The sequence below is a fragment of the Eleutherodactylus coqui genome, chromosome 13 (genome assembly GCF_035609145.1).
Source record: "Eleutherodactylus coqui strain aEleCoq1 chromosome 13, aEleCoq1.hap1, whole genome shotgun sequence".
In the NCBI taxonomy this organism is placed as follows: Eukaryota; Metazoa; Chordata; class Amphibia; order Anura; family Eleutherodactylidae; genus Eleutherodactylus; species Eleutherodactylus coqui.
Genome location: NC_089849.1, coordinates 123569781 through 123634739, shown reverse-complemented (window position 1 = coordinate 123634739; position 64959 = coordinate 123569781). Strand labels below are relative to the sequence as shown.

Below are 64959 nucleotides of genomic sequence, written 5' to 3'. Positions count from 1 at the left end.
GCACCACGCCAGTTGGGGATCCGCGCCCCTGGCAGCCGGACAACAAGCCGGGGGGGGGACGCGCCCCGACCGCAGGACAACGCACACCGCCGCCCCAGGAAGACCAGCAACCGCCGCATGCTAACAGGCCCCTGATATATCTATACATAGTTATTAGAGCGCCCCCTTTGTTACAGTCCTGGGTATAATATATGATGGAAGAGATCTCTGTACTGGCCCCTGATATATCTATACGTAGTTATTAGAGCGCCCCCTTGCTACAATCCTGGGTATAATAGATGATGGGAGAGATCCCTATACCATCCCCTGATATATCTATACATAGTTATTAGAGCGCCCCCTTGTTACAGTCCTGGGTATAAACAGCTCTTGGGAGAGATCTCTGTACTAACCCCTAATGTATCTATACATAGTTATTAGAGTGTCCGCTTGTTACAGTCCTGGGTATAATAGATGATGCGAGAGATCTCTGTACTAACCCCTGATATATCTATAGATAGTTATAAGAGCGCCCCCTTGTTACTGTCCTGGGTATAATAGATGCTGGAAGAGATCTCTGTACGGACCCCTGATATATTATACATAGTTATTAGAGTGCCCCCTTGTTACAGTCCTGGGTATAAATAGATGATGGGAGAGATCTCTGTACTGACCCCTGATATATCTGTACATAGTTATTAGAGCGCCCCCCTTGTTACAGTCCTGGGTATAATAAATGATGGGAGAGATCTCTGTACTGACCCCTGATATATCTATATATGGTTATTAGAGCGCCCCCTTGTTACAGTCCTGGGTATAATAGATGATGGGAGAGATCTCTATACTGAGCCCTGATATATCTATACATAGTTATTAGAACACCCCCTTGTTACAGCTCCAGGTATAATAGATGATGGGAGAGATCTCTGTACTGATCCCTGATATATCTATACATAGTTATTAGAGCGCCCCCTTGTTACAGTCCTGGGTATAATAGATGATGGGAGAAATCTCTATACTGAGCCCTGATATATCTATACATAGTTATTAGGTCGCCCCTCAGCCTCACTTTTTCTAAACTAAACTGAAGGAACTCAATGTTGAAAACCTCTCTGGGTATTGTAGTCCGCCCATTCCATTTAAAACTTTAGCTGCCCCCTTTGTACCTGCTCAAGCTCTGATATGTCCTCTTTGAGTACTGGTGCCCAAAACTGGCCACAATATTCCATCTTTGGTGTAACCAGTGACTTGTAAAGATGAAGAACAATGTTTTTGTCATATGCGCCGCTAGACCTCCTCTCACTAGCCCCTCCCTGTAATCTGTCAATCTGATCCGCAATGTGTCGAACTCAAGCACGAGGAAGACAACACACCATTCATCGATCCCGTCTGTGTGGCAGATTGCCCTGTCTGTCCCTACAATAATGGAATCTCGCACTACCAGTCTGCCCTGCGCTCCCCTTCTTATTGGAGCAGATATCCCTATGGTAAGAGGGAATATCGTGCTGCAGCAGTGCTAATCCTGTAATGGCATCCTCCTCATCTGCGAACTTTGCAAACCTGTTGGGGTGTGCCATATCTCAGTGTTGTAAGCTGCTCATTTAGATCCAGGATCCAGGCTTCCAAATGCACAATGTGCTTACATCTAGTAAGGAGTATGCACTCGGCTGTTTAAAGGGGTTGTCCCGCGGCAGCAAGTGGGTCTATACACTTCTGTATGGCCATATTAATGCACTTTGTAATGTACATTGTGCATTAATTATGAGCCATACAGAAGTTATAAGAAGTTTTTCACTTACCTGCTCCGTTGCTGGCGTCCTCGTTTCCATGGAGCCGTCTAATTTTCGCCGTCTAATGGCCAAATTAGCCGCGCTTGCGCAGTCCGGGTCTTCTTCTTTCCTCAATGGAGCCGCTCGTGCTGGATGCCGGCTCCTTGTAGCTCCGCCCCGTCACGTGCCGATTCCAGCCAATCAGGAGGCTGGAATCGGCAATGGACCGCACAGAAGCCCTGCGGTCCACCGAGGGTGAAGATCCCGGCGGCCATCTTCAGCAGATAAGTAAGAAGTCACCGGAGCGCGGGGATTCAGGTAAGCGCTATCCGGTGTTCTTTTTTAACCCCTGCATCGGGGTTGTCTCGCGCCGAACGGGGAGGGGGGGGGGGGGGTTGAAAAAAAAACAAAAAACGTTTCGGCGCGGGACAACCCCTTTAAGGACTGCATACATGTACACTGGACAGCACTGTCAATTATGGAGCACGTTCTAAATGGGTATCGTACAGATAGATTTTTTAATGTTATCTATATGCAGAAATTCAAATAAGCCACTCTTTCAAAATCCCTGACTCTAACGTCACTGATCCCATGTCACACACTATGACACAGTACAGTTAAGCTGGGTCCACACGGGGGCTGATCAGAATGTCCGCAATGGGCATTTTGCAACAGACCAGTACCAGAAAGCCTGCCTCAAAATCTGCACAGATTTTTCAGCGTGTTTTATTACATATTCCTGTGTAGAATACTCCCCCACATTGAGAACAGGTGAATTCCGTAGCAGAAACTGCAATAAAATCGACATGCTGCGCACCTGAGTTCTACATTGCATGTCAATTTCCACAATTGTTTTGTGCAAATTATTTCCGCAGCTTGTGGACAAGATTTTCAAACTCTTTACTATAAATGCCGCATAATTTTCGCGTGGAAGATCTGCACAGTAATTGTGGCCCATGTAAACCCAGTCTAGAAGACGCACAGTCACTTGGGGTTTGATTGACATAGCACTTATCTGTAGCACTTCCGTTCCTCCTCTGTTTGGAATGGAGACAGGAAGTTCCATAGATATCATCATTAGACCCTAAATGAGAAACCCCATCCCTAATTACTCAATGGAGACTATATCCAACAAGCAGACTATATGTGTTTTTTAATTGTAACAGTGCTTATCAAATAGAACCCACCAATATATCCCCTTAAAGGGGTTGTCCCGCGCCGAAACGGGCTTTTTTTTTTTCAACAGCCCCCCCGTTCGGCGCGAGACAAACCCGACGCAGGGACTTAAAAAAAAACAATCCGCACAGCGCTTACCTGAATCCCCGCGCTCCGGGGACTTCTTACTTACCTGGTGAAGATGGCCGCCGGGATCTTCTCCCTCGGTGGACCGCAGGGCTTCTGTGCAGTCCATTGCCGATTCCAGCCTCCTGATTGGCTGGAATCGGCACATGACGGGGCGGAGCTACGAGGAGCCGCTCTCCGGCACGAGCGGCCCCATTCAGAAAAGAAGAAGACCGGACTGCGCAAGCGCGTCTAATCTGGCGATTAGACGCTGAAAATTAGACGGCACCATGGAGACGGGGACGCCAGCAACGGAACAGGTAAGTGAATAACTTCTGTATGGCTCATAATTAATGCACGATGTACATTACAAAGTGCATTAATATGGCCATACAGAAGTGTATAGACCCACTTGCTGCCGCGGGACAACCCCTTTAACACAAAGTATTTAACCTCTAGGAGGAACATACAATGTAGCACAGTGTATTGGCTAAACGATTACCGTGACTGAGAAAGATGCCCTCAGCAACTCCACGGATCCCAAGTCCTACACTTATGACACAGTATAACTAGAGGACAGCCACGCCATGAATTATATAGCATTTATCTGTAGCACTTCTGTTCCTCCTCTGGATGCACACCAAGACATGAATCCATAGTTTCCGATCACGTCTCCTTATTCCACCAAATGGTCTTCCAAAAATGTGCAATTTTCAATAGTTTTTAATCTTTATTTTCTATGTTACACGTTAAAGGGGGTTTGCATTAGTTCAGTATTGAGGAGCTCTCCTTCGGATAGGTCACAAACTTCTGATCAGTGGAGGTCCATTGTTTGTGCCCCCCACCGATCAGCGATTTGAAGAGTTCAGTACCTTGGTCAGCGCTGTGGCCACTTCCCAGACCGGAGAACTCGTCATATGACCCGAGAGCAGCTCAGTCCCATTCAGGGGAATGGGGTTTAACTGCTATACTGAGCATAGCTGCTACGAAATGTACAGCTGTACCCGATAAGTGGTGAAGAGGCAGCGGCGTCTTTAAACAGCTGATTGGCAGGGGTAATGAGCTGCAGACCCCCACCGATCAGATATTGAGGACATCTCATAAGGATAGTTCATCAGTACTCGAGTCCCTGAAAACCCCTTTTAAAATCATATATTTTTTTTTAACGTACAATTTTACCGTAACATTTACTCACAGATAAAGGAAATAAGCACAGAAAAAATGAACTCTACTTGGCCCCCTGTAGACATGTATATCGGATATGCATGGGGTTTGTATGCAGCAGGCTCAGGGGCTGAGCCCATCCCATACACAGCCGACAGGATGGAAGATAACTCTGACCCCAACTCTGTAAATGTTGCTGCCTGCATTGACAATATTTAAATGACCTGACAGAGGTATGGGACTTCTGCTGTCTCCCAAACAGCCCCCCACCCCATAGCGAACCACATAGTGAGGGGCAGTTCAATTACCAAAAAGTAAATTTTTTTCTCTTAAAAATAGCATTTATTTTTTAAAAGTAATACAACAAAATCTATCTATATAAAAGGTGAAAGCCCTTACTGAGTCACTCACTCACTGACTCACCGACTGACTGAATTCTCTAACTTCCCGTTGTCGTACAAACATGAAGTTTGGGATGATCATTCTTTATGTCCTCAATAGGAAAAGTAAAGGGGTCGCAACTTAAAAATTTCAAGTATTGGCACCCCTGTGTAATGTACCAAATGTAATTCTCTAACTTCCTGATGTTGTACAAACATGAAATTTGTCATGCAAACATGAAAGCTGCGCTGTGATTGGTTGTTATGTTACACCGCTGAAGTCAAAGTAACCGTGACTTCCTAAAATTTTCCGTGCAAACAACACGTAAACGCCTGTATCAAATTAACTTGGGCAAGGCTGGGTATATCAGCTAGTGTGTGTGTGTGTGTATATATATAAATATATAAAAAGGTGAAAGCCCTCACTGACTGAATGATTGACTCACCATTAATTCTCTAACTTCCCGGTGTCGTACAAACATGAAATTTGGCAGGAGCATTTTTTAGGTCCTAAATAGGAAAAGTAAGGTGGTCACAACTCAATTATTCAATGCTAATTGCAAAAGTAAGTGCACCCCTACGTAATGTAACTTCCCAGTATCGTACAAGCGTAAAATTTGGCACAAACATTCTTTAGGTCCTAAACAAGGAGAGTCGGAGGGTTGGCACATTCTGCTGAGGGACATCGGTATATGCAGCCTGAGGAGAATCTAACGCTCCTTTATATGTATGGTAGGCAGTTAAAGGGTGAAGTTGTGGTTAGAGTATATCTCCCTCCCAGGCTCTTAGTCTGAACAGGGTGGAGATCCAGTCCACAACTTTACCCTGGTTCTCAGGAACCTCAGCTGCAGGCAATGACCTTATTACTGGGGCATAAAAAGCTGCAGCCCCAGGAGTCCGTGTCTAGCAGCTTGAGGTGGGAATACCACTTATCTGGTGGACCTGAGCAGCCTGCATGGTATAGAAGTACATGAAAAGTATAAATAATCTGGAGAGAAAACTACCTGAGCACCCTACGTGGCGCACCTTTTGTGGTATATGGACTGTTATATTTCATTTTGGCTTGGAGTGTGCTGCACGAAATCAAGCTTGACGTGAGTTTTACCCACTACTTGGACTCCCGTGTGTCGCTGCCGCCCCTCCCCTGGAGAACAAACTATTACAGTATACATATTTTATTCACTGGTTACTCTAAAGTTAGCTTGACTTCATAAAATTTTCAGTCTGAACAAAACGTAAAAACCTGTATCAAATTAACTCGGGCGAAACCGGGTATATCAGCTAGTAACTATATAAATGTGCTATGGCCGTAATCATACTGACCAAATTGCACCAGAAAGTCTTACATGCATCGCACCACATTTACATGTATTTTAAACACTTTCGGACACCCTTTCAGACTCATCTGATAAAAGGGGTGTGCCCTAAGTTGCTTCAAAAAATGTTACTATCCTGAGTTTTGTAATCTTCCCAAGAGTGTCAGGCTCTCTAACTGGACAGCTGGTTCATCCTTGAGATTCCACAGGTCTCAGAAAATGTCAGTGCCCAAGTGAATATTTAGCACTCAGTCTAATTTGAGACTTCTGCACCGGACACTCTCATTGAAACGTCTAACCATGATCACATCACTCTCTCTCATATGTAAGGAGGAAAACCGATAACAGCGTGAGACCAATTCTTCCACAGCGCCAACGTCTCAGTATTTAAAGGGACATTGCGAGTTATATTTTTTTCTTGACTAATGTAGATCTCATTCTTCCTCCATGACACTTTGAAATATCTCTCTATACTCTAAAAAAGTCATTTTGCCAGTCTTTCAGCAGTCACGTGAAAGCTGATGTCACCTAAAGAAGTAGGGCCAGTGATGTCTCATAAACTTGGCACATGGGCTAGGATGTTTACGGGATGTCACTGCTGTTTTAGGGCTTCAAATAATCTGCTCTGACTGAGCATGTGCATCCTCTTTTGCAGCCTGTGGTCATCAGTGTGCCTGATGGCTGTATGAGACAGTGCAGCATCGGCCCGATAGTTGCAGTTTTATGGGTTGCCTGTCTCATCTCACTGCTGTGAAGGACTTGTGGGAGCTTCAAAGGTATCCTCCGCAGTTACAGCTTTACTGCTCAGTCAGTTCTTTATTGCACTAGCAATAACACAAGACAGCAGTAGTTGGAAAAGACTATGATGGCCGAAACTGCTAGTGACGATTGTATTCACTCCTCTGGGAGCACCCCATGGAGTTGGAAGTGCCCTGCGCTTATAGCTGTAGTTATTAAGCACAAGGTTTATAATCCATGAAGCTATAGCAAATACATGTGTGTGATCATTATATATATATATATATATATATTAGTGTACGTATAGATATTTGTAGACATTATGCATACACATACGTTCATGTGCACACGTACACATTTGTGTATATATGCACATACGTTTTTGTATACAGTAGATATATATATATATATATACACACACACACACTTGTGTGTATGTAAAAATATATAATAGTAATATAAAAGGAAGTTTAAAAAATTGCAAAATCGAAAAATATGGAGCTTGCCTTTAGGGTCGCCGAGGGTTATGAATGACTAAATGGCTAACAACAAAAGTATACATACGTGTTTTCAGATACTGAATATAATATGTAGTATATAATACATACAAACACACACATATGCATATATGTATGTATGTATGCATATGTAAAAGTGTGAATATATACATTTATTATATACACACCTTACAGTTATATATCCCTGTGTAACGATTAGGTGCAGGTTCTGAGCCTCTTATGCGACCAGTACAGGCCAGTAGCATGGTCAACAGGAAGCCAGAAATTATACACGGATAGAATTGGTTGCAGTACAAAGAAGCAGGCAGGTAGCAGAGTCGGGGGAAGCCAGGGGTGGGTGTACGCGTAGTATTGGTTGCGATACAAAGGAGTAGGCAAGTAGCAGAGTCGAGGGAAGCCAGAGGTCGGTACACAGGTAGCATTGGTTGCGGTATAAAGGAGCAGGCAGGTAGCGGAGTTGGGGGAACCTAAAGGTCGGTACACAGAAAGTAGCAATTGTAGAAGGAGGGGCAGGTAGGAATAGGAGCTTGACTACAGGCTGGGAGCACAATAATCACACAAGGAACTAGAGGAAGGGCCAGGCTTTTATAGGAAGTTCAGTTAAAGAACAGGGTGGAGCCAATCGGGAAACAAGCAAGAGCTAGGGACAAGAACAAGGTTATGTAGGGGGGAGCTAACCAGAGAGCTGGATAGCTTACCAGGGAGGCCACCGCCTGGAGCGCAGGAGCTCCCAGTTTGAGTCCCGATACCCTATGATGCTCCGCGTTTGGGTCAATACACCCTTGGTTGGATGGGACAGTTGTCCATATTACACTCAAGACTTGAAGGTAGATGGAGATGTAAGGCTGCGTTTCCATTCTGCAATTATCTAGCAGCTCTGTTGCATGATAATTGCACATCAAAAACACTGCTGAAAAACGCTTGTGTTTTAACCATGAAAAGTCACTGCTTTGTGATGTGATTTTGAGACAGTCAGCTGCACTATCCAATTCCATTCCCCACCAATCGTCAGTTGGCATATGCTATATTAGACATTCACTCTCGGGTGGATGTCCAAGCAATTGGTGGTCTACCATTGTGACAATGCCAGTTCGTGTGTTCCTGGTTTCGACTTGTGCTGCCTGACCTCAAGCTCTGTATTTTCTACTCTGCTTTTTGCCTACTTTAACCTATAGCTTAGACATCTAGACATCATTAGACATCATTAGTCTAATCTTCCCTTTCTAGAATACATTATCTTCACCCAAGGTCTCACCATAAATAAAAGTAAGGTTAGCAGTAGTCCTTAATTGGCCAAAACCTCTCAGTCTGAAAGCCGTTCAGCGTTTTTTGGAATTTACGAGCTACTATCAAGTTATTCCACATTTCTCCATGCTCATCGCCCAATTGTCCACCTGGGCCAGGAAGAAAAACAGATTACGCTCCTGTTCCCATCTGATCAAAGAGGGGGGGTTGTAAACCTGCGGTTACGAAATCAGGTGAGAGACATACTGATAGAGAGTGATGGATAGGGCCAGATTGCAAACAGGCATTTTCAAATACGGTCTGCGCTGTGCAAAAGGCTCTGGTCGGTGGGAGAGAACTCAAGAAAGGCACTATGTGGTTCTCCAAAAGCCCAAGGGAGCTGGATCCCAGGTCAATAACCGTTCTGTTTGAGAAAACCAATCTGAACTGGATAGAAAATGGACAGAGCAGTATTTACCAGCAGTGCCCCAGGTATGAAATGGATGGCGGGAGAGAACAGCAGGAAAGGGTGATAAAAACTCCACGGAATACAGGCTCATGCAGAGAAATAGCGTAGGTGAAACTGTGGGGTGTTTGTAATGTTGGTGTGATGGGATTGTATACCCAGAGAAGTGTAAGGGAGTTGAAGTAAAAGTATGTTCAATGGAGACCCACTGTTTCAGGGAGTCAGGTCTGCACCAGTCCAGGACTCGTAATATTGATGCCTGCTAGTAGCGCTATAGGTCAGGTAAGCCCACCCGCCCCTGAGCCTTAAGGGCCATTTACACGGAGCGATGATCGCTCAAACGACAGTCTGAGTGACAGCTTTGAGCGATCATTTTGCATAAACTATGAAGTAGTTACTCAGCTGGTAGGAACCATTTTCCCTGGTATCTTTGTTCCATTGTTGCGATATCTTGATGAAAACGTTGGCCAAGTCCATCACTGACCATACTGCAGTTGTCTGGAAAGAAATCCAGATGGGAATGAAGGAAGTGGATCTTTAGAGGCATATTGCAGCCATATTTCTGATACTGCATAAGCATGTCCTGTTCCTTGTAGATTTCTGCCCTAACATTTGATGCGAGGCGAAAAGCATTCCATGCTTGCTTCACATCACCCTGCAGCAGGTTGTTGGACCGGTCATCTTTCAAGAGCTCTCAAATCTGAGGACAAGAACTCCCTCTTTAATCTTTGCCTCATTGAAGGTATTAGAAACCTGGTGAAGTCCGGTCCATGGCTTTCATGAAGTTCTTCATCAAACCTAGTTTAAGTGAAGGGGTGGTAGCGGGATTTTGTGAGCCTTGACCAGAGCTGGGTGCTGGATATTCTTCTCTCCAACTGGTACATTTTGTCTGCGAGTCCATTCCTTCCACAAGTAGTGCAATTCCTTTGCTCGACTATCCCACTCCCATAAGAACCACATGTAATTTTGTATATACCTGCTGCACCAACATACCACAGATTAGGACCTTTTTAAGTCAGTAACATTTTCAGTGTATACCAGGGTAATAGATTTTCAGCGGCTTCTGTTATATTTGGTGTCTATAGAAAACCTCTATGTGGGCTTTATACAGGATTTTACATAAAGACAAACCCCTCCCCCTTTCCAGTTTTTACGACCCTGTATGTTCACTGCCCACTCACAGCTTTTATCCAACCCGGTCTCCGTTACAGTATATCACTTAGGCTGCATATCCAGGAGCGCAATTCCACTGGCGATAAATCGCCAGCGAATTACGCTGTCTGAAGCTTTCCATAGCGTTGCTATGGAAAGAGCAGCTGCAGCGCCCACGAGAGGAGAATCATAGCGATTCTCTGCTCGCAGGATTCAAGATCACAGCATGCTGTCAGATAGGCTCAGTGCGGAGAACAGTCAGCTGTCTTCTGCTCCCCGGTGGCGGCGATCTGCCGCGGGATACATCGCTACACCAGTGAACAGGCAGCCTTAACATGAAGGCAATGAGCTTCCTTCTTAATTATACAAATAATCATCCTATGTCACTGGACGACTCAAAACATTGGTTACCAATAGAGATGAGCGAGCATACTTGCTAAGGGCAATTGCTCGAGCAAGCATTGCCCTTAGCGAGTACCTGCAAGCTCGAGAGAAAAGGTTTGGGTGCCGGCGCGGGGGAGCGGTGAGTTGCAGCAGTGAGCAGGGGGGAGCGGGGGGGAAGAGAGATCTCCCCTCCGTTCCTCCCCGCTCTCCCTCTCCCCCGCAGCTCCCTGCCCGGCGCCGGCATCCGAACCTTTTCTCTCGAGCGGGCAGGTACTCGCTAAGGGCAATGCTCACTCGAGCAATTGCCCTTAGCGAGTATGTTCGCTGATCACTAGTTACCAAGTTATTTGCACTTGTTAATCCTCCCGTTTATTGAAAAAGTAACACATTTGTTTGCTTTTGGATAAATAAGTAAAACGTCTTTGCATTCCATAGTTGGTCACCAGACTGGATTAGTTCACTTTTTATTATTTTTATTTATTTTTGAGTACAGTCACATAAAAACCCAAAGACATAAGGATGCTTTCACATCTGTGTTCGGAGTGGTTTTTATTTCCTGCTTTGTTTGGGGAACAGGAAAAGGGGAATTCCCTGGCCAAAAGTTCTGTCATACGATGGATCCGAGCAGCTCAGAATAGAACCCATTGACCATAATGGGGTCCCCCCGGCTTCTGCTCAGCTGTCTGGCATTTTAAATGGAAGAAAAAGCGCTGCTTGCATAGCTATTTCTTCCAGTATTTTGTGCTGCAACTATGATGAAGGTTCCAGTGCAGATGTAAACCCGACCTAAGACAATTAGTAAAAAAAAAGACACAGAGGCTCTTTATGACAATCTACACCCCTTCCAGTCGTCTAGTTAAAACCAGTTTACATAAGATCAGCTATTAGCTTGTGTGGAGGACCTGATGTCTAAGGAGATTTGACTTCTGCGTAAAGCACTTGCCACAATCAGAACATGAATAGGGCTTTTCGCCGGAGTGAACTCTCTGATGGGCCAGGTAACTAGCTTTCAGTCGGAAACTTTTGCTGCAATATGAACACTTAAAGGGCTTTTCCCCGGTATGTATAGTCAGATGGTGGAGGAGATTGGTTTTCTGATTAAAACATTTGCCACAATCAAAACATGAAAACGGCTTCTCGCCTGTGTGAATAATCTCGTGCTTCATGAGCTCCGATCTGTACATAAAGGACTTGCAACACTGAGAACAATGAAAGGATTCCTCGCGGGGAGGAGCCTTTTGTTTCACGAAAGGGTTTGAACTGTCAAAATTCAAGCCCTCTGAACCTGTGGGCGATTTGGGGGTTTCGCCAAGAGACTGTCCATCAATACCCACCTCTCGACACTCTGGACAAGGAGAGGACTCTTCTTCACAGTTTGACGCCTGTGGAAACTGTTTTCCACAATCTGAACATGAAAAGGTCTTCTCACACAACCGTACCTTCTGATGCATGACAAGTCCTGACCTCTGAGTGAAAGACTTCCAACACTTAGGACATGTAAACGGCTTCTCCCCTGTGTGGATCCTCTGGTGCTCGACAAGAACTGACTTGCGTGAAAAACATTTTTTGCACTCCGAACATGGATACGGCTTTTCACCTTTGTGGATTTTCTCATGTATTTTAAGCTTATAGTTATTAGTAAAACATTTTCCACACTGAACACATGTAAAGGGCTTATTGTCTACGTCCAGTACAACAGGATCTGGCTGCTGTGTAGCCTTCTCCCGGCAATTTAAGCATGAGATCTGTTCCCCCCGTGGGTGACTATTCAACTTCTCGGTAAAACCTTTCCCGCAATGAGTACAAATAAACGATTCCTCTCGGTTGTGGATGCGCTGGTGTACCGCAAAGCTGGACTTCTGGGTAAACCGTCTACCACATTCTTCACATGAAAATGGCTTTTCCCCCGTGTGAATTCTCTGATGCTCCACAAGGATTGATTTGCGTGTGAAGGACTTGCCACATTCAGAACAGGGAAAGGGCTTCTCTCCTGTGTGACTTCTCTGATGTCTAATAAGTGCTGCATGCTGGGTAAAACACTTGTCACATTCAGTGCATGGAAACATTTTCCCCCCAACAGACACCGTTGTAATGGTGTCGGAGTTATCATTATCGCATTCATCTTGATCGGAGAGATCTGTGCCTTGAGGGTCAGAATATGAATAATGCGTGAAGTCCTCTTCTATCTTACAGTTTAAAGTGAAAGAAAGTTGGCTGTCGGAGGAACTTCTGCTGTCATCCTGATGGTCATCTGTTGGGGATACCATATAAAATCATATGCATGGAGTACCTTGAAAATGTGTCATGGCCACATAGGACCGACATTCATCATCTTTATGGATCTCACTTGCATCTAAGGGCGCTTTTACACGAGCCGATAAATTGTTCAGATTCTCCAGCGGTCCTCTGAACGATCAGCATTCGGTGTAAATGCGCTGAATTTGTTCGTTTCTCATTTAGTTTCTAAAGACATAATACTGAACGACGGATCGGCCAGTGTGAACATTTATGAACGATGGCCTGCAAATGGAGGAGGATGCTACTGAACAATCCCAGGAACCATCATCTCTGGGACAACCTGTTGGGCATCTTGTCGCCTGCAAGGTCGTCCTGTGTAAAAGGACCCAAAATGAACCTCATTTATACTAACTGTTTACGAATCATAGAAGAGTTTGTTTTTTTTAATTCTGGAAAATTCATCAATGTGTTTATAAGGGACCATATTTTAATTAGGCCCATAGACTGCAGATGAAGAAGCAGTATACAAGCACCACATTTAATTGGATCGTTGCAACAGTACTCATTAATCCTTGAAAAACACAACATGCTCCAAGGGCCGGCTCACAGCAGTGTGCAGTAAACGCTGCGCATAGAAGACAGCATTTTACCAGCGTGTGCTGCTGCGATCATCACGATTGATTATGCCCGTGCATGACAGTATATCTCACGCATGCTGTTCTGCACCGGCTTCATATGTTTCTTTTAACCCTTTCCAATCCAGTGTCAGGCCTGCCCCGACATCATCATTTCCCTCCACAGCTCCGATATCGGGACAGGCCCGACACTGCAGTGCAGGAGTGCATCTGCACCCGATCATCAGACACATCGGGTGCAGATGCACTCCTGCACTGATCCTAATCAAGGACCCCCCCGAGGAGAAGGCAGAAAGGGTTTTTAAAAACCCTTTCTGCCTTCTCCTTTATACATTACATAGCACTCAATTAGCGCTATGTAATGCAGAGAGATTCCGGCCGGCGATCATGTGACCACTGGTGTTACCTGACCCCCAGTGGTCACATGATCGCCGAGCCGGGAGGGAGAATGCGGACGTATTACTTCTGCATTCCCCCCCACGGTGTAGTGAGCGCCTGCACCCTCCTGAACTCTGTCAGTTCAGGAGGGTGAAGGGAAATTGTATTTTTTCTCATCCAATTTATTTGGAGCTGGGGAGAATGGATGAGAAAAAATAAATGGATTGGAAAGGGTTAACCTTCGCTGTTTTGTTTCCTAGTAATATGTATAAAATGCCGCACATGGAACGTAATTGCGTATGTGCAGAGCTGTCATACGCACCCATAGAGCACAACAAGGCACTATTGTGCATAATACATGGTAGAATAGAACATGCCGCGTGCTTTTTTGTGTATTATACACAAGCATGAATGGATCATTGAAAATCAATGTACTTTCATTGACTCCATATATTGCGTGTGTAATACGCATTGAGATGACGCTCATGTGAGCCTGCCCTATGACATATATACAAAATTTAAAAACATCATTGAAAATGCCAGAAATGCATGCTGGGGTTTATTTTGTTACAAGAAATTCAACAAATAAAAAAAATTTGTGTGCAAAAGAACCCTAAGGGCTCATGTCCACGGGCAAAAGAAGAATTAAAATCCGCAGCAGATTTTAACTCTTCTCCCGCGCGCGGATCCGCACCCCATAGGGATGCATTGACCACCCGCGGGTAGATAAATACCCGCGGATGGTCAATAAAAGGGATTTTAAAAAAAATGGAGCATGAAAAAATCCGGACCATGCTCCATTTTCATGCGGGTCTCCCGCGGGCTTCTATTGAAGCCTATGGAAGCCGTCCGGATCCGCGGGAGACCTAAAATAGGAATTTAAAAGAATTTACTCATCCGGAGCGGGCGGGGAAGGTCTTCTCTTCCTCACGGCCGGATCTTTCTTGCTTCGGCTCGGCGGATGTGCCTGGCGCATGCGCGCGGCCCGTCGGCGACGTGCCGGCGGCGTGACGAGTTCATCCGCCAGCCGAAAAAGAAGATCCGGCCACGAGGAAGAGAAGACCTTCCCCGCCCGCTCCGGATGGGTAAATTCTTTTAAATTCTTATTTTCAGCGCTCATGTCCGCGGGGCAGGAGAGACCCGCTGCAGATTCTACATGTAGAATCCGTAGCAGGCCTGATTTTCCCCGTGGACATAAGGCCTAAAAAGGAGACTGATCGCTACTGCCGCTCCCCATTATTGGGCCGGTACGTTGCGTTATTAGTCTCCAGTAACAGCAGGGAGTGGAATAAGAGGTTGTTTAGTGAATAAACAGAGAATATGTAACGTCTATATTTAAAGGCTACATGATGGATACGCCATCAATCTTATCTGTCTGTCGTTCCACACTCAACAGATTTTTCATGCATGTCCACCTGCAATTCGGTAACTACAAAACAGTTCTAGCACTTCAGTATTCAACCCCCCACCATGATATATACTAGTGATATGCAATTCACAAGATGGGAATACCCCTTTTATGGTTATTACTCACCAGTATTGATACATGTAGTTACTTCATCCTCATTAGAGGTCACCGGAATCTCCTCCTCTTCCTCTTTAATTTCGTCTTTAATGATGATCTGCAAACTTTGAAGACTTTCATCCTTTATTTAAAAAAAAAAAAAAAAAAACTAGTAAAGGCAAACTAGAGGCATTCTGTTTTTTTTGTTTTTGAGAAATCCTTCCCAGTATCTGTGTCCTCGGCTGTGGAGACTCTGGTTCTGTAGCTCCGCCTCCAGGCTGTGTATTCTGCACTTTCCTTCCGGCCTCCAGGTCACATGACCAGCACTCTGACAACTCTGCGTCCCGCTGCTAGGGGGCGCACATTTCTAAGAACTGTCAAAAAGAAAACCTATCTTTCTTGCCCGTAGCAACGGCAGCAGCCTTAGTTCTGAAAAAGTAGAATACAAAATAAAAGCTGTGATTGGTTGCTACGGGCAAGAAATGATCAGAGGGGGGCAGCATACATAGTGCAAACAATAAACACCTCTTTATTCCTCCATTACAATTGCGACGTTTCGACCGCGTTGGTCTTTGTCAAGCTCACAATACAATGATGCCATGACAGCAATAAATACATATAGACAAAACACATCAGCCAATCAGATGCCGTTCAGTAATAGGCGGTACTAACTCCTTAACACCAGGATTGCCTAATCCAAATAACATTCTTCTATACATTTATACACTTACAGCGTATTATCCAGACTCCACATCAACTTGTGCGGGAATAGGAAACCTATGTAACTGCTGTTCAGAGCCCCTCCACAACATAAACACGTCCTCTATATAATGCCAACAGTAGATCATTTGGGGTCCAAACGACGACGCGTATATGTGCGCATGAATAATATATAGAATATGGATCTGCCCATCCCGGGACATTTCTCTGAGCAAAAACACACTATCAGCCAATGACGTTTTGGGGCGATGGATGGTGTTAAACCCGTGGATGGGGGGGGAATGTTGTGTGCTGATGCTCAGGAACTCTTAGGTGGATCTTCACATTGGATACTATGATGCCTAGGGGACTGAATCCCGAGTATGATTTATGCCACATATCTGATGCCATATAGTTACACTCGTACAGAGGTCTGTCGGAATACTAGAGGACAGCAGGAGGGTTAGTTTTGTACTCTCCCTTTTCTATATATACAGTAATATGTGTTTTTTTACATTTTCAGATGCTACGATATAAGGTTCCACATTTGCTTGGACACAGCTCCATTGAGATGTTTATTTCTCTGTTTTTCTTGGAAAAAAATGTTTCTTTTTTGTGTATCATTTTAGAAAATGCCTTTTGCATTCCCCTATAAAGTATAATAAAGGATTTGTGAGCAGCGGAGCACCGTGTTGTGTGCAGGTATAGTAGCCGCTATACATAGATTAACAGAGGAGGAATTGTTAGAACAACAACAATGGTTATATGCCAAGTTTATCTAGTTAAAGGGGTTGTCCCGCGGCAGCAAGTGGGTCTATACACTTCTGTATGGCCATATTAATGCACTTTGTAATGTACATTGTGCATTAATTATGAGCCATACAGAAGTTATCAGAAGTTTTTCACTTACCTGTTCCGTTGCTAGCGTCCTCGTCTCCATGGAGCCGTCTAATTTTCAGCGTCTAATCGCCAAATTAGACTTAAACGAGCGTGCTCGCTCATCTCTAATCATATGTAATGGGTGATCTACGCATGCGAATTGTAGATATGGAAAAGTTCTACACAGATGGTGCTCTATGTGATGCGATGTCTCTTTAGACCTCGTGAAGTCTTTTTAGATCTCAAGTATACGTTATGGAAGGCTGTGTTATGAGATGCGACATGTACGCATGCACATAGGTTACATGGTGTATCTTAGTGCTGCAATGTCTTCTGGGACTTTGCGCATGCGCTTTGGTACAATAGTGATCTATAATCCCGAGATGTGTGGAAACCCCGCGCATGCGCGGTTAAGCTATTGAGACCTTTGGTGTCTCCATTAACCATATGTGGTCAGTACTGTGATGTGGAGTCTGGATAATACGCTGCAAGTGTATAAATGTATAGAAGAATGTTATTTGGATTAGGCAATCCTCGTGTTAAGGAGTTAGTACCGCCTATTACTGAACGGCATCTGATTGGCTGATGTGTTTTGTCTATATGTATTTATTGCGGTCATGGCATCATTGTATTGTGAACTTGACAAAGACTGAAGCAGTCGAAACAACGCAATTGTAATGGAGGAATAAAGAGACTTGTTGTTTTGCACTATGCATGCTGCCACGCTCTGATCATTATATTGGTGGACTACTACAGAGGCTTGCGGTTCGGTCCTCTTGTTGGCTTTTGCATACGTGTATTATGGCCTCGGCCTGTTTGGCTCTTTTATATTGGTGAAGTGCTGCAGACCTTGCTACACACATTGGAAGGCTATGGGCAAGACAGACAGCTTTTGTTTATGGCAGTGGATCTAAAGCTGACCCACTAATTGCAGGGTCCTCGAGGCCAGAAGAGTAGTGCCGAGTACATATCAGGGGGTGAGCTACAGAATGGGACTACCAATACTTTAGTGTTCAAAAAAGACAAAGACAACATCGAATCATTATAGCGCTGCTTCTTTGCACCCCCTGAGAATGCCGCAAGGCGAAAGATATCAGGGCGGCTATACATTAGACTTTAATAGGGTTTGGGTGGTGCTGGCTTAGGAATTTCCACATAGGCATTGGGAAGTTGGCCGTCCAGGCCTATGCTTTAGTGTATATACAGGATTATACACAATACTACCCGATGACTGCGGTCACATCGCACCGCTACCACCATTTGCCCCTTTATATTCTATTTTAGGGGATATTACCTGTGGGGATTTTTGCCTTTGGCAATTAAAATTGTGTTTCTATAACCCGGAGTATTCCTAGGGCAATTTCATAATATACTCCTGAGCTACAGAATTGGGTTCCTCACAGCAGAGGACACAGAGAATGGGATGAATTTCTAAAAAAGAAATAAAAGTCCAGGGTGCTTCTTGAAGAATAATAATATACAAGACACGACACGAAACCAGTAGCTGTTGCAGTATGACGTTCCATCTACCTGATCGTCTGATGATTGAGGACTGGAACATCTCTCCGGAGAGTCATCTGTAAGAAGCACACAATCATCGCATTTAGTTCCTGACCTTCCGTTTTGCCTTTACTTCAGGCAGATCTCCCCCCTACGATAGCGAGGACACTCAGCGCATGTTCTGCCTGCTCCATACAAGTCCAACATTGAGTTTTGCCATCGCCAGCTAAGTAGTTATGGAAATGCCCGTACTCTCTTAGGTTTTATTCGGCGCAGTCATCTTCTCTTACCCCCTCCATACACACTCCTGCAGGTACTAACAATGGGGCAGAGGCTGAGTAAAACTACTCATTAGCATTTCTAGCCAAGGAGTAGCATTTAATTTACAGTAAGGTTCTGAGCCTTCTTAAACGGCACCATAAATGAGAAATAGACTTATTTGTGGCACCAGACAGAAGCAGCCTGACAACGGTGGTCGATTCTCGCCTTGGTGGGTAGTATGATGAATTCAAGTTTGAATCAGGAGGCCTTGAATATATATTGGACAATACTAGTAGATGTCAGACTGGTTGGAATGAGATAATCGCTAACAATTGAACATTCTATGTATCATACTTATGCATCCAATATAAAGAAGACATCAAGCAAGTCACATAATGCAGGGCAAAGAAATCCATTAATCGGAGAATTGATAAGGTTACTAGAAAAGTAAACACCGAGATGACTTCTTCGACCCAAAGATATGCTAGGAATCAAGGGACCAGCCTTTCAAAACCAGGTTCTCCTGAATCTATAACTAGGGCAACAATCTAGCGAAAGTAATCTATGAAGAACTTACAAGAGGACCCAAATGGTAAGGAGAATTGGAAAGGCCAAGAGAAACTGGTCAGTGATGATCAGAACCCACAATACTGTTTTCTCGTTTACCATCAATGAAAGTCTCCTCATACCCAGTGATGTGGGCGAGTGGTGGTCCTCCATCATGACATCTTCGTACAGATCCTTGTGGCCCTCTGAATAGGAAATGGCCTCCTCCATGGAAAAATAAACCCAGTGACAGTAACATTAGTACATCATACATATTACAAAAACTTATACACAAGTAACATTAGTGAAGTGTGATTATAGAAGAGCGCATAGACTGATGCTTATACCATCATGAAGGTGAAGTACTGTATGGGTCGCCAACCTTCTGAAGCTCATCTATATTCTGGGCCTTGACCTACCAGCTGCTTTAATATAAGGTACAGTGGTGTATTAGAGAAACCTACCTTCTGTCTGTAGCAGTATAGCATCCAAACTGTCAGTGGAGATAGAATTGGTGAAGCTAAGGGAGCCTTCAGTTAGAGGTATATGTCTGGAGGATTACTGATGTACACCTCTGACGGAAAGCTGCAAGGTATCTCGCTGTATAAGCATATAGGGGAATACGTTGCCCATACAGCCCCCACCTGCCATACTGGTATTATTTAATTCACTGCAGAGAGTTTGGACACCACAGGGGTACAGGGTTTCCTCCGGGGCCCTTGCTTCTCTTAAGGGGGTCTCTAGAAGCATAGCCTCCAGCTGGAGTGTGGAGCTGCACAGGGAAGGTCCTGGGACCTAATGTCCATTTATGGATAGCTGCTTCACTCCAGCTGAGGGGAAGCCTGCAAATACTGCATTACGGAACAGTCTGGAAATATGAAGAAAGGAGCTCCAATGGGAGAAAGGTATGAAAGGAACTGACATCAAGATCAGTGAGGATATAGGGAAAGGAGCTGCAGTGGGTGGGAGGAGTTCTGAAAAGAACCGCCAGGGAGAAGATAAGAAAGGAGCTGCCAGGGGGATATGAAAAGTCATTGGTGAAAGGAGAGATTGGAGAAAGGGGGATGATGAAGGTGCTGCTCCCTGAACTAGTACAGGGTCATCCATAGGGTATTATGGCCTTTGTTAAATGCATACTTTTCTTTACAGAACACCACAGGATGGAATGGCAAAGTCTGCCACACAGTTCCATCCCTTCTTTATTGCAGTATATCGACATATACAAGTCAGACAAAGTCCAAAAGGGTACTGGTGCATCTTGTCTGCACTGAAACTGTGGGTGGACTAATGGGTTTGCCCTGAAGGAGTTATAAGGAACGCCGACAGCTGGCTACCTCACATTCCTCCCTAGACGCAAGGTGAGACCTCTACCCATCATTCTGCCATGTGGACTGCCTGCTGGACTACTCTATGCACTATTGTTGTTGCACCATTGTTGCAAGCGGCGCTGTCAGTGTGGTCGCGGTGCCGTGCCACGTATCTCCCCTCCCAACCCCGCTGTCACTTTGGCCGCCGGTCATCTCCCCTCCTGGCTCCTGTCAGTGTCCCCAGCAGCATATTAGCCTTTTACACCCCACCTCTACTTGAGCCAACCTAAACAACCAATCACTGTGAATTAGCCAACCCAAATAACCAATCACCATGAATCAGTAAATCCAAACAACCAATGAGGTTGCAAATGGTGTGGAGATGGGGTGTAAAAACCCAATATGCTCCCTGGCACTCTTCCTTCTCCCGCCTCCGGCGCTTTAATCCCCCCCCCCCCTGTCAGTGAAAAGTTTGATTTAATGCAGTCTAGGACTGCTTAGCTCATGATCTTGATGGTACAAGGAATCTGTAGGTTTCCTCCAGCTCCAAAGTTCAAAGGCATACATTTTTAAGGTAGTTGTCAGGATTCCCACCTTCCTTGCGTGTTTACTGTGCCTTGTGCCTCTAGCCAAGCTATCCTCCAGCATACCTGCTCCTCTACAAACTGATCGTTCAATTTGTGTCTTTTCCTCCTGACTTTGCTATTGCTAAACTTTTTGTACTTGTGTACCAGACCCTGGTCGCCTCCTTGACCTTGTTTTCCCCCAGTGGCGGTTACAACAAAGTGACTCCACTTCTGCGCATGGAGTCAGAATAAACATCCAAAATGTAGTCCGTTATAGCCATGTTACAGACGCAAGTTACAAAATCACAGGAGTTCTGCGCCACGAACCAGAGAAAGGTCTCTACCTCCGAAAGAGAGTTAGAGTTGTTAAAGAGTCCCACAATTCAGAGGCCGGTGTCCACATGCCATTACCATCCACATTTGCTGGGGACCGCTATCAATACGGAGGGTTTCTAAACCAATGCCGCATTTACTTCCAAATAAGACCCACTCCTTTTACCATTGACCGGAAAAAGGTGATGTTTATCAACCTCCTGGAAGGAGATGCATTTGCTTGGGCCTCGCCTTATGTGGAAAATGACAGCAGCCTTATTGATAACCTCCACACCTTCATTACGGCTATGGATCAGGTGTTCCGACGATCCGAACCGCTGCGCAACGATCGAAAGAAAATTGCAGAATCCACGACAGGGTCGGTGTTTGGTCGCTGAGTATACAGCAGATTTTCGACGCTGGGCCAATGACACCGTGTGGAACCCTGCCATGCAACTAAGTTAGTTGCAAGGAGGACTCTCAGAAGGGGTTAAAGACGAGCTGGCCAGAGTAGGGAAGGCAGATAATTTGGAAGATTTCATTCAATTAAAGTATGCACATAGATCAGAGGGTTATGGAACGGCGAAAGGAGGAGTTACAGGTTTTTGGAAATAACCCCTCCCATTTGTTCAGCCCATCCACCTTAAACACCCAACCAAGGGCGAACTCTTCATCTGAAACACTGCAGATTGACGTCATCCACAAACCCCTCACCATGGTAGAGAAAGAGAGGTGGCGGTGTGAATTTATGCCTGTACTCTGGTCATTATGCTATAAACTGTCCCAATAAGTTCCAGAAGGCCATCACTCTCACACATGCTAAGACCATAATTAACTCTGAAGTTTCGAAAGAACCAGATACTGATCTGCCAGCTATTCCATCCGTCACCCAAGATGATAAGGAGAGACATTACCCATCCCTCCATGTTGTTATCTATATCAAGATAATCATGGGGAGCTGCAAAATCTTAGGCACTGCCATGTTAGATTCAGGAGCAGGAGATAACTTCATGGACTGTCAATACGCTCTGGATAACCATATCGCAACCAGATCTAAAACTGAACGTATTGATCGGGAACTAAAGAAGATTTTTAGTAAGAATTGCCATCCTCTCCCTTTAATGCCAGAACTGCTGGAGAGGCTTCGGGCAGCCAAAATCTTTACTAAACTGAACCACAGAGGAGCACATAATTAGTACGGAACCGCCCTGGGGTGGATTTTTCAAATCAAGACATGGATACTTTGAATATCTAGTCATGCCGTTTGGGCTTTGCAATACTCTTGCCACCTTCCAACATTTTATTAACAATGTTTTTCGAGATCTATTGGATCCCTTTGTGGTGGCCTACCTTAATGACATCCTTATTTTCTCCGACAACTTGGAAGAGCATTGTAACCATGTCCAGTTGGTCATGGCACGACTCCAAAAGAACCACCTCTATATCAAAATTGAGAAATGTGAGTATGGGCCCTACCAAGATTAAGGTTGTTGTGGATTGGCCTGTTCCCAAGAACTTAAAGAGGTTCAACGCTTTGTGGGGCTTGCAAATTTTTACAGGAAATTCATAAAGGACTCTTCAAAAAACAAACATTCTGCCTATTCCCGCTCTCACAAAGAAAACAAAAGCATTCTTATGGTCCCTAGAGGCAAAGGATGCCTTTGAAGGATTAAAGACTCTCTGTGCGTCAGTACCAGTACTGAATTGGCCTTTGTCGCCGAAGTTGACATCTCCGATTCGGCAGTGGGTGCGATCCTGTCACAAATCAGACACAAAATGCAGCTGCATCCATGTGCATTTCTATCTTCCATCTTATTGCCCCCAGAAAGAAACTACGACATTGGGAATAAGAAACCTTTAGCCATCAAAGTGGCTTTCTGTGAATAGAGACCCCTTCTGGAGGGAGCACGTCAACCTCACAGACCATAGGAATCAAGCGCTTCTCCGTGTTGCCAAAAGACTAATCAGCAAAACAAGCGCGGTGGGCATTATTCTCTTCAACATTCAATTTTATTGTCTACTATTGACTGGGCTCAAGGAACGGTAAGGCTGGGTTCACACAGGGCGGATTTGCCACGGAAATCCGTCCAGAATTTTGCCGCGGCAAATCCGCCTGCGGGCGCTAATCCAGCGATTAACCGGCCATGTGGATGAGATTTCTCAGAAACCTCGTCCTTACGGGACGGAGAATCTGTCGCGGCAGAAGCCGGTGCTGCGGCGCAGATTCCTTAGCCGCAGCATGTACATTTTTTTTCTTGTTCCGCTGCGGCCACGCTCTCCTCTATGGGAGCGCAGTCCGCAGCGGAAGAGCGAGCGGCCAGGCCCCTTTAAAACCCGCGTCTGAGGTGCTGGTTTTGAAGCAGCGCTTCTCCCGGCGGAAAGCTCACGTTTTTTCGCTGCGGCCAAACCACGAGATTTCCGCCGGGATTCCGGTGTGTGTGAACTTAGGCTAAGGCTTATGCTCTATTGAGGATTCTGGGTGAATCATGGATAGAGGCTGAGATGGACAGTACTATTCTGGCTTTAAAGAATTTAGGGGGAATTCTTAATCCTAAGGAATTGCTAACAGGCGTTAAAGAAGGGTAGAAAAGTGACCCTTTCCTCAAGCAAACTTTCAAAGTACAGCTTTCCTACAAAAGAGGGTTCTGGATGCACGAGAACAGATTGCACGTTCCAGACGTGGGTCGACTCGAGGTCCTAAAACAGAACCATAGTACTAAATGCCTAGAAATAATCCAGGTTTAAGGATACTGAATGTGAACTGCCAGAAGCAAAATTAACCCTTTGGTATTAATGCTCAATAAAATATAAACCTTTATTAGAATGTAGATGAATAAACCCCTAGATTTATAACCCAGTCTGCAGAGGCCCGCCCATAAACATGGCGGCATCAGGACTGCTCCTATAGAAAATAATAGTTTAGTAACTGAAGTCCTCCATAAAGGATGGCCAATCCTATAGTCTTAGTAGAGATAAGCTTTCTGACTGACCATCAGAGACGGATATCTAAAACGTAGCTGTAGAACTCCGAATAGTAAAGCTCCAGTAGTTACACAGCCAGTTTTTAGATATCAGTCTCAGTCAGTCACAAAGTTTCTCTAGGATTGGCCATCCTTTATAGATGACCTCCGTTACCAAACTATTATGTTACATGTTTACGGACGGACCGCTGCAGACTGGGTTTTTAAAAATATAGGTGTTTGGCAGTCTACGTTATATTAAAGGTTTATATTTTATTGAGAATTCATACCAAAGGGTTAACATCAAAAGTCTGGAAGAGCTTTGCGTGGCCCTTGGCATCACCATGAATCTATTGTCTACATTCCACTCCCAGTCCGAGTGCTACTTCACGAGACCAGGGTTAGGTTTAGGGTTGGGCTCTCCTACGGCCCTGCTGCTGCTTATTTAACGGGCCGGCCACTCATGCACATCTTCAAAGGGGGGTGTCTACCCAACAACCAATCAGGTCGCTGGAATGGCTCACCTCTACTGAAGTGCGGCTGAAATACCAAATATGCGGAGAGTCCATAATCTAATCTAATCTAGACCTCTAAATAACCCATAGGCAGACCTAGGCATTGGCCTGAAAAATACCACAGTTCATACGTGACGTTACTTTAATCATAAGGATACCAAGAAAATGTCACTTTAAAGCCTCATTCACCAGGCGACAGAGTCGCACGATTTTGTAGCGTTGCTACAAATCGCATGTATGTGAAGTCCATTCTTTCCTATGGGTTCCTTCACACGTGATGTTTTGTAGCATGGGACAACTCGACACAAAAACCTTGCAGATCCGTCGATATGCCAGCGACTTGTGAGGTTTTGTAGCCCATGTTTCCCTATGAGCTTGCTTCTCTGTTGCATCGAACAAAAACGTGGTTTTCGTGTGGTGCGATTCAACTTTGACAGTAGGAAATCCTATTGTCAAAGCTATAATCTAACCCTGGCAGCAGGAAAAAAAATATACATATACATACATACATACATCACCTTAGAAGCGCTCTCCGACGCCGCAGCAGCATCTCCCCAGGTCCCGACACTGTTTCTCTTCATCATCTTCTGGTCGGGGATTGAACAATCCCTGCCTTCTGGGAGCGCTGACTGTGATTGGCTGATGCTTAGCCAATCACAGCCAGCACTCGATGAGTGGCTGTGATTGTTCAGAAGGCGGGGATTGTTCAATCCCCGGCCAGAAGAGAAGATGATGATCAGTGTCAGGACCCAGGAAGAGGATGCGGCGGAGTCCCGGACAGCGCGGGAGAGGTGATGTATACTTTTAAAATATACATTTTTCTTAAGCTATGGCTGATTTTCGGGGTAGGACTTATATTGCTGTTCCCTGCCTACGAGTTTGAATAATCTAGAGGCTCAGTTACAGTAAGTGTGGAGAGATATGCCAGACAAGCATAGAGGCTCTAGTACCCTGTTGGGCTGTCTAGCTTGGATACAAGATGTGATACAGGCAGCCATGGAGGCTCTAGTACCCCATCATGTGTCCAAATTAGAGGCGGCTCAACAGGGTACTAGAGCCTCCATGCCAGTACATATCACATCTTATATCAAAGCTAGAGGCGGTACAACAGGGTACTAAAGCATACATGCCCCCGGCATCATATCTTTTATCTAAGCCAGAGAGGGTACAACAGGGTACTAGAGCCTCCATGCCCACTCATATCACATCTTGTATTCAAGCTAGAGGCGGTACAATAGAGTACTAGAGCCTCCATTCCCGCCCTTATCACATCTTGTATCCAAGCTAGACGTGGTACAAAAGGGTACTAGCGCCTCCATGCTGCCCGTATCACATCTTGTATTCAAGGCAGAGGTGGTACAAAAGGGTACTAGAGCCTCCATGCCCACCTGTATCACATCTTGTATCCAAGCTAGAGGCAGTACAAAAGGGTACTAGAGCCTCCATGCCCACCTGTATCACATCTTGTATCCAAGCTAGAGGCGGTACAACAGGGTACTAGAGCTTCCATGACCACCAAGGGGTCAGTTTTTCGCAATAAATGATCCTTTAGCTCTAATAATGTAATCCCTTACTTATATAAATCTTACAATCTCACAGAGAAAGTTTCATTCCATTCTCAACTTCGAAAGGATGAATTTTCTTTGACAATGTGTGTATTTACGCGAGGTGGTAAGGAAGGAGTTAACCAGCTCAACTAAACATTTACATGCATTAATTCAAAATGACTGTCCGACTAGACGGCTAAGACTGTAAACGTACCGACGACTACTTTACATCGTGACGACTACTTTACATCGTGACGACTACTTTACATCGTGACGACTACTTTACATCGTGACGACTACTTTACATCGTGACGACTACTTTACATCGTGACGACTACTTTACATCGTGACGACTACTTTACATCGTGACCACTACTTTACATCGTGACCACTACTTTACATCATGACCACTACTTTACATCATGACCACTACTTTACATCATGACCACTACTTTACATCATGACCACTACTTTACATCATGACCACTACTTTACATCATGACCACTACTTTACATCATGACCACTACTTTACATCATGACCACTACTTTACATCATGACCACTACTTTACATCATGACCACTACTTTACATCATGATGTAGCTACAGCGAGCAATTTGTTATACAAACTTGGAATAAGGAGTAAATCTCACCTGGTGATACCGAAGGTAACCTCCATACTCCTAAATTTGTACCTCATGTTCTTCATATCTTGTTCTTATGTAAGCATCGTAACAGTCTTATCCCAGACTTCTAAAGGTATTCAACACCCGAGATACCTTACTGAAGTTATACAGGTTTTATTCTATCCACTGTATCCACCTCAGACCCAAGTTAATGGCCCATATTACAACTCCAATATGACTAGGCTCCCACTAATAACTCCAAGCCAGGAGTGTAGCCTGACGTCACGCTGATCCTACCAGAGCTTGTCCTAAACTGCCCATCTAGAGACCAGCAATCAGGAGCAACAACTGAGACCCTACTGGCTCTATGGAAGGAAGAGGTAGTAGGCCACATGCCAAAGCCCAAAGGCCAAGTTCACAGGCTAAATGTTGCGTTCACATGGAGATTTTAGTCACCTTGCTTACACAGATATATTATTATTTAAGGCTGGAGGGGAAAGGTAAGGGTTGTACACACAATCAAACACTGTTCACGCCAAAAGATAAACCACAATTTGCAAATCAACAACATCACAGACATCAGGCTGCAAAATATTTACCAATTGTACCAACACAAGGTAGATGGAAATACAAATAAGTACGAGGTATTAGTTAGTATTTTAGCCAAAATACATAAGCTCACAAGCCCACGTCAAGGGTCCTCGTTGTCTTGCGAGTCCCTACAGTAACAAGACCACAAAACCCAGGAGAGAAGAAGCCTGCCTACAAGTGGGGCAATCGTCCAAATAAGTATGGACCCACGCTGGAACCTAGGGACCACCTGTCTCAACCTAGATAGGATCAGGCAGGAACGCCAGGTGAGGACATAACAAAGAACAGGCAACTACAAACCTACTGGTGCAGGGGACACCAACATAGAACACTATTCACACCAGATATCTGCCCACTGACGGACACTGAACAAGACTTTGTTCACACCAAACGTCTGCCCATGTACAAACACTGTGGAATCCCACCCACAACCTTATTTATGTATACATACATAGAAACAGTTTAAACACAAAGGACAGAGGGTCAGACATTGCCCACCTGATGAGATAGGGACTAAGGTGTCAGGCATCACCCACCTGACAGCATAAAGGACATTCGATGTGTAGAACCACACCTTACAGAAGGGTAAAAGAGCAGTCCATGCAAACAAGGGAATCAGATGTCTGGACCATCTTCAGTGTCAGAACAACAGTGGGAGAACGACAGACTAGCAGCATGCATGACTATAAACACCAGAGTGCTGAGAGGAAAGGATGAGGATAATGACCACCACCCCTCTAGCCAGAGTAGCTGGTGTACTTCTATATACAGACACATGGTGATTGGCAGGCTGGAGAAAGCCACACAATCAGCCAGAGAAATCAGCCACACCTGCAGCAGTGTGATCCTGGAAACCCATAGTACCAAGCTGTGGCTTGACCTGTAACATTATACAGGTCAAGCCACAGCCCAGGGGCTATACAGGCCAAGCCCACAAACTAGAAACCAAGATCCAGAGGTGATATGGAGCAAAAAAAAACAAAACAAAAAAAAACAACTTACCCCTCTCCAAGCCACTGTGCTGTTATGATTTGGGTCTGGATGTTAAGGTTCACAAAAGCTTGAAAAAGGCCTCAAACGTAGCCTACCCTTTTATAGAATAATCACGGAACAATAAAGACTATTATTTTATGAGATCCTTATAAACTGCCACTTCCTTCATCTTTTCTGGGACTGTCCGTGGAGTTTGGAGGCTCAGACTGTCATCAGTGGCTTGCATTTATCCACTCTCCTGCTGGGATTTGCATTAAGTGCTGCTGTATCTTGTTTTCTCTGGTTTTACAATAAGAGGGACAGTTACCAGGAAATGAGAGATTAAAGTCTCACTGCTGCCTTCAAAGGAATAGGAAGAACTCTACCTACAAGCAAGGTGTTCGCCCTGATAAGGACGGCCGTGCACTGGAACCTCAGGTCTAACTATTCCTGACAGGGCACCGAATGCAGGGACTGGCAGCAGACAGACGTGCAAGAAGATGAAGTAAAGGACAAGAGCAAACTATAAACCAGACAGAAAACATACGTACAGACGTATACAAGAAGCCTATACAGAGAGGCTGAAGGAGACCTTCAAGACACAGAGCAGCCAGAGCACACAGAAGTAGGCGACCTAGGAAAGCTGAGTGTCAGAATGTAACGGACATCAATTCTCCAGCAAAGAGGAAGCGCAATAACCCAGCTTAAATAGAGGAGTAATACCTGAATAGGTGAGCTGAGAGCTAGAAAACTGGTTAACCCTCTCAGTGCTGGTCAAAGACAGACATATAGGGTCCATACACACAGGGAGAGCAGAGCAATGCCCGTGGCTGCCCGGAACAGCAAGAGGGCGGCAGACACAAGTGGCAGACCTGACACATTAGTTAACATGACACCTGGAAGTCTAACAGTGGCCTCTGGGTCTACCACGGTCGGTCTTATGAAAGACGAGAGAGAATACACTGCAGAACAGAAATATTGCAGTGCATTGCCCGAGTGATCATTGGATCGCAGATTAAAGTCCCCTACATGAACATGAAAAAAGATAAAAATGTGTATTGTGCATCCATAATGACTTGTACAAGAAAGAAAATACTTTTTTTCAAACACAAAACTGTGGGGAAAAAAATTGCTTTTCTGGTTTTGCCTCCGTTTTAACCCCTTAGTGACGGAGGAGCCTGTTTGCGCCTTAATGACCAACTAATTTTTCGTTTTTTTCATCAACGCATTCCAGGAGCCATAACGCTTTATTTTTCCATTGACTGGAGCTCTTTGAGGTCTTGTTTTTTGCAGGCTGAACTCCAGTCTTCAGTGATCCAATTTTTAAAAATAGCTAACATTTTGATTGCTTTTTATTCCATTATTTTGTAGAGGCAAGATGAACAAAATCTGCAATTCTGGCATGGCTTTTAATTTTAATCGGCATTCACCATGCAGTATATATATATATGTTAATTTCATTCTGCAGGCCGGGACAATTACAACAATAAAAACATTTATATCGTTTTTTTTCCTATTGTTTCTTGTAAGGCAAGATAGGCAAAATCATCTAATTTCAGCATCATTTTTGCACTGTGCAGGTTAAATAATGTATGAACTTGTTTCTCTGAGTCACTGCGAACACAGTAATATCACATGCGATTTTTTATTTTATTTTTTTACATAGTAAAAGGAGAAATATTTGGTTTTGCTGTATTTAATTTTTACTTTTGTCCCACTAGTGGACTTATCAGCATATTTTTTCATTCTTCTAATCTATCTATATATATAAAGCTGAAAGCCCTCACTGACTGACTGACTGACTGACTCACTGACTGACTGACTCACTCACTGACTCACTCACTGACTCACTGACTCGCCAAAAGTTCTCCAACTTCCCGATATCGTAGAAACATGAATTTTGGCACGAGCATAGATTATCTCCAAAATAGGAAAAGTAATTGGGTCCCAACTCGATTATTCAATTCTAGCGCAAAAGAATTGGCATCGAAATTTTACGTACATAATCTAAATCTGTCACTTCCCAATGTCATAGAAACTTTAAATTTGGCACGGGCATTGATTATGACATAAATAGGAAAAGCTAATGGGTCCCAACTCCATTATTCAATTCTATGCGCAAAAGAATTAGCGTCCAAATTTTACGTACGGAATCTAATTTTTTCACTTTCCGGTGTCATAGAAACGGGAAATTTGGCACGAGCATTGATTATGTCAAAAATAGGAAAAGCTAATGGGTCCCAACTCCATTATTCAATTCTATGCGCAAAAAAATTAGCGTCCAAATTTTACGTACGGAATGTAATTTCTTCACTTTTCGGTGTCATAGAAACGGGAAATTTGGCAGGAACATTGATTAAGTCATAAATAGTAAAAGCTAATGGGTCCCAACTCCATTATTCAATTCTAAGCGCAAACGATTTAGTGTCTAAATTTTATGTACGTAATCTAATTCTCTCACTTCCTGATGTCATTTTATATGAAGGAAACGTCGCATGGTTACCTCCACGTGGTGTTTCCTGGGTAACGCAGAGAACTATGCAAAATGGTGAACATATGTTTTTCCTCAGTATCTCTAAAGTAACCACGACTTCATAAGATTTTCCGTGTGAACACCAGATAAACACCAGTACCAAATTAACTCGGGCGAAGCCGGGTATATCAGCTAGTCTATGTATATAAAGCTGAAAGCCCTCACTGACTCACTGACTGGCCAAAAGTTCTCCAACTTCCCGATGTCGTAGAAACATGAAATTTGGCACACGCATAGATTATCTCCAAAATAGGAAAAGTAATTGGGTCCCAACTCGATTATTAAATTCTAGCGCAAAAGAATTGGCGTCGAAATTTTACGTACTTAATCTAAATCTGTCACTTTCCAATGACATAGAAACTCGAAATTTGGCACAAGCATTGATTATGTCATAAATAGGAAAAGTTAATGGGTCCCAACTCCATTATTCAATTCTATGCGCAAAAGAATTAGCGTCCAAATTTTACGTACGGAATGTAATTTTCTCACTTTCAGGTGTCATAGAAACAGGAAATTTGGCACGAGCATTGATTATGTCATAAATAGGAAAAGCTAATGGGTCCCAACTCCATTATTCAATTCTATGCGCAAAAGAATTAGCGTCCAAATTTTATGTACATAATCTAAATTTCTCACTTCCCAATGTGATAGAAACTTGAAATTTGGCACGAGCATTGATTATGTCATAAATATTAAACACTAATGGGTCCCAACTTGATTATTCAATTCTATGCGCAAAAGAATCAGCGTCGAAATTTTACGTACGGAATCTAATCTTCTCACTTTCCGGTATCATAGAAACGTGAAATTTGCCCCGAGCATTGATTATGTCATAAATAGGAAAAGCTAATGGGTCCCAACTCGATTATTCAATTCTATGCGCAAAAGAATGTGTCCAAATTTTATGTACGGAATCAAATTCTCTCACTTCCTGATGTCATTTTATATGAAGGAAACGTTGCATGGTTACCTCCACGTGGTGTTTCCTGGGTAACGCAGAGAACTATGCAAAATGGTGAACATATGTTTTTCCTCGGTATCTCTAAAGTAACGACATAAGATTTTCTGTGTGAACACCAGATAAATACCAGTACGAAATTAACTCGGGCGAAGCCGGGTATATCAGCTAGTACACTATATACTTCATTATAGTAGTACAATAGAAAGCCTATGAGATCAGCCAGAGGCTACCGTAGCTGGTCAAACCCAGAGGCTATATAGCTAAGCCTCTGGGTGCCATAGCAATTGATCAGAACCCCATGATCACAGTGACCAGCATGTAAAGGGTTAAACAAACACCAGGGATCTAAAGTTTTTCCACTCCACGATGTTAGATTACAGATGAGCATATGCTCTAACAGCCGAACACCGGCTCCCCCCAGCTCACGGAAACTTCGGGACTCTAACAAAGCGGCATCAAAAGACGTATAGGCAGCCGTTAAGGGGTTACGTTTAAGTACGCTCTAGCGTGTTTCGGAGCAGTGTGCCATTCCATGGACAACACAAAGCCCTATTACAGTCTTTGAAACTAAAAACATAAACTTCTTTTTCCACCCATGATCTGCATGACTGGCGGGAAATAGGACTTCCCAATGCATGTGAATGTGCCATGTCCCCGTTTATTGGACTGCACACAGACTGCTGTTCAATGTGAGTTACACAACAAAAGTGATCAAAAAAGTCATATTTATCTCAAGATGAATAGTACCAGTAAAGACTACTGCTCATCAAAGAGCAAGCCCTCACACAGCTCAGTCAATGAGAAATAGTTATGGGCCTTGGTTAGAGCAATAATATATATGTTTTATTACATCAGCCTAGGCAAACGTGTACGCGTGCGTGTGTATATATCCACCTTCATAGGAAATAGCTAGCAGTTAAATGGTTACCATTCTCAATATTAGACACTGGTATGTGCAAGCAGAATGTTGGTCTATACTCCTCAGCACCTTTCTCACAGGAAACCTGTCTTGGGGGGGGGGGGGGGGGGCTGGGACCTCGTACACTGATAAGGAAAAGCTACTTGGATAATGAATACAGTATAGAGGCCCTTTTAGATGGGATGAGTGTTAGGCAAACGGCACTCATCCCCGCACATACTAGCTCCTGTGCACCTGCTAGTATTGTTAGCTCTCAGCAGGCCGCGGGAGGAGATTTCTCTCCTCTTGGGATGGATATAGGAAAAGATGTATGATAATAAAAGCAAAATAGTTGCATTTACAAATGGTTAAAGAATGTGTGCTTGCAAAGTTCTGTGAGCAAAGCAGCTCCCAGTTGCCCCTTCTCTTCGCCCCCTCTTTCAGAGTTCAGAGAGAGAAGAGAAGGAGGAGTGTGTGACTGACCTTGCAAAATCTGGCAGCAGTACTCTGCCTTAGTGAATGGAATAGAAACTTGTAATGATCAAGTGAATTAAATGATCAAGTGAATTACACGGTCTTAAGAATAGGAAAGCTATAGGAATTTTAAGGTATATTCTTGCTGTTATTTGTGTACATGTCAGTTCTGTGATTGGTTGGACTGTGTATAATTGCTAAATGGTGTTACTGTTGTGTTCTCAGTGTGATAATGTCCTGTAGGAGAAATAAGTTGTTGATAACCTCTATGTGAGACCTGAGTGTTCCTATTATGGGAAAATATTAGTGATACTGGCGTTAGCTGTGAAACTGTTGTACAGCTCTAGTGTTACAGTTAGTTTTGATGCTTTTCTTCTCTTCTGCTGTCACCGGGAACAGGAATTCCAGAGGGAGGTGATAGCGATTCAATGCATTTGTAAGCAGATGAGGAGAGTTGTAGTACTTGTGTGAATTTTTATGCTGTCCCAGCCATTTGCTTTTGTCCAGAGGGTTACCCAGCTCTCACCTTCTCAGCGCACCTGAGGGGTATATTAGTCATTACTCCCCTATTTCAGCTCAGCTAAGCTGATGAACTCCTTAGTGCTTTTCAATTGGTGTTTGTTCACAACACTCAGCCTTCTCTGGTCACTCGGATGTGTCTTAGTTCTGCCCCACTCTGAGCTCTGTCTGACCTATCTCTAGTCAGCCTCTCTGTGATATGTTTTTCAGGCATATCTGTATGTCCTGGTGTAAACAGTATCATCCTAGTGCTTTATGTGTGAACTGTGCCATGCTTCTGTGTTTTTGTGGCTCTGCTGGCAGTTCCTTCTGGTTCATAGTTTCACCCCTTCAGGGACAGTCAGACCGGAGGTTCCAGCGCAGGGCTGCTCTTATGAGGGCAATCACTCTGCTTATAGGTAGGGGGCTGCCATTCTCCCTGCAGCCAAAGGTCAGTTCCCCTTTCCCTGTCTACAGTCCGTCTATCTGAGAAGTTGGCTACCAACCACTCAGGGACTGTCCTCCGCTTGGTTTGGTTGGTCCAGTGGATCCAGTTTCTTGAAATCTGTAACAGCTGTAAACATTGTGTGTGTGAGGGATTATATGGTTATTAATATTGATATGAGAAAGACTTGACCTCATGGATAGATGAAAGTTAATAACCTGTGTTCAGGCTGTGATGAATGTAAAATGTGTGATGCACATATTGGCTGGGGATAAAAATTTCTCTCTGCCTATGCATAAGACTTTAATGACTGTTCAGGGTGGGATGTGAATTTCAGCCACATTTTGTTTTCCTATTTCTATGCCTTTGTCTACGTCAGTGTTCACTGCAGCTCTGACATTCTATTCATGAACTCAGGAGTTCAGGATAAGCAGTGATAAATATTGCCTCCCCACTAAAACCTTTTCCGCCTTGCCTGTCCAGGCTTTGATAAAATAGTTTAGTTTTTTCCCTTCAGCCCTGGAGTACGGGACTACTGAAACAGACCTCATTCCAGCTCAGGCTGGTTGGCAACGCCCCGTAGCATATTACTCAACATGCCTTCACTCTGTTTGTGCTGCGGCCGCTTGTGTTGGGAACGCTAACTGCAGCTGGACAAAAGTTCTGAGATTGGTTTCAATTTTCCTATGACAGTATTTGGCCCCATGAGGTCTCAGTCAACACTTCATAGGCTTTTCGCTCAGCCTTTGCTCCACAGAACATCCCTTTTACCTACAGAGCGCCCTGCTCATGCCACTCAACATGTCAGCGTTGCAACACCCTCAATTCCACTACCATGCTACATCACAAGTGGTAATAATAAGCTGATAATTTCTTCCCTCCAGCTTGATACACATGACTATGCACTAGCCAATGGCCCAGGAGACGGGGGATTCAGTCATGTTGATCAGTCATTAGACAACCCTGATTTTGCACTCTTTATGGATGGATCGAGGTATGGTCAAGAAGGCAGGCTCTATACAGGTTATGTTGTGCTCTCCTTCCATGATGTGGTCAAGGCCGAACCTCTTCCATCTTGCATGTCAGCCTGAGGTGCCACATTGCGAGCTCTGGAAGAAGCATGCTCACGAGAACACGGCTAACGTCTACACAGACTGACGCTGTGCCTACGGCATTGCTCATGACTTCGGACCCATCTAGAGAGCGAGGTCATTCTTGAAAGCAAATGGAAAAGCAATTACAAACAGTGAAGGTGTACAAGCACTGATGGAAGCCGTCCTGCTGCCCGAGAGAGTGGCCTGAAAACGCAACAAAAGGCCACTCCAAGGATGGCACAAAAGAGGCAACTGTAAATCACCCGGCTGATCAGGCTGTGAAGACAGCCACACAGAAGGCCAGACTTGATCCTTTAGTAGTTGGGGTGGTACAGGTACCCCTCAGATGTCACCCCGGGTGGATTATGACCTGTTGATTCAGTTACAAAAGATAGCTTGACATACTGTTATTGCTCTCACAAAATGCCTAACTAATGTATATTCTCAGGTGTTTGCTTCCTTCCAGATCCTGACAGCTTAGAAGGAACTCATTCTGTGAAACTAGGAGGTTGGGTGGTTACTAAAAGACACGTCTGCAAAGCTTTTCACGCCGAGCTGATATACGGTGTCCTCATCTGCAAGGAGGGGGGGGGGGGGGATGGAAGAGCCAGGAGCAGGAACTGAAAGGATGCGGGACAGGGGTGGGGCTAAGTTCCAAGGATTAGCCCCACCCCATCCCGCCTCTCCCCATTGCAAATAGTGCAGAGGGGCGGAGAGGAGGCATAGAGGGGGCGGGAGCTCAGAGCACTGCTCCTGGCTCTTCCAACCTCCCCCCCCTGCAGAGAGAGACGCCGTATATAAGCTGGGCGTGAAAACCGAGCCGATATATAGTCGTCTGAATGCACCCTAAGTGTGGTTTGTTCTCATCTAATTAGAGGTGATGTGTTTGGTAACGGCATACACCTGGGGCGTTAATATATGTTAATTATAGTCATTACATACTAAGCCAATCATGAGCTGTTATGATATATGTATTGATGCGTCATGTTCAACTATATCTGTACTGTTATGATGTGAATAAACCAGAAATGTATTAGAGAATGACCAATTTATAGTCAGTCGGATATACTTGCATGCAACTTCTCATTATAAACAATTTGGAGCAGACAGTAGAGTACGTGGAATATGATATTCTTCCCAAAACAGTCTTGAATGCAGCAATGGCAAAAATCATATTCCCAAATGTTTATTGTGCAAAAGTGTCGCTCATTTTGCCATTGTCTTAGTCACATTGATCGCAGTATAATGCTATTGATACTGCATACGAATGCTAAAAAAAAAAAGTCAGAAGTCTTTTCACCTTGTTCCCCTCCAAAAATTAACTTATATGATACGTTTTGTCATGGGAATAAATCATATTCCAGAAGATTTCACTGATCTGCTCCAAATTGGTTATAATGAGAAGCTTCATGCATGAATAGATGTATTTGAACTGACTGGTGTTATGTGTCAGCCCCCAATACCCTTCTGATTTATTCGAAGCAAATACAATACAGATATAGTTGAACATGACGCACCAATTACATGCACAGCCGCCCGCCCACCTACACGCGACCCCCCAACATCATAACGCCTCATGATTGGCCTAGTATGTAATGACACTAATGATTAACATATGTTTACGCCCCAGGTGTATGTCTCTATGTGAACACGTAATTCCTATATACCCAAGGAGCATAGACTATTTTTAATATTCCAATCTGGATCACTGGAATGCAGTAATAGATAAGACGTTCCTCCCCTTGTGAGCTAGCCATGGAAAACATGCGTAGGGGTTTAGCTTCCACATTGTACTTGTACATACCAGGGTATAATATTGAGCTCGTTAACTATTTAACTCCTAGCTATTTCCTATGCAGGTGGATATATATATTTGCCTAGGCTGATTTAAGAAACACATTTACTTTATTATTAATACAACAGTTTGTACCCCAAAACAGTACCAATGGAAAACTACAACCTGCCACGCTACGAACAGTCCTCATATTATGGTTACATTATGAAAAAAAAACAAAAAAAACACGTTTGGCTTTGAAAAGAGGACATTAAAATATTACATCCTCAAAAGGCTCTGGAAACCTTTGTGCATGAAAAATGAACACACACATCCGAGTCCCTGCAGAAAAAATGATGCACTTCTCTGCTTTTTGCATTGAGTTTTCCATCTCATGCATTTTGGAAGCCTCATACTTGGTCTACAGCAATTGCTCTTGTGGTTTCACACAGGAGTGCTAGTAATTCAGTGAATGGAAGCGGAGCGCAGCGGAGATTTCTTTCTGGACACCCACCTCAATTTACTGTGAACATTTAGTAGTTCACGTGGCGCCCTGTGGGCGTATAACTAAATTCCACACCACCTCCACACCATTCGCAACCTCATTGGCTACTTGGGTCGGCCGAGTCACGGTGACTGGCTACTTGGGTCGGCCCATTCCCGGTGACTGGCTACTTGGGTCGGCCCAGTCCCGGTGACTGGCTACTTGGGTCGGCCCAGTCCCGGTGACTGGCTACTTGGGTCGGCCCAGTCCCGGTGACTGGCTACTTGGGTCGGCCCAGTCCCGGTGACTGGCTACTTGGGTCGGCCCAGTCCCGGTGACTGGCTACTTGGGTCGGCCCAGTCCCGGTGACTGGCTACTTGGGTCGGCCCAGTCCCGGTGACTGGCTACTTGGGTCGGCCCAGTCCCGGTGACTGGCTACTTGGGTCGGCCCAGTCCCGGTGACTGGCTACTTGGGTCGGCCCAGTCCCGGTGACTGGCTACTTGGGTCGGCCCAGTCCCGGTGACTGGCTACTTGGGTCGGCCCGAGTAGAGGTGGTGTTGAATAGGGATATATGCCCCCTGTTGGGCCCAGTGTTTACATGTGAGAACTAAAATTTAAAGTCACTTATTTGAACTTTTTCCGATTCATAAATGGCTCTTCGTGTCTGAAGCCTTGGAAGATACAAGCGTTAGAAAAGCCTTAAACCATCCAAAACCCCACTGATTTAGAAAATATAAAAAATTGTATATTATATATATATATATACACACACACATAGATAAATTGAAGAAGTCATATAGTCACATGATCAGTGTTGTAGATGACCCTGGTGTGACTATAAGTACTGGCGGGGCCCGGCCCCTACACACCCTCTACAGGCCGGCGTCAGTACTGCAGACTGTAAGACACTAACCCCCCCTGTACCCCAACATCTGGGAAGGAGGTACCTCACCGCACCAAGACAGTTCTTCCTATAGCCTGCTGGCTATGGCTGGGGCGCCCCCTACAGTTGGGTCTGCAGTCTCACAGCTATACGTGTTCAGTATTCAGGAGCCGAACCGACAAAGAAAAGTATCATGGCGGAAACTGCAATAGTGCCTTATAGTCCGAGGGATGTGCTACAACACGTGACCGAGGGGAGGCGATGGCGGCAGCAGGACGGGGAGGCCCTCCAGGGGCGACCGCGGGACGGGGAGACGAGGCGAAGCTCCGGGGGCGGCGGAGAGCAACGAGATGAGGCGACAGCTGGACGAGGCGAAGCTCCGGGGCGACAGGACGGGAAGACACTGTGGGGGGCGCCACTTTCCTCCCTTCTCCACAAGCCTCTCCCGCACAATAGCCGGGACCCTCTGAGATGCTGCCCACTGCAGGGAAGAGGCGCACGGAGCCGCCGCCATCACTACCAGCAGGGCTCTCCAGCACCGGCCTGTCTGTGCAGGAGGCGCGGGGCTTACAGACACGTCCCCGCAGGAACAGCAGCTTCACACCGGGCAGCGGCCGCCTCACTGATATACCAAGTATAACCATAACAACCTGCTGCCGTCACATCAATGTCTCCATTCTGCTTCCGCCTCTTCACGTCTCCGGGTAGCTTCCGGCCTCCGTCCTGCTGCACTTCCGGGCGGCGGCTGTCATTGGCTGATTGTTCTGCTGCGCTGCCTTATGGGAACTGTAGTTCAGCACACTGGAAGGTGAATGATTCCACATAGTCGCATGGACTTCATCTCCCATGATGCATTACTTCGTGTCTCACTTCTCCACAACCACTGGGTTACTAGTAACGGGGCTCTAGTGACGGGGGGTCTGACTACCGGGGGTCTGACTACCGGGGCTCTGGGGGGGGGGGGGTCTGACTACTGAGGCTCTAGTGACGGGGGTCTGACTGCCAGGGCTCTAGTGATAGGGGGTCTGACTACCGGGGCTTTAGGGGGGTCTGACTACTGAGGCTCTAGTGATGGGGCTCTGACTACTGGGGCTTTAGTGACGGGGGGGGGGGGGGGGTCTGACTACCGGGGCTTTAGGGACGGGGGGGGGGGGGGTCTGACTACCGGGGCTTTAGGGACGGAGGGGGGGGGGGGTCTGACTACTGAGGCTCTAGTGATGGGGCTCTGACTACCGGGACTTTAGGGACGGGGGGGGGGGGGGGGGCTGACTACTGAGGCTCTAGTGACGGGGGTCTAACTACTGAGGCTCTAGTGATGGGGCTCTGACTACCGGGGCTCTAGTGACGGGGGGGGGGGGGGGGGGGTCTGACTACTGAGGCTCTAGTGACGGGGGTCTGACTGCCAGGGCTCTAGTGATAGGGGGTCTGACTACCGGGGCTTTAGGGACGGAGGGGGGGGGGGGTCTGACTACCGGGACTCTAATGACGGGGTGGGGGCTCTAGTGATAGGGGTCTGACTACCGGGGCTCTAGTGATAGGGGGTGGGTCTGACTACCGGGGCTCTAGTGATAGGGGGTGGGTCTGACTACCGGGGCTTTAGGGACAGGGGGGGGGGTGTCTGACTACTGAGGCTCTAGTGATGGGGCTCTGACTACTGGGGCTCTAGTGACGGGGGGGGTCTGACTACTGAGGCTCTAGTGACTGGGGTCTGACTGCCAGGGCTCTAGTGATGGGGGGGTCTGACTACCGGGGCTTTAGGGACGGGGGGGACGGGGTCCGACTACTGAGGCTCTAGTGACGGGGGGCTGACTACTGAGGCTCTAGTGACGGGGTGGGGGGTGGGGTCTGACTACTGAGGCTCTAGTGATGGGGCTCTGACTACTGGGGCTTTAGTGACGGGGGGGTCTGACTACCGGGACTTTAGGGACGGGGGGGGGGGGGGGGGGCTGACTACTGAGGCTCTAGTGACGGGGGTCTAACTACTGAGGCTCTAGTGATGGGGCTCTGACTACCGGGGCTCTAGTGACGGGGGGGGGGGGGGGGGGGGGGTCTGACTACTGAGGCTCTAGTGACGGGGGTCTGACTGCCAGGGCTCTAGTGATGGGGGGTCTGACTACCGGGGCTTTAGGGACGGAGGGGGGGGGGTCTGACTACCGGGACTCTAATGACAGGGTGGGGGCTCTAGTGATAGGGGTCTGACTACCGGGGCTCTAGTGATAGGGGGTGGGTCTGACTACCGGGGCTTTAGGGACAGGGGGGGGGGGTGTCTGACTACTGAGGCTCTAGTGATGGGGCTCTGACTACTGGGGCTCTAGTGACGGGGGGGGTCTGACTACTGAGGCTCTAGTGACTGGGGTCTGACTGCCAGGGCTCTAGTGATGGGGGGGTCTGACTACCGGGGCTTTAGGGACGGGGGGGACGGGGTCCGACTACTGAGGCTCTAGTGACGGGGGGCTGACTACTGAGGCTCTAGTGACGGGGTGGGGGGTGGGGTCTGACTACTGAGGCTCTAGTGATGGGGCTCTGACTACCGGGGCTCTAGTGACGGGGGGGGGGTCTGACTGCTGAGGCTCTAGTGACGGGGGTCTGACTGCCAGGGCTCTAGTGATAGGGGGTCTGACTACCGGGGCTTTAGGGACGGGGGGGGGGGGGTCTGACTACTGAGGCTCTAGTGATAGGGGTCTGACTACCGGGGCTCTAGTGATAGGGGGTGGGTCTGACTACCGGGGCTCTAGTGATAGGGGGTGGGTCTGACTACCGGGGCTTTAGGGACAGGGGGGGGGGTGTCTGACTACTGAGGCTCTAGTGATGGGGCTCTGACTACTGGGGCTCTAGTGACGGGGGGGGGTCTGACTACTGAGGCTCTAGTGACTGGGGTCTGACTGCCAGGGCTCTAGTGATGGGGGGGTCTGACTACCGGGGCTTTAGGGACGGGGGGGACGGGGTCCGACTACTGAGGCTCTAGTGACGGGGGGCTGACTACTGAGGCTCTAGTGACGGGGTGGGGGGTGGGGTCTGACTACTGAGGCTCTAGTGATGGGGCTCTGACTACTGGGGCTTTAGTGACGGGGGGGTCTGACTACCGGGACTTTAGGGACGGGGGGGGGGGGGGGGGGCTGACTACTGAGGCTCTAGTGACGGGGGTCTAACTACTGAGGCTCTAGTGATGGGGCTCTGACTACCGGGGCTCTAGTGACGGGGGGGGGGGGTCTGACTACTGAGGCTCTAGTGACGGGGGTCTGACTGCCAGGGCTCTAGTGATAGGGGGTCTGACTACCGGGGCTTTAGGGACGGAGGGGGGGGGGTCTGACTACCGGGACTCTAATGACGGGGTGGGGGCTCTAGTGATAGGGGTCTGACTACCGGGGCTCTAGTGATAGGGGGTGGGTCTGACTACCGGGGCTTTAGGGACAGGGGGGGGGTGTCTGACTACTGAGGCTCTAGTGATGGGGCTCTGACTACTGGGGCTCTAGTGACGGGGGGGGTCTGACTACTGAGGCTCTAGTGACTGGGGTCTGACTGCCAGGGCTCTAGTGATGGGGGGGTCTGACTACCGGGGCTTTAGGGACGGGGGGGACGGGGTCCGACTACTGAGGCTCTAGTGACGGGGGGCTGACTACTGAGGCTCTAGTGACGGGGTGGGGGGTGGGGTCTGACTACTGAGGCTCTAGTGATGGGGCTCTGACTACCGGGGCTCTAGTGACGGGGGGGGGGTCTGACTGCTGAGGCTCTAGTGACGGGGGTCTGACTGCCAGGGCTCTAGTGATAGGGGGTCTGACTACCGGGGCTTTAGGGACGGGGGGGGGGGGGTCTGACTACTGAGGCTCTAGTGATGGGGCTCTGACTACCAGGGCTCTAGTGACGGGGGGGGGGGGGTCTGACTACTGAGGCTCTAGTGACGGGGGGCTGACTACTGAGGCTCTAGTGACGGGGGGCTGACTACCGAGAGTCTAATGACGGGGTGGGGGCTCTAGTGATAGGGGGTCTGACTACTAGGGCTCTAGTGATAGCCTGTCTGACTACCAGGACTCTAGTAATGGGGGGCACGATTATCGAGGCTTTAGTGACGGGGGTCTGACTACCGGGGCTTTAGGGACGGGGGGGGGGGGGTCTGACTACTGAGGCTCTAATGACAGGGTGGGGCTCTAGTCATAGGGGGTCTGACTACCAGGGCTTTAGGGATGGGGGGGGGGCTGATTACTGAGGCTCTAATGACAGGGGGGGGCTCTAGTGACGGGGGGCTGACTACTGAGGCTCTAGTGACGGGGTCTGACTGCCAGGGCTCTAGTGATAGGGGGTCTGACTACTGGGGCTTTAGGGACGGGGGGGGGGGGTCTGACTACTGAGGCTCTAGTGATGGGGCTCTGACTACTGGTGCTCTAGTGATGGGGGGGGGGGGTCTGACTACTGAGGCTCTAGTGACGGGGGGCTGACTACTGAGGCTCTAGTGACGGGGGTCTGACTGCCAGGGCTCTAGTGATGGGGGGTCTGACTACCGGGGCTTTAGGGACGGGGGGGACGGGGTCCGACTACTGAGGCTCTAGTGACGGGGGGCTGACTACTGAGGCTCTAGTGACGGGGGGGTGGGGTCTGACTACTGAGGCTCTGGTGATGGGGCTCTGACCACCGGGGCTCTAGTGACGGGGGGGGGGGGGGGGTCTGACTACCGGGACTCTAATGACGGGGTGGGGGCTCTAGTGTTAGGGGGTCTGACTACCGGGGCTTTAGGGACGGGGGGGGGGGGGACCGGGGGGGTGTCTGACTACTGAGGCTCTAGTGATGGGGCTCTGACTACCGGGGCTCTAGTGACGGGGGGGGGGGGGGGGGTCTGACTACTGAGGCTCTAGTGACGGGGGTCTGACTGCCAGGGCTCTAGTGATAGGGGGTCTGACTACCGGGGCTTTAGGGACGGAGGGGGGGGGGGTCTGACTACTGAGGCTCTAGTGATGGGGCTCTGACTACTGGGGCTTTAGTGACGGGGGGGGGGGGGGTCTGACTACCGGGGCTTTAGGGACGGGGGGGGGGTGTCTGACTACTGAGGCTCTAGTGATGGGGCTCTGACTACTGAGGCTCTAGTGACGGGGGTCTGACTACTGAGGCTCTAGTGACGGGGGGCTGACTACTGAGGCTCTAGTGACGGGGGGCTGACTACTGAGGCTCTAGTGACGGGGGTCTGACTGCCAGGGCTCTAGTGATAGGGGGTCTGACTACCGGGGCTTTAGGGACGGTGGGGGGGGGGGGGTCTGACTACTGAGGCTCTAGTGATGGGGCTCTGACTACCAGGGCTCTAGTGACGGGGGGGGGGGGGGGGTCTGACTACTGAGGCTCTAGTGACGGGGGGCTGACTACTGAGGCTCTAGTGACGGGGGTCTGACTACCGGGACTCTAATGACGGGGTGGGGGCTCTAGTGATAGGGGGTCTGACTACTGGGGCTCTAGTGATAGCCTGTCTGACTACCAGGACTCTAGTAATGGGGGGCACGATTATCGAGGCTTTAGTGACGGGGGTCTGACTACCGGGGCTTTAGGGACGGGGGGGGGGGGGGGAGTCTGACTACTGAGGCTCTAATGACAGGGTGGGGGCTCTAGTCATAGGGGGTCTGACTACCAGGGCTTTAGGGATGGGGGGGGCTGATTACTGAGGCTCTAATGACAGGGGGGGGGCTCTAGTGATAGGGGGTCTGACTACCGGGGCTCTAATGACAGGGTGGGGGCTCTAGTGATAGGGGGTCTGACTACCGGGGCTCTAATGACAGGGTGGGAGCTCTAGTGATAGGGGGCCTGACTACCGGGGCTCTAGTGATGGGGGGCACGGTTACCGGGCCTTAAGGGATGGGGGTCTGACTACTGAGGCTCTAGTGACGGGGGTCTGACTAACGGGGCTTTAGTGATGGGGGGGGTGGGTCTAACTACCGGGCCTTTAGTGACGGGGTGGGGGCTCTACTGATAGGGGGTCTGACTACCGGGGCTCTAATGACAGGGTGGGGGCTCTAGTGATAGGGGGTCTGACTACCGGGGCTCTAGTGACGGGGGGCACGATTACTGGAGCTTTAGTGACAGGGGTCTGACTACGGGGCTCTAGTGACGGGGGGGGGGGGGGGTGTCTGACTACCGGGGCTCTAGTGACGGGGGGGGTCTGACTACCGGGGCTCTAGTGACGGGGGGGTCTGACTAGCGGGGCTCTAGTGACGGGGGTCTGAGTACAGGGGCTCTAGTGATGGGGCTCTGCCTACCGGGGCTCTAGTGACGGGGAAGTACGACTACCGAAGCTCTAGTGACGGGGGTATGACTACTGGGGCTCTAGTGATGGGAGGGGGGGGTATGACTACCGGAGCTCTAGTGACGGGGGGGGTCTGACTACCGGGGCTCTAATGACGGAAGGGGGGGTTCTGACTACCGGGGCTCTAATGACGGGGGGGTCTGACTACCGGGGCTCTAGTGACGGGGGGGGGGGGGGGTCTGACTACCGGGGCTCTAGTGACGGGGGGTCTGACTACCGGGGTTCTAGTGACGGGGGTATGACTACCGCGGCTCTAGTGACGGGGGTCTGACTACAGGGGCTCTAGTGACGGGGGTTTCACTATCGGGGCTTTAGTGATCGGGAAGGGGGGGGGGGGTACAGCACATTATACACTGAGCCCTGTAGTATATATAGTATATATAGCAGGAGGGGGGTACATTATACACTGAGCCCTGTAGTATGTATAGTACATATAGCAGGAGGGGGACATTATACACTGAGCCCTGTAGTATAGAAGAAGGGGGACATTATACACTGAGCCCTGTAGTATGTATAGTACATATAGAAGGGGGGGACACATTATACACTGAGCCCTGTAGTATGTATAGTACATATAGAAGGAGAGGACACATTATACACTGATCCCTGTAGTATGTATAGTATATATAGTGATAGGAGGTCTGACTACCGGGGCTCTAATGACAGGGTGGGGGCTCTAGTGATAGGGGGTCTGACTACCGGGGCTCTAGTGATGGGGGGCACGGTTACCGGGGCTTATGGGATGGGGGTCTGACTACTGAGGCTCTAGTAACGGGGCTCTAGTGATGGGGGGGGTGGGTCTAACTACCGGGCCTCTAGTGACGGGGTGGGGGCTCTACTGATAGGGGGTCTGACTACCGGGGCTCTAATGACAGAGTGGGGGCTCTAGTGATAGGGGGTCTGACTAACGTGGCTCTAATGACAGGGTGGGGGCTCTAGTGATAGGGGGTCTGACTACCGGGGCTCTAGTGACGGGGGGCACGATTACTGGAGCTTTAATGACTGGGGTCTGACTACTGAGGCTCTAGTGACAGGGGTCTGACTACCGGGGCTCTCGTGACGGGGGGGGGGGGGGTCTGACTACCGGGGCTCTAGTGACGGGGGTCTGACTACTGAGGCTCTAGTGATGGGGCTCTGACTACCGGGGCTCTAGTGATCGGGCTCTGACTATCGGGGCTCTAGTGACGGGGGGGTACGACTACCGGAGCTCTAGTGACGGGGGTATGACTACCGGGGCTCTAGTGACGGGAGGGGGGGGGTATGACTACCAGGGCTCTAGTGACGGGGGGGTCTGATAACCGGGGCTCTAGTGACGGTGGGGGGGGGGGTCTGACTACCGGGGCTCTAGTGACGGGGGTATGACTACCGCGGCTCTAGTGACGGGGGTATGACTACCGCGGCTCTAGTGACGGGGGTATGACTACCGGGGCTCTAGTGACGGGGGTATCACTATCGGGACTTTAGTGATCGGGAAGGGGGGGGGGGTACAGCACATTATACACTGAGCCCTGTAGTATGCATAGTATATATAGCAGGAGGGGACACATTATACACTGAGCCCTGTAGTATGTACAGTATATATAGCAGGAGGGACACATTATACACTGAGCCCTGTAGTATGTATAGTATATAAAGCAGGAGGGGACACAATATACACTGATCCCTGTAGTATGTATTGTATATATAGGAGGAGGGGCACATTATACACTGAGCCCTGTAGTATGTATAGTATATATAGCAGGAGAGGGGACACATTATACACTGAGCCCTGTAATATGTATAGTATATATAGGAGGAGGGGCATATTATACACTGAGCCCTGTAGTATGTATAGTATATATAGCAGGAGGGACACATTATACACTGATCCCTGTAGTATGTATTGTATATATAGCAGGAGGGGCACATTATACACTGAGCCCTGTAGTATGTATAGTATATATAGCAGGAGAGGGGACACAATATACACTGATCCCTGTAGTATGTATAGTATATATAGCAGGAGGGACACATTATACACTGATCCCTGTAGTATGTATAGTGTATATAGCAGGAGGGGACACATTATACACTGATCCCTGTAGTATGTATAGTATATATAACAGGAGGGGGACACATTATACACTGAGCCCTGTAGTGTGTATAGTATATATAGCAGGAGGGACACATTATACATTGATCCCTGTAGTATGTATAGTATATATAGCAGGAGGGACACATTATACACTGATCCCTGTAGGATGTATAGTATATAGCAGGAGGGGGTACATTATACACTGATCCCTGTAGTATGTATAGTATATATAGCAGGAGCGGCACGTTATACACTGAGCTCTGTAGTATGTATAGTATATATAGCAGGAGGGGGCACGTTATACACTGAGCTCTGTAGTATGTATAGTATATATAGCAGGAGGTGCACATTATACACTGAACCCTGTAGAATGTATAGTATATATAGCAGGAGGGGCACGTTATACACTGAGCTCTGTAGTATGTATAGTATATATAGCAGGAGGGGACACATTATACACTGATCCCTGTAGTATGTATAGTATATATAGCAGGAGGGGGACACATTATACACTGAGCCCTGTAGTGTGTATAGTATATATAGCAGGAGGGGGACACATTATACACTGAGCCCTGTAGTATATATAGCAGGAGGGGACACATTATACACTGAGCCCTGTAGTGTGTATAGTATATATAGCAGGAGGGGGACACATTATACACTGAGCCCTGTAGTATGTATAGTATATATAGCAGGAGGGGACACATTATACTCTGATCCCTGTAGTATGTATAGTATATATAGCAGGAGGGGCACATTATATACTGATCCCTGTAGTATGTATAGTATATATAGCAGGAGGGACACATTATACACTGAGCCCTGTAGTATGCATAGTACATATAGCAGGAGGGACACATTATACACTGAGCCCTGTAGTATGTATAGTATATATAGCAGGAGGGGCACATTATACACTGATCCCTGTAGTATGTATAGTATATATAGCAGGAGGGACACATTATACACTGATCCCTGTAGTATGTATAGTATATATAGCAGGAGGGGACATATTATACACTGAGTCCTGTAGTATGTATAGTATATATAGCAGGAGGGGGCACATTATACACTGATCCCTGTAGTATGTATAGTATATATAGCAGGAGGACACATTATACACTGAGCCCTGTAGTATGTATAGTATATATAGCAGGAGGTGGACACATTATACACTGAGCCCTGTAGTATGTATAATATATATAGCAGAAGGGGACACATTATATACTGATCCCTGTAGTATGTATAGTATATATAGCAGGAGGGGACACATTATACACTGATCCATGTAGTATGTATAGTATATATAGCAGGAGGGGGACACATTATACACTGAGCCCTGTAGTATGTACAGTATATATAGCAGGAGGGGACACATTATACACTGATCCCTGTAGTATGTATAATATATATAGTAGGAGGGGGCACATTATACACTGAGCCCTGTAGTATGTATAGTAAATATAGCAGGAGGGGACACATTATACACTGATCCCTGTAGTATGTATAGTATATATAGCAGGAGGGACACATTATACATTGATCCCTGTAGTATGTATAGTATATATAGCAGGAGGGACACATTATACATTGATCCCTGTAGTATGTATAGTATATATAGCAGGAGGGGGACACATTATACACTGAGCCCTGTAGTATGTATAGTATATATAGCAGGAGGGGACACATTATACTCTGATCCCTGTAGTATGTATAGTATATATAGCAGGAGGGACACATTATACACTGAGCCCTGTAGTATGTATAGTATATATAGCAGGAGGGGCACATTATACACTGAGCCCTGTAGTATGTATAGTATATATAGCAGGAGGGACACATTATACACTGATCCCTGTAGTATGTATAGTATATATAGCAGGAGGGGACACATTATACACTGAGTCCTGTAGTATGTATAGTATATATAGCAGGAGGGGGCACATTATACACTGATCCCTGTAGTATGTATAGTATATATAGCAGGAGGACACATTATACACTGAGCCCTGTAGTATGTATAGTATATATAGCAGGAGGGACACATTATATACTGAGCCCTGTAGTATGTATAGTATATATAGCAGGAGGTGGACACATTATACACTGAGCCCTGTAGTATGTATATTATATATAGCAGAAGGGGACACATTATATACTGATCCCTGTAGTATGTATAGTACATATAGCAGGAGGGACACATTATACACTGATCCCTGTAGTATGTATAGTATATATAGCAGGAGGGGGACACATTATACACTGAGCCCTATAGTATGTATAGCAGGAGGGGGACACATTATACACTGAGCCCTGTAGTATGTATAGTATATATAGCAGGAGGGGACACATTATACACTGAGCCCTGTAGTATGTATAGTATATATAGCAGGAGGGACACATTATACACTGAGCCCTGTAGTATGTATAGTATATATAGCAGGAGGAGGACACATTATATACTGATCCCTGTAGTATGTATTGTATATATAGCAGGAGGGGACACATTATACACTGATCCCTGTAGTATGTATAGTATATATAGCAGGAGGGGACACATTATACACTGATCCCTGTAGTATGTATAGTATATACACTACCGTTCAAAAGTTTGGGGTCACCCAAACAATTTTGTGTTTTCCATGAAAAGTCCCACTTATTCACCACCATGCGTTGTGAAATGAATAGACAATAGAGCCAAGACATTGACAAGGTTAGAAATAATGATTTGTATTTGAAATAACATTGTTTTTACATCAAACTTTGCTTTCGTCAAAGAATCCTCCTTTTGCAGCAATTACAGCATTGCACACCTTTGACATTCTAGCTGTTAATTTGTTGAGGTAAGCTTGTGAAATTGCACCCCACGCTTCTAGAAGCATCTCTCACAAGTTGGATTGGTTGGATGGGCACTTCTGGCGTACCATACGGTCAAGCTGCTCCCACAACAGCTCAATGGGGTTCAGATCTGGTGACTGCGCTGGCCACTCCATTACCGATAGAATACCAGCTGCCTGCTTCTGCTGTAAATAGTTCTTGCACAATTTGGAGGTGTGTTTAGGGTCATTGTCCTGTTGGAGGATGAAATTGGTTCCAATCAAGCGCTGTCCACTGGGTATGGCATGGCGTTGCAAAATGGAGTGATAGCCTTCCTTATTCAGAATCCCTTTTACCCTGTACAAATCTCCCACCTTACCAGCACCAAAGCAACCCCAGACCATCACATTACCTCCACCATGCTTAACAGATGGCGTCAGGCATTCTTCCAGCATCTTTTCATTTGTTCTGCGTCTCACAAACGTTCTTCTTTGTGATCCAAACACCTCAAACTTGGATTCATCCGTCCACAACACTTTTTTCCAGTCTTCCTCTGTCCAATGTCTGTGTTCTTTTGCCCATCTTAATCTTTTTCTTTTATTGGCCAGTCTCAGATATGGCTTTTTCTTTGCCACTCTGCCCTGAAGCCCAAAATCCCGCAGCCGCCTCTTCACTGTAGATGTTGACACTGGTGTTTTGCGGGTACTATTTAATGAAGATGCCAGTTGGGTACCTGTGAGGCGTCTGTTTCTCAAACTAGAGAATCTAATGTGCTTATCTTCTTGCTTAGTTGTGCAACGTGACCTCCCACTTCTTTTTCTACTCTGGTTAGAGCCTGTTTGTGCTGTCCTCTGAAGGGAGTAGTACACACCGTTGTAGGAAATCTTCAATTTCTTAGCATTTTCTCGCATGGAATAGCCTTCATTTCTAAGAACAAGAATAGACTGTCGAGTTTCAGATGAAAGTTCTCTTTTTCTGGCCATTTTGAGCGTTTAATTGACCCCACAAATGTGATGCTCCAGAAACTCAATCTGCTCACAGGACGGTCAGTTTTGTAGCTTCTGTAACGAGCTAGACTGTTTTCAGATGTGTGAACATGATTGCACAAGGGTTTTCTAATCATCAATTAGCCTTCTGAGCCAATGAGCAAACACATTGTACCATTAGAACACTGGAGTGATAGTTGCTGGAAATGGGCCTCTATTCACCTTTGTAGATATTGCACAAAAAAACAGGCATTTGCAGCTAGAATAGTCATTTACCACATTAGCAATGTATAGAGTGCATTTGTTTAAAGTTAGGACTAGTTTAAAGTTATCTTCATTGAAAAGTACAGTGCTTTTCCTTCAAAAATAAGGACATTTCAATGTGACCCCAAACTTTTGAACGGTAGTGTATAGCAGGAGGGACACATTATACACTGATCCCTGTAGTATGTATAGTATATATAGCAGGAGGGACACATTATACACTGAGCCCTGTAGTATGTATAGTATATATAGCAGGAGGGTGCACATTATACACTGAGCCCTGTAGTATGTATAGTATATATAGCAGGAGGGGGACACATTATACACTGAGCCCTGTAGTATGTATAGTATATATAGCAGGAGGGGACACATTATACACTGAGCCCTGTAGTATGTATAGTATATATAGCAGGAGGGGACACATTATACACTGAGCCCTGTAGTATGTATAGTGTATATATAGCAGGAGGGACACATTATACACTGATCCCTGTAGTATGTATAGTATATATAGCAGGAGGGACACATTATACACTGAGCCCTGTAGTATGTATAGTATATATAGCAGGAGGGACACATTATACACTGAGCCCTGTAGTATGTATAGCATATATAGCAGGAGGGGACACATTATACACTGAGTCCTGTAGTATGTATAGTATATATAGCAGGAGGGGGACACATTATACACTGAGCCCTGTAGTATGTATAGTATATATAGCAGGAGGGACACATTATACACTGAGCCCTGTAGTATGTATAGTATATATAGCAGGAGGGGGACACATTAAACACTGAGCCCTGTAGTATGTATAGTATATATATCAGGAGGGGACACATTATACACTGATCCCTGTAGTATATATTTTATATATAGCAGGAGGGGACACATTATACACTGAGCCCTGTAGTATGTATAGTATATATAGCAGGAGGGGACACATTATACACTGAGCCCTGTAGTATGTATAGTATATATAGCAGGAGGGGACACATTATACACTGAGCCCTGTAGTATGTACAGTATATATAGCAGGAGGAGACACATTATACACTGATCCCTGTAGTATGTATAGTATATATAGCAGGAGGGACACATTATACACTGATCCCTGTAGTATGTATAGTATATATAGCAGGAGGGGGCACGTTATACACTGAGCTCTGTAGTATGTATAGTATATATAGCAGGAGGTGCACATTATACACTGAACCCTGTAGAATGTATAGTATATATAGCAGGAGGGGCACGTTATACACTGAGCTCTGTAGTATGTATAGTATATATAGCAGGAGGGGACACATTATACACTGATCCCTGTAGTATGTATAGTATATATAGCAGGAGGGGGACACATTATACACTGAGCCCTGTAGTGTGTATAGTATATATAGCAGGAGGGGGACACATTATACACTGAGCCCTGTAGTATATATAGCAGGAGGGGACACATTATACACTGAGCCCTGTAGTGTGTATAGTATATATAGCAGGAGGGGGACACATTATACACTGAGCCCTGTAGTATGTATAGTATATATAGCAGGAGGGGACACATTATACACTGAGCCTTGTAGTATATATAGTATATATAGCAGGAGGGGACACATTATACACTGATCCCTGTAGTATGTATAGTATATATAGCAGGAGGGGACACATTATACACTGAGCCCTGTAGTATGTATAGTATATATAGCAGGAGGGGACACATTATACACTGAGCCTTGTAGTATATATAGTATATATAGCAGGAGGGGACACAGTATACACTGATCCCTGTAGTATGTACAGTCTATATAGCAGGAGGAGACACATTATATACTGAGCCCGGTAGTATGTACAGTATATATAGCAGGAGGTGGACACATTATACACTGAGCCCTGTAGTATGTATATTATATATATAGCAGGAGGGGTACACATTATGTACTGATCCCTGTAGTATGTATAGTGTATATATAGCAGGAGGGCGGTACATTATACACTGAGCCCTGTAGTATGTATAGTATATATAGCAGGAGGAGACACATTATACACTGAGCCCTGTAGTATGTACAGTATATATAGCAGGAGGGGACAGATTATATACTGATCCCTGTAGTATGTATAGTGTATATAGCAGGAGGGGACACATTATACACTGATCCTGTAGTATGTATAGTATATATAGCAGGAGGGGACACATTATACACTGATCCCTGTAGTATGTATAGTATATATAGCAGGAGAGGACACATTATACTCTGAGCCCTGTAGTATGTATAGTATATATAGCGGGAGGGGACACATTATACACTGATCCCTGTAGTATGTATAGTATATATAGCAGGAGGGGACACGTTATACACTGATCCCTATAGTATGTATAGTATATATAGCAGGAGGGGACACATTATACACTGATCCCTGTAGTATGTATAGTATATATAGCAGGAGGGGGACACATTATATACTGAGCCCTGTAGTATGTATAGTATATATAGCAGGAGGGGACACATTATACTCTGATCCCTGTAGTATGTATAGTATATATAGCAGGAGGGACACATTATACACTGATCCCTTTAGTATGTATAGTATATATAGCAAGAGGGACACATTATACACTGATCCCTGTAGTATGTATAGTATATATAGCAGGAGGAGACACATTATACACTGAGCCCTGTAGTATGTACAGTATATATAGCAGGAGGGGACACATTGTACACTGATCCCTGTAGTATGTATAGTATATATAGCAGGAGGGACACATTATACACTGAGCCCTGTAGTATGTATAGTATATATAGCAGGAGGGGGCACATTATACACTGATCCCTGTAGTATGTATAGTATATATAGCAGGAGGGGGTACATTATACACTGATCCCTGTAGTATGTATAGTGTATATATAGCAGGAGGAGCACATTATACACTGATCCCTGTAGTATGTATAGTATATATAGCAGGAGGGGACACATTATACACTGAGCCCTGTAGTATGTATAGTATATATAGCAGGAGGGGGACACATTATATACTGAGCCCTGTAGTATGTATAGTATATATAGCAGGAGGGGGCAAATTATACACTGTGCCCTGTGGTATGTATAGTATATATAGCAGGAGGGGGGCACATTATACACTGAGCCCTGTAGTATGTATAGTATATATAGCAGGAGGGGGCACATTATACACTGTGCCCTGTAGTATGTATAGTCTATATAGCAGGAGGGGGACACATTATACACTGAGCCCTGTAGTATATATAGCAGGAGAGGGCACATTATACACTGATCCCTGTAGTATGTATAGTGTATATAGCAGGAGGGGGACACATTATATACTGAGCCCTGTAGTATGTATAGTATATACAGCAGGAGGAGCACATTATACACTGATCCCTGTAGTATGTATAGTATATATAGGAGGAGGGGGCACATTATACACTGTGCCCTGTAGTATGTATAGTATATATAGCAGGAGGGGACACATTATACACTGATCCCTGTAGTATGTATAGTGTATATAGCAGGAGGGGGACACATTATATACTGAGCCCTGTAGTATGTAAAGTATATACAGCAGGAGGAGCACATTATACACTGATACCTGTAGTATGTATAGTATATATAGCAGGAGGGGACACATTATACACTGATCCCTGTAGTATGTATAGTATATATAGCAGGAGGGGGACACATTATACACTGAGCCCTGTAGTATGTATACTATATATAGCAGGAGGGGGCACCTAATACACTGTGCCCTGTAGTATGTATAGTATATATAGCAGGAGGGGACACATTATACACTGAGTCCGGTAGTATGTATAGTATATATAGCAGGAGGGACATATTATACACTGATCCCTGTAGTATGTATAGTATATATAGCAGGAGGAGGACACATTATACACCGAGTCCGGTAGTATGTATAGTATATATAGCAGGAGGGGACACATTATACACTGAGTCCGGTAGTATGTATAGTATATATAGCAGGAGGGGACACATTATACACTGAGCCCTGTAGTATGTATAGTATAGCAGGAGGGGACACATTATACACTGAGTCCGGTAGTATGTATAGTATATATAGCAGGAGGGGACACATTATACACTGATCCCTGTAGTATGTATAGTATATATAGCAGGAGGGGACACGTTATACACTGATCCCTATAGTATGTATAGTATATATAGCAGGAGGGACACATTATACACTGATCCCTTTAGTATGTATAGTATATATAGCAAGAGGGACACATTATACACTGATCCCTGTAGTATGTATAGTATATATAGCAGGAGGAGACACATTATACACTGAGCCCTGTAGTATGTACAGTATATATAGCAGGAGGGGACACATTGTACACTGATCCCTGTAGTATGTATAGTATATATAGCAGGAGGGACACATTATACACTGAGCCCTGTAGTATGTATAGTATATATAGCAGGAGGGGGCACATTATACACTGATCCCTGTAGTATGTATAGTATATATAGCAGGAGGGGGTACATTATACACTGATCCCTGTAGTATGTATAGTGTATATATAGCAGGAGGAGCACATTATACACTGATCCCTGTAGTATGTATAGTATATATAGCAGGAGGGGACACATTATACACTGAGCCCTGTAGTATGTATAGTATATATAGCAGGAGGGGGACACATTATATACTGAGCCCTGTAGTATGTATAGTATATATAGCAGGAGGGGGCAAATTATACACTGATCCCTGTAGTATGTATAGTATATATAGCAGGAGGGGGCACATTATACACTGTGCCCTGTAGTATGTATAGTATATATAGCAGGAGGGGGCACATTATACACTGTGCCCTGTAGTATGTATAGTCTATATAGCAGGAGGGGGACACATTATACACTGAGCCCTGTGGTATGTATAGTATATATAGCAGGAGGGGGGCACATTATACACTGAGCCCTGTAGTATGTATAGTATATATAGCAGGAGGGGGCACATTATACACTGTGCCCTGTAGTATGTATAGTCTATATAGCAGGAGGGGGACACATTATACACTGAGCCCTGTAGTATATATAGTATATATAGCAGGAGAGGGCACATTATACACTGATCCCTGTAGTATGTATAGTGTATATAGCAGGAGGGGGACACATTATATACTGAGCCCTGTAGTATGTATAGTATATACAGCAGGAGGAGCACATTATACACTGATCCCTGTAGTATGTATAGTATATATAACAGGAGGGGACACATTATACACTGATCCCTGTAGTATGTATAGTATATATAGCAGGAGGGGGACACATTATACACTGAGCCCTGTAGTATGTATAGTATATATAGCAGGAGGGGGCACCTAATACACAGTGCCCTGTAGTATGTATAGTATATATAGCAGGAGGGGACACATTATACACTGATCCCTGTAGTATGTATAGTATATATAGGAGGAGGGGGCACATTATACACTGTGCCCTGTAGTATGTATAGTATATATAGCAGGAGGGGACACATTATACACTGATCCCTGTAGTATGTATAGTGTATATAGCAGGAGGGGGACACATTATATACTGAGCCCTGTAGTATGTAAAGTATATACAGCAGGAGGAGCACATTATACACTGATCCCTGTAGTATGTATAGTATATATAGCAGGAGGGGACACATTATACACTGATCCCTGTAGTATGTATAGTATATATAGCAGGAGGGGGACACATTATACACTGAGCCCTGTAGTATGTATACTATATATAGCAGGAGGGGGCACCTAATACACTGTGCCCTGTAGTATGTATAGTATATATAGCAGGAGGGGACACATTATACACTGATCCCTGTAGTATGTATAGTATATATAGCAGGAGGGGGCACATTATACACTGTGCCCTGTAGTATGTATAGTATATATAGCAGGAGGGGACACATTATACACTGATCCCTGTAGTATGTATAGTGTATATAGCAGGAGGGGGACACATTATATACTGAGCCCTGTAGTATGTATAGTATATACAGCAGGAGGAGCACATTATAAACTGATCCCTGTAGTATGTATATTATATATAGCAGGAGGGGGCACATTATACACTGATCCCTGTAGTATGTATAGTATATATAGCAGGAGGGGGCACATTATACACTGAGCCCTGTAGTATGTATAGTATATATAGCAGGAGGGGATACATTATACACTGAGTCCTGTAGTATGTATAGTATATATAGCAGGAGTGGACACATTATACACTGAGCCCTGTAGTATGTATAGTATATATAGCAGGAGGGGACACATTATACACTGAGCCCTGTAGTATGTATAGTATATACAGCAGGAGGAGCACATTATACACTGATCCCTGTAGTATGTATAGTATATATAGCAGGAGGGGACACATTATTCACTGAGCCCTGTAGTATGTATAGTATATAGCAGGAGGGACACATTATACATTAAGCCCTGTAGTATGTATAGTATATATAGCAGGAGGGGACACATTATACACGGATCCCTGTAGTATGTATAGTATATATAGCAGGAGGGGGACACATTATACACTGATCCCTATAGTATGTATAGTATATATAGCAGGAGGGACACATTATACACTGATCCCTGTAGTATGTATAGTATATATATCAGGAGGGGACACATTATACACTGAGCCCTGTAGTATGTATAGTGTATATAGCAGGAGGGGCACATTATACACTGAGCCCTGTAGTATGTATAGTATATATAGCTGGAGGGGACACATTATACACTGATCCCTGTAGTGTGTATAGTATATATATCAGGAGGGGACACATTATACACTGAGCCCTGTAGTATGTATAGTGTATATAGCAGGAGGGGCACATTATACACTGAGCCCTGTAGTATGTATAGTATATATAGCAGGAGGAGGACACATTATACACTGATCCCTGTAGTGTGTATAGTATTTATAGCAGGAGGGGGCACATTATATACTGATCCCTGTAGTATGTATAGTATATATAGCAGGAGGGACACATTATACACTGATCCCTGTAGTATGTATAGTATATATAGCAGGAGGGGGACACATTATACACTGAGCCCTGTAGTATGTATAGTATATATAGCAGGAGGGAAACACATTATACACTGAGCCCTGTAGTATGTATAGTATATATAGCAGGAGGGGACACATTATACACTGAGCCCTGTAGTATGTATAGTATATATAGCAGGAGGGACACATTATACACTGAGCCCTGTAGTATGTATAGTATATATAGCAGGAGGAGGACACATTATATACTGATCCCTGTAGTATATATAGCAGGAGGGGACACATTATATACTGATCCCTGTAGTATGTATAGTATATATAGCAGGAGGGACACATTATACACTGAGCCCTGTAGTATGTATAGTATATATAGCAGGAGGGGGACACATTATACACTGATCCCTGTAGTATGTATAGTATATATAGCAGGAGGGGGACACATTATACACTGATCCCTGTAGTATGTATAGTATATATAGCAGGAGGAAGACACATTATACACTGAGCCCTGTAGTATGTATAGTATATATAGCAGGAGGGGGACACATTATACACTGAGTCCGGTAGTATGTATAGTATATATAGCAGGAGGGGACACATTATACACTGAGTCCGGTAGTATGTATAGTATATATAGCAGGAGGGGACACATTATACACTGAGCCCTGTAGTATGTATAGTATAGCAGGAGGGGACACATTATACACTGAGTCCTGTAGTATCTATAGTATATATAGCAGGAGGGGACACATTATACACTGAGCCCTGTAGTATGTATAGTATATATAGCAGGAGGGGACACATTATACACTGAGCCTTGTAGTATATATAGTATATATAGCAGGAGGGGACACATTATACACTGATCCCTGTAGTATGTATAGTATATATAGCAGGAGGGGGACACATTATACACTGATCCCTGTAGTATGTATAGTATATATAGCAGGAGGAGACACATTATATACTGAGCCCGGTAGTATGTACAGTATATATAGCAGGAGGGGACACATTATGTACTGATCCCTGTAGTATGTATAGTGTATATATAGCAGGAGGGCGGTACATTATACACTGAGCCCTGTAGTATGTACAGTATATATAGCAGGAGGGGGACACATTATATACTGATCCCTGCAGTATGTATAGTGTATATAGCAGGAGGAGACACATTATACACTGAGCCCTGTAGTATGTATAGTATGTATAGCAGGAGGGGGACACATTATACACTGATCCCTGTAGTATGTATAGTGTATATATAGCAGGAGGGGACACATTATACACTGAGCCCTGTAGTATGTATAGTATATATAGCAGGAGGGGGACACATTATACACTGAGCCCTGTAGTATGTATAGTATATATAGCAGGAGGGGACACATTATATACTGATCCCTGTAGTATGTATAGTATATATAGCAGGAGGAGACACATTATACACTGAGCCCTGTAGTATGTACAGTATATATAGCAGGAGGGGACACATTATATACCGATCCCTGTAGTATGTATAGTGTATATAGCAGGAGGGGACACATTATACACTGAGCCTTGTAGTATGTATAGTATATATAGCAGGAGGGGGTACATTATACACTGATCCCTGTAGTATGTATAGTATATATAGCAGGAGGAGCACATTATACACTGATCCCTGTAGTATGTATAGTATATATAGCAGGAGGGGGACACATTATATACTGAGCCCTGTAGTATGTATAGTATATATAGCAGGAGGGGACACATTATACACTGATCCTGTAGTATGTATAGTATATATAGCAGGAGGGACACATTATACACTGAGCCCTGTAGTATGTATAGTATATATAGCAGGAGAGGACACATTATACTCTGAGCCCTGTAGTATGTATAGTATATATAGCAGGAGGGGGTACATTATACACTGATCCCTGTAGTATGTATAGTATATATAGCAGGAGGAGCACATTATACACTGATCCCTGTAGTATGTATAGTGTATATAGCAGGAGGGGACACATTATACACTGACCACTGTAGTATGTATAGTATATATAGCAGGAAGGGACACATTATATACTGAGCCCTGTAGTATGTATAGTATATACAGCAGGAGGAGCACATTATACACTGAGCTCTGTAGTATGTATAGTATATATAGCAGGAGGGGACACATTATACACTGATCCCTGTAGTATGTATAGTATATACAGCAGGAGGAGCACATTATACACTGATCCCTGTAGTATGTATAGTATATATAGGAGGAGGGAACACATTATACACTGAGCCCTGTAGTATGTATAGTATATAGCAGGAGGGACACATTATACATTAAGCCCTGTAGTATGTATAGTATATAGAGCAGGAGGGGACACATTATACACTGAGCCCTGTAGTATGTATAGTATATATAGCAGGAGGAGCACATTATACCATGATCCCTGTAGTATGTATAGTATATATAGCAGGAGAGGACACATTATACTCTGAGCCCTGTAGTATGTATAGTATATATAGCAGGAAGGGACACGTTATACACTGATCCCTATAGTATGTATAGTATATATAGCAGGAGGGACACATTATACACTGATCCCTTTAGTATGTATAGTATATATAGCAAGAGGGACACATTATACACTGATCCCTGTAGTATGTATAGTATATATAGCAGGAGGAGACACATTATACACTGAGCCCTGTAGTATGTACAGTATATATAGCAGGAGGGGACACATTATACACTGATCCCTGTAGTATGTATAGTATATATAGCAGGAGGGACACATTATACACTGAGCCCTGTAGTATGTATAGTATATATAGCAGGAGGGGGTACATTATACACTGATCCCTGTAGTATGTATAGTATATATAGCAGGAGGAGCACATTATACACTGATCCCTGTAGTATGTATAGTATATATAGCAGGAGGGGACACATTATACACTGAGCCCTGTAGTATGTATAGTATATATAGCAGGAGGGGGACACATTATATACTGAGCCCTGTAGTATGTATAGTATATATAGCAGGAGGCGGACACATTATACACTGAGCCCTGTAGTATGTATAGTATATATAGCAGGAGGGGGCACATTATACACTGTGCCCTGTAGTATGTATAGTCTATATAGCAGGAGGGGACACATTATACACTGATCCCTGTAGTATGTATAGTGTATATAGCAGGAGGGGGACACATTATATACTGAGCCCTGTAGTATGTATAGTATATATAGCAGGAGGGGACACATTATACACTGATCCCTGTAGTATGTATAGTATATATAGCAGGAGGGGGACACATTATACACTGAGCCCTGTAGTATGTATAGTATATATAGCAGGAGGGGGCACCTAATACACAGTGCCCTGTAGTATGTATAGTATATATAGCAGGAGGGGACACATTATACACTGATCCCTGTAGTATGTATAGTATATATAGCATGAGGGGGCACATTATACACTGTGCCCTGTAGTATGTATAGTATATATAGCAGGAGGGGACACATTATACACTGATCCCTGTAGTATGTATAGTGTATATAGCAGGAGGGGGACACATTATATACTGAGCCCTGTAGTATGTTAAGTATATACAGCAGGAGGAGCACATTATACACTGATCCCTGTAGTATGTATAGTATATATAGCAGGAGGGGACACATTATACACTGATCCCTGTAGTATGTATAGTATATATAGCAGGAGGGGGACACATTATACACTGAGCCCTGTAGTATGTATAGTATATATAGCAGGAGGGGGCACCTAATACACTGTGCCCTGTAGTATGTATAGTATATATAGCAGGAGGGGACACATTATACACTGATCCCTGTCGTATGTATAGTATATATAGCAGGAGGGGGCACATTATACACTGTGCCCTGTAGTATGTATAGTATATATAGCAGGAGGGGACACATTATACACTGATCCCTGTAGTATGTATAGTGTATATAGCAGGAGGGGGAAACATTATATACTGAGCCCTGTAGTATGTATAGTATATATAGCAGGAGGGGACACATTATACACTGATCCCTGTAGTATGTATAGTATATATAGCAGGAGGGGACACATTATACACTGATCCCTGTAGTATGTATAGTATATATAGCAGGAGGGGGACACATTATACACTGAGCCCTGTAGTATGTATAGTATATATAGCAGGAGGGGGCACCTAATACACTGTGCCCTGTAGTATGTATAGTATATATAGCAGGAGGGGACACATTATACACTGATCCCTGTCGTATGTATAGTATATATAGCAGGAGGGGGCACATTATACACTGTGCCCTGTAGTATGTATAGTATATATAGCAGGAGGGGACACATTATACACTGATCCCTGTAGTATGTATAGTGTATATAGCAGGAGGGACACATTATACACTGAGCCCTGTAGTATGTATAGTATATATAGCAGGAGAGGACACATTATACTCTGAGCCCTGTAGTATGTATAGTATATATAGCAGGAGGGGGTACATTATACACTGATCCCTGTAGTATGTATAGTATATATAGCAGGAGGAGCACATTATACACTGATCCCTGTAGTATGTATAGTGTATATAGCAGGAGGGGACACATTATACACTGACCACTGTAGTATGTATAGTATATATAGCAGGAAGGGACACATTATATACTGAGCCCTGTAGTATGTATAGTATATACAGCAGGAGGAGCACATTATACACTGAGCTCTGTAGTATGTATAGTATATATAGCAGGAGGGGACACATTATACACTGATCCCTGTAGTATGTATAGTATATACAGCAGGAGGAGCACATTATACACTGATCCCTGTAGTATGTATAGTATATATAGGAGGAGGGAACACATTATACACTGAGCCCTGTAGTATGTATAGTATATAGCAGGAGGGACACATTATACATTAAGCCCTGTAGTATGTATAGTATATAGAGCAGGAGGGGACACATTATACACTGAGCCCTGTAGTATGTATAGTATATATAGCAGGAGGAGCACATTATACCATGATCCCTGTAGTATGTATAGTATATATAGCAGGAGAGGACACATTATACTCTGAGCCCTGTAGTATGTATAGTATATATAGCAGGAGGGGACACGTTATACACTGATCCCTATAGTATGTATAGTATATATAGCAGGAGGGACACATTATACACTGATCCCTTTAGTATGTATAGTATATATAGCAAGAGGGACACATTATACACTGATCCCTGTAGTATGTATAGTATATATAGCAGGAGGAGACACATTATACACTGAGCCCTGTAGTATGTACAGTATATATAGCAGGAGGGGACACATTATACACTGATCCCTGTAGTATGTATAGTATATATAGCAGGAGGGACACATTATACACTGAGCCCTGTAGTATGTATAGTATATATAGCAGGAGGGGGCACATTATACACTGATCCCTGTAGTATGTATAGTATATATAGCAGGAGGGGGGACATTATACACTGATCCCTGTAGTATGTATAGTATATATAGCAGGAGGAGCACATTATACACTGATCCCTGTAGTATGTATAGTATATATAGCAGGAGGGGACACATTATACACTGAGCCCTGTAGTATGTATAGTATATATAGCAGGAGGGGGACACATTATATACTGAGCCCTGTAGTATGTATAGTATATATAGCAGGAGGCGGACACATTATACACTGAGCCCTGTAGTATGTATAGTATATATAGCAGGAGGGGGCACATTATACACTGTGCCCTGTAGTATGTATAGTCTATATAGCAGGAGGGGACACATTATACACTGATCCCTGTAGTATGTATAGTGTATATAGCAGGAGGGGGACACATTATATACTGAGCCCTGTAGTATGTATAGTATATATAGCAGGAGGGGACACATTATACACTGATCCCTGTAGTATGTATAGTATATATAGCAGGAGGGGGACACATTATACACTGAGCCCTGTAGTATGTATAGTATATATAGCAGGAGGGGGCACCTAATACACAGTGCCCTGTAGTATGTATAGTATATATAGCAGGAGGGGACACATTATACACTGATCCCTGTAGTATGTATAGTATATATAGCAGGAGGGGGCACATTATACACTGTGCCCTGTAGTATGTATAGTATATATAGCAGGAGGGGACACATTATACACTGATCCCTGTAGTATGTATAGTGTATATAGCAGGAGGGGGACACATTATATACTGAGCCCTGTAGTATGTTAAGTATATACAGCAGGAGGAGCACATTATACACTGATCCCTGTAGTATGTATAGTATATATAGCAGGAGGGGACACATTATACACTGATCCCTGTAGTATGTATAGTATATATAGCAGGAGGGGGACACATTATACACTGAGCCCTGTAGTATGTATAGTATATATAGCAGGAGGGGGCACCTAATACACTGTGCCCTGTAGTATGTATAGTATATATAGCAGGAGGGGACACATTATACACTGATCCCTGTCGTATGTATAGTATATATAGCAGGAGGGGGCACATTATACACTGTGCCCTGTAGTATGTATAGTATATATAGCAGGAGGGGACACATTATACACTGATCCCTGTAGTATGTATAGTGTATATAGCAGGAGGGGGAAACATTATATACTGAGCCCTGTAGTATGTATAGTATATACAGCAGGAGGAGCACATTATAAACTGATCCCTGTAGTATGTATATTATATATAGCAGGAGGGGGCACATTATACACTGATCCCTGTAGTATGTATAGTATATATAGCAGGAGGGGGCACATTATACACTGAGCCCTGTAGTATGTATAGTATATATAGCAGGAGGGGATACATTATACACTGAGTCCTGTAGTATGTATAGTATATATAGCAGGAGTGGACACATTATACACTGAGCCCTGTAGTATGTATAGTATATACAGCAGGAGGAGCATATTATACACTGATCCCTGTAGTATGTATAGTATATATAGCAGGAGGGGACACATTATACACTGAGCCCTGTAGTATGTATAGTATATAGCAGGAGGGACACATTATACATTAAGCCCTGTA

General features: G+C 45.1%; 1 protein-coding gene across 1 annotated transcript; it reads right to left on the bottom strand.

The window, feature by feature from the left end:
• Positions 1–10827: 10827 nt before the first annotated feature.
• LOC136588103 (zinc finger protein ZFP2-like) lies at positions 10828–39190 on the bottom strand. Its single transcript, XM_066587065.1, has 5 exons — positions 39102–39190; positions 19155–19236; positions 18235–18281; positions 15157–15268; positions 10828–12622 (listed from the first exon to the last, which is right to left on the bottom strand). The coding sequence occupies exons 2-5, from the start codon at positions 19186–19188 to the stop codon at positions 11256–11258; spliced, it is 1560 nt and encodes a 519-aa protein (XP_066443162.1). The 5' UTR covers positions 19189–19236; positions 39102–39190; the 3' UTR covers positions 10828–11255.
• Between the last annotated feature and the right edge of the window lie 25769 nt (positions 39191–64959).

Coding starts and splice junctions, on each gene's coding strand:
- LOC136588103 (XM_066587065.1), bottom strand. CDS start 19,188: ATGATGGAGGACCACCACTCGCCCACATCACTGG. Junction 18,282..19,154: donor CCACTCGCCCACATCACTGG/GTATGAGGAGAC, acceptor TGCTTCTTACAG/ATGACTCTCCGGAGAGATGT. Junction 12,623..15,156: donor AACTACATGTATCAATACTG/GTGAGTAATAAC, acceptor TATCCCCAACAG/ATGACCATCAGGATGACAGC.